Here is a 70,936-nt window from a genome sequence, read left to right as displayed (position 1 = left end):
AAAAATTTATTACAAATTAAATTAGTTTTATTTTTTTACTGTTTTTTTAAAATTAATCACCTATACATGTAAACAAAATAAAAGATAAGAATAAAACGAAATTTCAATTAGTAAATATATAGTAAATCATAAATAAAAAAAAAATAGTGAATATAAATACTCAAAAAATAATAATATACGCATATAAGGACTCAAGATTCTTGTATGACTCTGAATCTTTTACGGACTATTACATCTAAATTATTATTAAAAAAATTAAATATTTATGTGAAACCTAATTTTTTTAATTAAATATACACATTGGTCATGAGTTTTTTTTAGGCTTTAGAACTTTTAAATTTAAAGTTTATATAAAAGTATTTTTAAGTAAATAATTTTTTTTTTGAAATATATTAATATTTTTTATCTCATCATATCCAATGTTTTGTTCGCAAGATTTCTTTTTACAAATATGCACGTCGTTGCGATGACGGTGGCAATAACAGTGAAGGTGGTTGGAGGTAATGATCGATACAGTGCCGACAACAATAGTGCTAACTGATGGCAATAGTAGTGATGATGTTGGTTGATACCTGTGGCTAATAGCGGTGGTGATAGAAATGGTAGAATTATTCTCATATTTTTAGTGAAGCTTAAAGAGATAGTCAAGTTCTTTTGAAAGAAGAGTTTTCTGTCTTATCAGGTTACATATGAGATAAAATGAAGTAATATGATAAACTTATCGTATCATTTAGCACACTAAATAATGAATAAGAAAAAAATATAATAATTTATTCTATCTTATCTTTCTTATCTTTCCCAACCATCGGGTTATAAAAGTATTACTTTTTATTCCTCTGAGTTTTCGATATTAGTTGTCTGATATTACTAATTTTGTGAATATAGTAGTTTGTATTATCCTATCATGTTTGTATATTTATTTTTATTCATTCTAAGGGCAAGATATTTTAAAATTTAATTTAATTGTGAGTTATCAAAATATTATAATTTTTTATTATATTTATTTTTAACAATAATATCTGATTAAATAATTAGTTGTAAAGCAACCATCTCACATAAAAGCTTAAGTTTAGTATTACAAAAAAAAAAACTTAAGTTTAAAAGTGAAAGCTCATTAATGATTTTTATATCTCTCTAATACATCCTTTCATGCAAATATGCTTATTGGGCTTGAAACGTAATATTGCTCAAGTCCATTTTTTTTAATTCTACCTTGACATGACTTAATTACACATGAAAGTGGGGATGATGAGAATTAAATTCGTAGCCCCATGATAGTGTAAACTAATCATTTCAATGGATTTAAAAATGATAGGCCTTCAATGGATTTATATTATCTCTCTAATATTAGTATAGATGTATTTATGAGTTAAATTTTATTTATTTTGAGCTGAGCTAAACTTTTCTATCTTCTTAAAAACAACTTGGTTATACATGCAGGTTGTGAGGCACTCTCTTGTCTCTGTTAAATTTTCCTAAAGACCATAATTGATTGATTTACTAAATTATATATTGCGATACCGAATACTTGGACTCGGGGGAGGAGACAGGGGGAGGCTAGGGTGGGCGGCCGCCCCCCTCCAAAAAAATTAAAAAAAAAATAATGCAGTTGAAAGTTAAACATAGTATTGTTGCTATTATTAAACGTGTTTCTTGTGGAAGTTCTGGTTTGAAATTCAAGTTGAAATCTATTTCCACTTTACCTAATGTGTGTGTTATGTGTAACCTTTTCTGCATTTTCTTTTTTATTTTCATATGCTATGTTTTGGTTAATGAAAGCTTTGTCTTTTTTGCCACCCTTTTGCTCTCTATTCATTTGCATAGTTGTGTTTCTCTTAATGTAGTGGTTTCATATAGAAAAAATGAGTTTGCTCTAATTTAAAAGATTCACTTTTTGGGGCAACTTGGTTGCAGTCTTTTATTTTATTTTTTTAAAAAAATATAGTTAATAGCATTGTTTTAGTTAAGGCTCTTTTTTTTTTAATTATTGCTTTAAACTACTTTTTATGTTTGTTGGACTCGACAAATAGTACATTTTTCAGTCTTTCAAATGTTGTTAAATGTTAATATCTTGGTAAGAAATTACCTAAATGAGTTCCTATGAGATCAATAGGTAAATAAAATAGTGATATTATGCAAAATAAAAAATTAATGTTTTCCCCCCTTTCCTTCCATCCTGGCTCTGCCACTGCTTGAACCCTTCCCATTCAAAGAAGGGGTATCGATGTTATTCATTTACAAAGGAATAACGATTTGATTATTCTATTCTTTTAATTTTCTTAAGGACAATGATCGATTGATATTACCAAATTATATTTTGAGAATTGTGATATCGAATAATCCGGACTACGGGTGAAAGTGAACTGGACCAGCTCATAGGGTCCTATGACCTGCCTATATCAGGCTTGGCCAATTATATAAAGGCAAATAGAATAGGTCCAAACTTTTAAGAAAGCCTATTTAGGAAGTGGGCCGTAGCTTTTTTTTACATGTTAGGCCTATAAGCCTACAGGCCAGCCTATATAATATTATTTATTTTAAATAAAATAAAATAACATTATTCATAATAGTACTAATAGCTCAGTTGATGCATGTGAGCTGAGTATGAGGTGGAAGGACCCTAAGTTCGATCTCCATCAATACCACCTTTGGGAGGGACACAAGATTTGTACCAATATCTACAGTGCATCAGAATCAACATTTAGTGCTGGAGGAAGAGTTATTGATGTTTATCGTTCTAGCTTGGCTAAGATACCAATCAAGCTTTAATATGTGGTGGAGACTAGCTACGTAATAAGTATGGCTCAAAGAAAAAATAAAAGGTATAAAAATATTTTTTGTTTCATAATCTTATTTTCTCTCTATTCTTTAATCTTGTTTTTTATTTTCTACATTTACAAATTGTTTGTCAACTTATATAACCTTGAAATTGTATTTGCACAGGAGAGAAGATGATGAGAAGATTTTGGCTATTACAAGCATCATGATGTGTTTGTAAGATTCATAAAGTTATTTTAATTTACATAGTATGGATTGGTTTGCTGGATCTAATGAAATACATATGTTATTTAGTTTTCGCATTTTGCTTTTGAGAGTGACTTAAATGTAAATTGTGATAAGTTGTTGTTGTGATTCATAATTCTGTTGGGACGTTGAAATTGTGGTTTTTATTTTCATAACAAAATTTGATTATTTTGTTAAGTTGATTTATGGTTCTACTTTGAAATTAAAAATTAACAAACTAACGGGTTGGGGTAGGCTATTTATTTTTTTATAAATAGGACATGCAAGACTAACAGTTAGACTCGTATTATGTATCGGGGCAGGTTAAAATGGAATTTTTTTGACATAAACTTAAACATTTCAGGACAAAATTCAGTTCAACCTAACTCACTTTCACCCCTAACGAGTACACTATCCATTTAATTAAGGCAGGAACTAACTACTGATTATTCTCTTTGGCAGGCTAATGGATTGATAGGAACTCATAGCTGGGTTGTGGAGTGAAACATTGCCTAACTCCCTATCATTAACTGCCATTCAATTCGTTGATATTCTCACATGCCTTGCTATATATATATATATATATATATATATATATATATATATAAATAAAAGGAATACCCATACCTAGAGATATTATAATCTGTGTTTGGTGTTATTAAAAATGAGCCCGATTCTCTTTCTAACACTCATATAAGTACACCCTTTGAGAGTCTTTAAAGGCCACTAATATTTACCATTGCACCTCAATTAATCAAGAGCCTTGTCTTAAATCATTCGCTGTGAATTAGTGAAAGGACACTATCCTAACAAGAATGTAAATTTACGTTCCAAGTAGGCTTGGTTAATTTACTAGTAATTAAAATGAGTTGAACGCTACATTTATCGCTTAATCTCAAAAGTATTAATTGAATACTGACGTTGTGATTCCAAACAACATTAAATATTCCTAAATGTCTTTCTCATTATTGATTGGTCATTTTATCACCGATCATTCTTGATATTTGAATTAAGGGTGTTTTTGTTTAAATTTTCATCCGGATCAGAACATTAGCATGTTATTAAATTAGTCTTTTAAATATTTTTGTTAACATATTAGTTACTCAAATATTAACGTGCCACAACATTATTTTTTCAAATATTTTAAGGGTTTTATTAATCTCATGTTACTGAAGAGAAGTTATCTCCGGCTGACACATGTTTTTCTTGATACGATTTCATATCATGAGATAAAAATCTCAGGATACAAAACTATATCCTAGAAAGCAATTGACTGTAGCAGATAATTTCTCTTTCCCGCAGCTGAAGAGTAACATTTTCGATATTTTAAACTAAATTAGCCTTTTAAACATATACCAATTTTTCTTTGTTACTTCTTTTAATTTTTTGGGAAAAAATATTTCTTCTATGATCATGTGAAATATAATTATTTCCTACAAATCTAAAACAATGTCATTGTAGGAATTGGAAAAAAAAAATTACAGGACATTTTGATAATTTTATTTCTCTCTTGTTATATAAATTATTTTAAAATATCCTTTATTTTTTTTTCGACCCCAAAATAAAGTCATTTTTATCTTATGTGATGGGAAATACACTAAATCCAAATTTTAATAATAAATTTAATGACAGAAATTGGATTGTTAAAAGTTTAGTATTTAATTTAATACAAGTGCAACAGGGCATATATAACAGTACGTATGCATTGTCCATGTACCTGCACGTTCCATTCCGACTAAATCCAGAGAATAAACAAGTACTCAAAACTTGGGGAAAAGCCAAAAATAACACTCGGGTCAATGCCAAGCCATCTTCTTCTATTCTTCAATTCACTGTATATAATATAATAACAAATAATTGGACACGGCTTCTCCGCGGGGATGATGATTTTAATCTAATTAACAGCAATAATGTTCACTTATTTATTATTAGTTACTAATACCATGCATGATTACAATTTAAAAAAAACAAACAAAAACAAAAACGCCCTTAGCACCCGAAAAAAAAAAATCCCTAACGGACTGATCCAAGTCGTACTCTAATAATGTATACCTTTTATTTAAATTAATGCAAGAAATACTTCAACAAGAAATGACGACGACATTTCTTTAGTAAACGAGGAAAGGAGAGAAAAGTAACAGCAGCTAAGGCTTGATACAGTCATGAGTCATCTAAGTGCATTGTTTGAGCTAGTAATTAAAAAATTACTCCTGGGATATATAAAAATCATTAATGTAATCTCATTCAACAGCTTAAGTTTTTAGGTTGAATTTGTACTTTATATGGTATTAGAGCTTTGTATCCCGGGTTCGATCCTCACCGTCCCCTGCATGTGAGCATTTATTTCATCAGTTCCAACATTTTTTTTTTTCGTCTCATGACATTCTTCATCAAACATCTTGCCCTCACCCCAACAAAATAGTGTAGTCGAGCGCAAGAACTGTCATCTTGTTGAAACTACTCACTGCATGCTATCTCATTAATCGCATGCCATCATCTGTTCTTCATCACCAGGTACCTCACTCTATTTTATTTCCCTCATCAAGTTTTATATCCTTTGACCCCACATGTGTTTGGTTCTACGTGTTTTGTTCATCATCTCGGTCCAAGTTTGGATAAACTAGCTCCCAAGTCTCATAAATGTGCTTTTTTGGGTTATCCTCGATTTCAAAAGGGTTACCGTTTGCTACTCTCCAACTTTACGTCGATATTTTATCTCGGCCAATGTTTCTTTTTTTGAATCAGTTCCCTTTTTTTTCTCTTCTACTATTCCTGGGGACACTGATTCTGTTCAATCATCTCTCCCAGCTGACTCCTTTGAATACCTTCCGCCTTTACCGTCCATGTTTCTGACTTTCCTTCTATCACCTCTTCTCCTGATGAGATCCAACATAGTTCTTCAAATAGTTCTGTGGACTCACATCTGACTGCATCTCCTCCCTCAACTTCAGTCCCACCTTCGGATAATGGTCTTCCCATTGCTCTTCGTAAGGGTACTCGTGATACACGCCCCTAATGGGCTCTCTTGTGAGGAGGCATGTTAGAGAATAATATAAACCATTAAAAGTGCCATCACCTAACAGCTTAAGCTTTTGGGTTGAATTGGTTCTTTATATGGTATCAGAGCACCGGTGTATCGGGTTCGATCTTCATCGCCTCCCACTTTCTTTCTAGTGAAATTTCTTTCTTCGCACAGGTAGGTGGGCCTGTGCATAATCCACCCTTCAAGCCCAGTAGGCTTTCGTGTAAGGGGACATATTGAGATATATAAAATTTATTAATATAACATTGCTCAACAGCTTAAACTTTTGAGTTGAATTGATTCTTTAGTGTCACATTTGCAGCTTATTGCCGTATCTAAAAATAGAGCAAATAGAATTACTAATATTAGGGGCTCTATCACTAGTTGAAAGTAAGGTTCTTATAAGTTAAAAATAAAAGGATGAATAATCAATTAACAAAAGAATTACTTATCAGCACCACTAGGGATAGCCTAGTGATGTTGGGTGTGTTTAGTGTGTATTAGGTGTGCGGTTCGATTCCCTGTAATGTCCAAAAAAAAAAAAAAAAGAATTACTTATCAAGATCAGATGAAATTTTATGTTAATTAAATTATTATTTTTTTTATAAATTTTTAATATTTTATTTATAATCCCATATCATAATATTTATTTTAAAAAATTTTATTTCGATATTTATAATTTTAAAATTATTTTTTAGACTACCCTCTATTTATATTGACTAATACTCATTTTGTTGTATAATTTTATTTTATCTTCTCCCTCGCACTTTCTGGGATGCTTGAGAAGACTCCACCCAACAAATTCCCTCAATGACAATTCCCATCAGTCACTTGTTTTCACCCCAAGTTATTTTGTTGCACCTCGTACTAAATCTCGCTGTTTAGTGCAGTGGAGTGAGTGGTGATGTGATGGAGGAGAGCATTTATTATCTTCTGGGATGATTATTTTTTAGGTGATTTCTTTATATAAGGATAAAATTGAAAAAAAAAAAAAAACAGGGATAATAAAAGAAAAAAAAAAATTGATGTTACAAGAGAGGAGAGCATCAAATTATTAGATTGTTCTCCACCATAGAAAATATTTCCGTGATGGAGGGACATCATACCAACAGAATCCTTGCTAAGGAACGAAATTTGGCGACGACCTTGTTATTTTAGCCAGGAAAGTTGGGTGGGGTTCTTTTCTGGATAATCAAAAAAGTGGGCTTTTCACTCTTTTGCTTTTTATTAATTAATTAATAACAAGTTTACCTTTGATTTAAAATTATCCACCAATCTATTCATCTTTAATCGATTAACTTGAATATTTAATCGATTAAATAGTCAAAACAGACAAAAATAGTTGTTGGGAGATTTAATCGATTAAATTTCCCTATTTAATCGATTAAATCTCTCAACAGGTAACAAAAGATTTTAAGTTAATATAATTTTTTAATCGATTAAATAGAGAGATTTAATCGATTAAATCTCGAGTCAACCATTTAATCGATTAAATATTCAAGTTAATCGATTAAAGAGGGGCAGATTGGTAAATAGTTTTGAATCAAGAATAAATTTGTTATTAATTAATTAATGAGAGGCAAAAGGATCAAAAAGTCCAAAAAAGTGAGGATGAATTTTTAATATGATTTTTCAAAACATTTACCTAGTAAAACGAGATAACTAGTAATCCATATTATGTATAAAACTTGAATAAAAAGTACTGTTTAGAATACCATGTATTGTTGGATTGCTAGAAGAGTGGTTGAAGAAAAGGTGACAAGATTTAGACATTGCATCTTTGAAAAATATGACAAAAATATTTATACCAAAGTGGTTGAAGAAAATACCAAAATAGGGGTATATTTATAATATCACCCCAAATTTTTATACATATTTTATAATCAACCAAACATATACTCAGTAAATTTCACCCAATATTTTCAGTAAAATTTTGGATACCAAACAATTTTTTGATCATATTCTCGAAAATCTTATTTTTCTATCACATTCCTGATAATCTTATTTTATTGTGTGTCTTTTCAAAGGACATAAAATTGTGTTCTTTTAACAGTTATAACTATGTATTATGGGTTGTATATAGTTATAATATTAAAGTTATATTTTTTCTTTTTACGTCATCATATAGTTTCTAAAAAGAGAAAAAAATATAACTTTAATGTTATAATTATATATTACTTATAGTACATAATTATAATTATTAAAAGAACATAATTTTATGTCCTTAATTATAAGCACAAAACTTTTTCGCGAACTTTAATTAGTTGATAGGTTTTTAACTGTCTACCTAGTATGAGGCACTGGAATTTGATTTTAACATCTAATTTTGCAATTTTTGGATGTGTGGTTTTTCTGAAGTATTAATTAGTTCAAATGAAGACTAATAAATAACAACTATTGCCTATTTGGTGTTTAAGTTTTGTTTAGTTAGATGTTTGCTAGGTTATTTTAGCTAACTTTTATACTGGTCAGGATCAGTAGTCATGACAAAGTTTACTTTTTAGATTCACTAAATTATTTCAGAGTATTAGCAATTCTTTTCTTTTCTTTTTTGGTAATAACTAGCAATTCTTTTTATTCTGAAATATAGTATCATATTATAGTATTTACATTTATAAATATTAATTGCTTAAAACTAAACAAAATTATGACTTCAAAACTACTTTTAATTAAAACTACCCTCATTTAATAATGAGAAATGCACATTCTCAGTTTCCTCTGTCTCGATCTCACATGCTTGATAGGACGACAATTTCTAGAAGTCAATACCCCTTGTCCACTTGTTATCGTAACAACTTTTTTTTAAAAAACAAAAACAAAAACAAAAAGGAAAAGAAAAGAAGAAGGTTGTTGCGATAACAAGTGGACAATTCAGACATACAATTCAATGCACTCTATTCAGGCAAAAAAACGTGAATTGAATCCTCTTGCTCTCGCTATCGTTCTCCTTTTACTCGAGTAAATTTTTGGTACGATGTATCGCGACAGTGATTAAAATGTCACGCTTTAACAAAAAAATTATCAGAATGTCACGCGAACAGCAAAATTTCCCAAACTATCACGCGGCATAATTCGCTACACAGTGTAGCGAATTATGTATGCAAGTAATTCGCTACACAGTGTAGCGAAATATGCCATGTCAGAATGCACAGAACCAAAAAGTGTCATGTGTCAGAATTGTTGAAATCTGCTACCCTATGTAGCGAATTTCAACAATTCTGACACATGACACTTTTTGGTTCTGACGTGGCATATTTCGCTACACTGTGTAGCGAATTACTTGCATGCATGTCGCGTGGCAGTTTGGCAAAATTTACTGTTGACGTGGCAGTCTGGTAATTTTTTTGTCCAAACGTGATAAAATGGTCACTGTTCCCGATGTATCGAACTCGGTATACTCATTTATTAAAATGAATTCATTTTTTTCACTTTTAACTTTATTTTTTTTATATTCTACTTTATCTTCCTTCAAATTTTTCCCATTTAATAAATGGGTATATCGAATTCGATACATTCATAATATTAAAAAAATATCTCCCTTACACAGCCCATCCGAAGAGACTTGAATCTTCGTTTGTCGTACTTGAATCTTTGCACATACAACAAAATATATCTTTATCATTTCAAATTTTGATCAAACGACTTTTCTATCTACATTTGCCTGTTGCCCGTTCCCTCCCTCATATATGTTCAGTTTTTTGGTAATATTTTTTCAAGTTTAAAGTCAATCTTTATACTTTAATTCCCATTTGTGACTTGTATATAATTTATATATGAACCCCATCTTCGTTATTCTATATATACTGTATACCATATTAATCTAAATTTGCATAGTTCTTTCCGGGAGTAATTAGCCATGTTTAGTTATTCTCCTTAATTTAATTTAACACAACTCCAACGTGGCAGAATAGTACATGTGCCTCCACGTTCCATCTTTGACAAAATCCGAAGAGTAAGCAACTCTTCCAAGACTTGAGCAGAAGCCAAAACTATTCCTCAGGTCAATTCTATGCCATCAATATACTAAAATGTAGTTTGTATCCACTACATTTTTCAGTTTTTTCTTATAACTTTTATAGAAATTTAATATCATCAAAATATATATATCAAGTGTAATTCTAAATTATTTTTTCAAAATACACTATACACAAGTTCAAATAAATTCATCAATATGAAAATCTAAATTTCAAATTATTTATATCAACTAACAATATATATCCAAATCAAACCAAGTGCAAAGTTAAGTTTTATTCAAGATATATATATATATATATATATATATATATATATATATATATATAATATGAAATTTTCTTAAATAAAGTATATTGTGTATATATTTTTTATTTAGTATGTATTAGATCAATTTTTATATTTAAACTCAAAAATTGATGTAATTCAATTTTGTTTAAATTTTTAATTTTAATTGAATGGCGGTTATTTTCGACAACTAGCGTTATTTTGAGTGTGACAGTGGTACCAGCACAATTAACTGAGACAACTGCCCCACATTCACTTTGCAGCGGATTGTTCGTGTACTTTTAAGTTAGGCTGATAGTTTAGAAAAATAATTTTTAAACTTATATTTTAGGATTCAAGCTTTTAATATTATATATATAAAGTTAGCAAGCCTTTCAAAACTATTGTTCACATATTTGAATCTAAGATATTATATGTAAAGTTTGTTGAGAGTTGCACTTTATTTTGATCTTATGTGTAATGGATTTTGTCTCGTTAATTGAAACATTAGTCCAACAATCTAATAGTTTAATAATCTCTCATATAATCTGCAGTTTAATTAACTTAATGTTTATATTTTTAGCTATAATAAATTGGTTTATTACTTTTTTGTTAAGTTTATGTTAGCATGTAATTTACCATATCATTAATTTTTATAAGAATAAATATTATATACTTCATTTTTAATGCTTAATTAGAAGTTATAGAAGATCGTTTTGAAATAAAATAACAAATGCTTTGAAAGAAATTGATATAATAATTTCATTCAGTTCATAATTTATGTTTAATTTTTGTAATGATCATTTAACGTAAAAGATGATATTTTGTTTGAATTTTTTTATGTAATTATTTAATTAAGGGTTCGCCACTTTTGTAGTGACAGCATATGGGAAATTTTATAGCAAACATATTTACACTAAAATTCGCATGTAGATCTTGACATTTAAAAAAAAAAAATCATGTGGATCATAACTTTATGTGTTGCTGCAAAATATCTCATCTGCAACAACATAAGAAGTATTAAAGCCTTTAATTAAAGTTAAGGAAAAACATTTGTCTTTTAAATGATATAATTTTGCGTCATTTTAGATTCCAACTGTTGATTTTCGTCTATTAACAGTTATAATTTATTGCGTCAAACTTATTAATTAATTAAAAATTCGAAATAAATTATAATCATTAATTGACGGAAATCAATGGTTAATTAGAATTTAAAATAACACAAAGTTATATACTTTAAAAATACAAATTTCTTTTAATAAAAGTTATAATACACGTTAAGAGATCTGTAATTTTTTATTTGTATCTTTAAAGGTGATTGTATTTGTATATTAAAGTCAAGTTTTTTTTATTTCATTAAACATGAACTTAAAATTAACTCTTAGAAGTTTCAAAAGGCATTAATTTATATATAAAGAGAGAGGGAATGGATCGATCTACGTCGATATGTGTAAGTCAAAATTACGTTAAAATTACTCTCATACTATTTAATAACCTTTTAGTACTAAATAATTTGATGAATTAAAAATTTCTCTCATACAATTATATTTATATAGAATATTTAATTAATTTAAAATTATTTAATATTTTATTAGTATATTAATTTAATACATACTTTTAAAATATAACAATAATTGAATTGATAAATCTGCTGATGCATGATGTCAATTTGATGATCCAGACACGTCGCCTTCGCATTCATTTTTCTTCTCACTTTAGCAAAAGGGGAACGAAAATATTAATGGCTCAATATATATAGGGATAGGATATTGTGACTCCTAAGTTATGTTACATCCATGTGACACCCAGTCAATCTCACCATTAGATCGTTTATGTTGATCCAACGGTTATATTTATTTCCATCTTTGTATGGTCATGATTTCTCAAATTTAAAGTGAAAACATTAAATATGGGAAATCATAACCATACAAAGGTAGAAATAAATATAAAATATCAAATTTGGGAAATCATGACCATACAAAGATGGAAATAAATATAACCGTTGGATCAACATAAGCGATCTAACGGTGAGATTGACTAGGTGTCACATGCGTGTAACATAACTTGGGTGTCACAATATCCTATCCCATATATATAAACCTTAATTACAAATAATCAGACCCAAAAAAAAAAAATGGAATTATGCAAATATATAATTTTTTGTTTGTTTGGTAAGCTTGCAAATATATAACTTTGGGGAGTGTAAGCGGATTGTGGTGGCAGGCACTGGTGAAGTCAAAGCTCACATCAAACCGACTAATTTGACTCTGTTCCCATAATAATAATATTCAAGCCGACTAATTTTGCTTATATCAAATATATACGTACATTACTTTTACACTTTGCTTATTTAGGTAAAAAATTAAGGTTAGTAGGGAAGTGTGCTACAATACATATATATATTTTACTCGTCTTGTTATTTTATTTTATATTTTAAATAACATTTGTATAATGAGGATGATATAAAATATCATTATTACCTGCACATTCATTTTGAATACAAACTAACATGTTATCGCTTTAATGGAATAAAGTAAACCGGCAATGACAACCTTACCAATTACCACAAGCCATAAACTATATTATGTTATATAAACATAATTTTTCTTACATCATTTTTGCACAAGTAACTGTAGAATAAATAATTCATGAATAATGTGCAATATTTTGTAGTGAACATAGATACTAATTGATTATTGTTGTGATCATGACAAGTATATCGGTCGTATAAGTAATATAGTAAAAATGAGTGGGTTGTTATTTTCACGAGGATTAATGTACCAAATATTAATTTATCTACGCGATCAAAGTTGGATCGATCTCTAAGGTTTTTGAAAATATGATTTTAAATTAATTAAAACAGAATTTTAAAAATAACAATTAACAAGATCAAGAACAATAATCAAGAACGCATGAAACAACAGTTTGAGATCAAATAAATCAAGCGTAGTTAGGGATTCAATTTTTTCAACGTTTTCCTAACAATTATACTCTTTCATGCAATCAATATTCAATATCATATTATCGACAATTCTTTCTAAATTAATTAAACTCCAATCCCTTGGTAATTTAATCCTTTGAATAAACCACATGTATCCTCCGCGAAAATCCTTTACTTTATTCATTAACCCTAATCGCTTTTAGTGTTTTTTCCTAGAGCAAGCATTAAGAGCGAGAATCACACGTCATAAAATTCGTAAGCTTATACCTAGATCATACAAACTCTAGCAATTAATCAACCAGAATCAAGACACCAACATTATTGTCATGCAAGATTCTATTGTTCATTCAAGATTGGCCAAATCACAAATGAACTTTAAAAATTAAAACAGATTAATTGCGTAACGTGAAACACAAATATCAATTACAAGAAAGAATAAAACTGTGTTAGGAACCCATTGGTTTCATCTCTCCCTAACTACACAAAGAAGCCTAACCTAACATGTTCATAGAAACAAGAATAAGAGATGAAAAGTAAGAAGAGTTCATGAAAAAACTTGATTAAATGATGTCTATGGTAAAATCTTGATGCTTTCCTCCTTCCTCTTCTCCAAAGAACTGCTCTTCTGCCTCTCCAAAGGTATCTGGTCGCACAAGAATGATCAACAAACCCTAACTTGTGCATTTTAAAACGTGAAAGTCCAAGGGCTTTTTAATTCATGGACGGCTTGCTAGTCATGCTCGCTTAAGATGCCCGTGAGGAAAAATGGCGTGCTCGCTTGTCTTGCTCACTTAAGCGAGCAAGCCAGCAAGGAGAAGCTAACATAGGGTTTTCTGGGCAAGCCAGCGAGCATAAAATGACGAATTTTTTTTTATCTTTCTTGGCTTGACTTTACCTTCTCTTGGGTTCCTTTGATCCTCAATGTTGTGATTTACAATTTTAAACTTGAAACCAATATAATTTGATGTCAAAACATTAGGACCTAAAGTCTTTTGCGGCAAAAAAATTAAAATATTATTATTTTAATAAATAATTACGAATACATAGCTGTTTCGAAACTATCTACGAATCTATTGCACTTATTCACGCCCAAATTAGGCGTGACTATTTACGTCTAAATTAGGCGTGACTCCCAAGGCATTCACGCCTAATTTAGGCGTGAATCATCTGGTGTTGACACGTGACAAAAAAGTCAATTTACGAACCGTAAAACTTTGAAAAGCCATAACTTTTGACTCGAGTATCCGAATGAGGTAATTCTTTTTTTGATTCCACATAACTTTTCGAGATCTACGCAAAGTCATCTCATTTGATATATTTTATCTCTCACAAACACAATTCGAATTTGCAATAATTGTATTATATAGTGTATCACCAAAAAAAAAATTAAAAATTATTATTAATAAGAAAAACAAAATAAGGATTTAATTTGTGATTTAATCTCAAAAATCAATTTGAAAAATCTGTATTAATAAAGAAAATAATTAAATAAATATTCTAAACACTTGGTAGAATATTATATAAATTTGTATATATTTTAATAATTAAAATATTACTTTTTTAATAAATAATTACGAATAAGTTGCCGTTTTGAACCTAATTACGAATATATTGCACTCATTCACGCCCAATAATGGTACTATAACATTAAATTCAAAATTCAACTAACCTCCAATAAATTGATTGCATTTTGTATTTAATAGGAGTTGATTGTGTTTTTGTATTTAATAGGAGCTGATTGCGTTATAATTTTATGAGTTGGTTACAGATTATCGCCAATTCAAATAAATTTGCTGGAGGTTATTTGAATTTTGAATTTAATGTTATAGGTGTTGATTGCGTTTTGTATTTAATAGAAGCTGATTGCGTTTTGTATTTAATAGAAGCTGATTGCGTTTTGTATTTAATAGGAAATTTGGTGCCATCTTATTTATAGATGAGTTAATCCACTTTGGTGCCATCTTTATAGTATCATTGTTGCAAATTTGAATTGTGTTTGTGAGAGATAAAATATATCAAATGAGATGTCATTGCGTATATCTCGAAAAGTTATGTGGAATCAAAAAAAGAATTACCTCATTCGGATACCCGAGTCAAAAGTTATGGCCTTATAAAGTTTTACGGTTAAACTATTAATTTTTTGTGCCACGTGTCAACACCAGACGAGTCACGCCTAATTTAGGCGTGAATAGTCACGCCTAATTTGGGCGTGAATGACTGCAATAAATTCGTAGATAGTATCCAAACTGCAACCTATTCGTAATTATTTATTAAAATAGTAATATTTTAATTTTTTTTGCCAATCTTTTGCATTTATTAATTTTTACTATGTTCTTAACCACATTCATCATTATTTAACATATATTTAATCCTAGAAACATAATGTCCTTGACACTTATCAATTATCAATATTGACTATCAATATCTTGGGAATCGATTAGCATCCCATTTCATCATATAATACATGTTATTACCAAATGGTGGTAGCTTAGTTGGTGCACAAGAGCTGAGAAGTGGAAAGAAAAGAGCTTCGGGTCGATTTCCAGATGCCACCTTTGGGAGGGGCTTAAAATCTTTTTCTCCGACCCACCCCGCACTCCGAATTAGTCCCATAGCCGGCTCTAAAAGTCAAAGCTTGAAAGAATACGAGAAAACTGATATTTGGAGGATGTTTAACTGATGTGGTTTCCCTTAAACCGCCTCCAATTGACATATAGAGGTGGTTTTTTCGGCGGTTCAATTGATTCAAGACGGTTTAACATCAACCGCCTCCAAATGTGTATTAGAGGCGGTTAAAATAATCGCCCCCATTTATATTCAGAGGCAGTTAAACCATATCTACCTCTAAATATATATTAGACACGGTTAAAATAACTGCCCCTATTTAGCATTTAAATGTGGTTGAGGTATAATCGCCTCTAAATATAGCAATTAGAGGCGATTTTGATGTAACCGCCTCTGAATGGTAAATGATGACGGTTATTTTAATCGCACCTAGTACACATTTGGTGCGATTTCATATCAACCGCATCAAATTGTACATTAGAGGTGATTAAAATAACCGCCTCCAAAGCATGTTTAGAGGCGGTTCATGAACTATCGGACAATGAGATTCAAAGAGGGAGATTTCTTTGTTTAACCGTTGGATCATCCTCAAATTTGGTCAGTGTGTTCTTCTCTTGTAATACTTTAATCTGACCATTTAGATTTTTAAGTTGAATCATATGGTGTTATATATAAATTTTAAAAAATGGCTGTTGCATATTAAAAAGAAATCATCCCACCTTGACTTTAAACTCCCACATTGGATGTCCCTTTGTTCCTCCTTCTCCATTCCTTTCTATATAACAACTCACATTAACACACACATATACAAAATTCAATAAGCTATTTATATTCAATTAATAAAAATTATATTACTTTTAAAAATAATTTTTTAAAAGATTACATTAACTAATAATTGTCAAAAATTATATTAAAAATAAAAATTTAAAAATAAATATTATATTAACTTTTAAAAATAATAATTTTAATATTAAAATTTTAAAATTTATATAGTTTTAACTATTTGTAGGTGGTTAAAATAACCGCATCAGATTGTCATGTAGAGGCGGTTATTCTAGTGGTTTGTGAAAATCGATGCATTTTGCCTCACGACGGTAGTAAACGAGACAGTTCATGAACTGCCGAACCAACCATTTAGAGACGGTTTGAACTGTCTTAATCGCCTTTGTAAACCAATTTTCTTGTAGTTACTTAAGGGAGTCTACTCGCTATAAAGAGGTAATTGGGGTATGTTTAAAAAATAAAATATAATACATGTTATTTACTAATTGGGAGTCTACAAGTGTACTATTTTCCACCCGCTAATCATACAAAACTAAATCTACCATAAACTAGTGGAAGCAGAAAAAGTTGCATACCTAAAGTACACATGCAATACCCTCTCCAATAACATTATTAATTGCAACTCAGACCTCGAACAGACGTGCAACCTTAAATAGAAAGCAGACTTGGTAAAGACTTGTTCAAAACTGCACACAGCTATTCAGACCTACACACCATTTTTGTCTGTTGTGCAATCATTCACGGGAAGCGTTATTGGTGCAAATAAATTGGTAATTGCAACTATTCATGAGCCACTCTACATATATTTACTTGTATTTTTTTATAAAAAGAATTTATTCTCAGAAAGTTGGAGATAACAATTAGTGGATGAAGTCTATTTCTTTTTTTCGTTTTTTTTTTTTCTCTTATCTTCTTAGGGGATTTTATCCACTCTCATGTGAGTACAGAAGAAACATTAAATTCTTATCATTTATACTCTAACATTTTTGTTTAAAAATAAATAGAAATAATGCATTGAAATCATGAGTTCTTCATTTGATAATCTAAGAATAAAATAGTGTAATAAAAGATATTATAGAAATAGCATTATTGTTATAACAGGACGAGTCAAACTTGAGTTATGAATTTTACCTCAAATGATTAAGCTCAAAATACACATGTTATCCCCTCTCTGGATCAAACGGCTGCTGTAAGAAAAAGGCAGGCAATTAAACAAATATTACAATAATAAAAGGAAGATATTATGCCTATATATTTTTATATCTATTGTAATTATTTTTCTTCACAACTATTAGATTAAAATCTCAACCAATAACGAATGTCGTGAAAGAGAGAAAGAGATTGTGATCTAACTTTTACAAGAGAAGTAAATATACAAAAAGAAAGGACATAATATTCTATCACACATTAAAAATATATGAAATAAAGAAACGATAGCATACGGGGGGGAAGTTGGAGTGGGAAATATTTTTCTTTAAATACCCTCATTTCATTGCCGCTAATATGTACCTCTCTAAGAGACACAAATTAAAAGATGAATATGTTTTTGTGTATTGGCAAAAAGCTGCAACATCTTTGTAGCGCTTCATGTCAAAAAGTTGTTTGTCATAGCAAATCAGGTTTTTTCTTATTAACATATTTTTGTCGCTTCGTCCTTCGGAGGGCAAACCCTCTTTTGGTTCAAATTGTCTATTTTGTATCTCTTTCATTTTTGGGCTTTGGTGTTCTCAAAGCTCTAAAGCCTAGAACACCCTCTTTTACTCCTAAAAACTTGGATTTGTTCTTCACCTCTGTCTCAGCCACAACAGTTTCAAGCATGGCAACGGTTGAAATGGAGGTTTTTTCAAACCCCCAGTTAATCATTATGACCATCTTGATGTTCATAGGAGGTGAAGTCTTTACCTCCATGGTAGGACTCCATTTCATTAGGTCCAGGTTCAAAACCGAACTAGATAAAATCGCTTCTTCTCATAGCAATCTAAGTTCTACAAATCCCATAATTGTTGATCAAATTGAGTTGGGGGTGGTCACAAATTTTAACCAAGTGAGTTCACTACCTAAACCCAATGAGGTTCACAATGAATCTCACGAGTCTTTGGGTACCACAAGTGAAAACTTGAGGTATTTATCTATGAAATATTTGGGTTATGTAGTTCTAGTTTACCTTCTAGTTGTCCACGTTATTGGGGTCTTAGCGGTGTCTCTTTACGTGTCCGTTATCTCAAGTGCTAAAGAGGTGTTAAAGAACAAGGGGTTGAAAATGTTGACATTCTCTGTTTTCACTGTAGTTTCAACTTTTTCAAGCTGTGGATTTGTTCCAACAAACGAAAACATGGTTGTTTTTAGGAAGAATTCAGGTCTACTTCTTATGCTTATTCCTCAAGTCCTTCTTGGGAACACATTGTTCCCTCCTTGCTTGAGGTTTTCAATATGGTTTTTAGGGAAATTTTACAAGAAGAAAGAGTCTAAGTACATTTTGAAGAAAACACAAGAGGTTGGGTACAAACACTTGCTTCCACGAAAACACTCTGTTCTTCTGGTAGCTACTGTTTTTGGGTTTATTTTGGTTCAAGTTATAATGTTTCGTTCAATGGATTGGAATTCAGAAGCTTTGATGGGGTTGAATGCATATCAGAAATTCATTGGCGTATTGTTTCAAAGTGTGAATTCCAGACACACGGGAGAAACCATTGTGGACCTGTCAACTCTATCGCAGGCCATCTTGGTCTTATTTGTGGTCATGATGTTAGTCTCTCTCTCTCTCTCTCTCTCTCTCTCTCTCTCTCTCTCTCTCTCTCTCCACAAATAATATATATCATTTTGAAACGTAACTTTAGAGGAAAAATTAAATAAGACAACACATTCTACTTTTATTTAACATTTTAAATTCAAAAAAATCAAGATTTAATAAACTCTTTTCTATGACAAATTTTAGGGCTCGTTTGGTTGGACATGATAGGATAAGGGTAAGATATGATATGAGGCTGATAAGGGTAGAATATGATATGAGGCTGATAAACCTATATCATGTCCTATATTTTTTTATGAGCACCTGATTAGCAATCTGATAAAATTATGTAGAAGGAGAAAGGAGAAAGAAAAAAGTAAAATATAACGCAATAAATATAAATATATTGGGTAGCGTGGGAATATATTGGGTATTCAATATTGGTATTCTATCGTGTTGAATCCTAACTTAGCTCTTCCCATAGGATAAGAAATCATGTATTGGATAGGATAAAATGAGACAATAAGATAAACTAATCATATCTTGTTAATCCACCAAACAAGAGATAAAAGTAAGATATGATAAGTTATCCTATTTTATCTTCTTTATGAGGTGCTCCAAACAGACCCTAAGGGATATGAGCATAAAAAACCAAGTTGATTTTTTTTGTAGGATTAATTAATTTATTTTCATTAAAATGTCCCTTTGGGATTCCGAATTATGTGGTTAATTTGAAGTAAAGGGATGCAGTCATGCAGAAATTAAACAAAACAAAACAAAAAAAAAGAATCTTTTTTCTTAACCCTCGAGTACCTTGTAAAGCTCAAAACGAAGAAAAAATTCCGAATTAATAAAAATAAAAAAACAGAAAAGAAAGGAAAAAAAAAACCCCACACACACACACTCACGACAGAAACGCAGGTCCATTGCATGTTGCTCTCTCGTCTTAAATACATTACGAAAGCAGCCAGCAGATATAGGCTGCCCCAGTTTGCAGTAGATCTATATCCACCTACCACACAAACCGTGACAAAATACTAACTTGAATTTACACGAACCCCCCCCCCCCCCCCTAAATTTGAAATCTGAAATCTGCATTATTACGCAATGATTACATTAAAATAATACACTTTCCCCTCCTAGGTTAAGAGATGAATTTCACTGCTCCAGATCAATCAAAATTATATAATTAATAAGAAAAGAAGAGAGAAAAAAAAAAAAAAAAACTTTTTATCACCTCTTGAATGAAACGATCACATGGACATGGAGCATCAAAAAATATTCCCTACTTAAGTAGTTTGAACTCTTCTTCCTAAACATCCCATGATATATTGTCACCGTCCTAGCTAATCATTTCCATTTTTCAATTATATTCCCATAATTTGACTTCTCCTAATAAAAAAATGGAAATGGAAATGACTTCTCCTAATAATGCAGATTCCATAATTTGACTTCTCCTAATAAAAAAAAATTGAATTATTTTGCATCCCCATATATATTATAATCCAATCATTGTTATTTTAATACTGCAATTATTCCAGAGTGAATTTAAGATGAAATAAATACTAGGTTTCAAACATAAACTTTATACCCGTCAAGTATCAACGACAAGTCAATCGGCGAAAAAAATGTGAGGTAAAAGACGGGTCAAATAATAATAGAATTACCTAGAAAATGTCTCAAATGTTATTTGACAAAGCCACGCGGTATGAAAGTATTTGTTAATCCTTTTAAGTAACCAAACAATTTGTATTTCTTTGACGCGCTAATTTTCCTTCTTTCTATTGTTGTTGAATAAAATAATGTGTATTTACAATTTTATTTACCAATATATATATATATATATATATATATATATATATATAATGGAAAATCATTGTTTGTAAAAAAAAATTAAGGAAAAGTTATCTGCACCAATCCATTATAACTACGTATTGTAGGTAGTATATATTTATAATATTAAATTTTTTTTCTCTCTCTTCATACATTATTGGCTAATGTAATAGAGAAAGAAAAAATAATTTTACTATTATAACTATATATTACTCATAATACATAGTTATAATGAGTTGCTACAGATAAACTTTTTCCAGCAACATAATAAAAATGGAACTCATATATAATAGGGTGTTATAAGAGTTATGTTGTAGGAAAAGTGATTGTGTAATGTTATAGAGATTCGTTTTGCGTGCCGTAATTTTTTTTTTTTTTTTTTTGCTTCAAAAAGTGTGAGTCCCACAAAATGTTGTGTGTGTAGGAAACTTTGTTGTGTCATGTTAAATGATAAATGCAAACCTCTATCTAATATTGTCTTGTTGTAGGGTAATTAACTAAATAACCACTGATATGTATATACGTGTGCTCACATGAACAGGTACCTTCCTCCTTACACTTCTTTCCTTCCAATGAAAGAGGATGAGCAGGACTCAGAAAGTTGTGATAGGATGAAAAAAAGAAGAGGAAAAGTTTTGGAGAATTTGATATTCTCGCAACTCTCCTATTTAGTCATATTCATCATACTCGTGTGCATTACTGAGAGGAAAAAATTGAAGGAGGATCCTCTCAATTTCAACGTCTTGAATATTGTTATTGAAGTTATCAGGTAAGAATTCTATTAATTCCATAGACATAATTCGTTTTTATTCAAAATTATAAATTGCGTAACTTTTTTAAATTAACCTAAACCCTTAAACTTATGTTAATTGAAAAGTTTCAGTTCCTGGTTCATTCACTTACTAATACTATAACTAGTTTCCATATTTCATTTTTGAGAGAATTTATTAACTAACTAGTTTGATTTTGATTTAAATTTTTTTTAATACGATTTATGTTTTTTTTTACACCTTAATTAAATTATGTATTATCATTAAAATCATGACTATTAAAATAATTATTTGAAAATATTATTCTTTTAATAAGACATTTATACATATGCATGATAGTATAAAAAGTTTTACACGGAAAATAAAGTGAATCAAATTTAATCTTAAAAATAAACGACAAAGCTCAATAACTTAATTGTATTTTATTGAGAATGTCATGTTACTTGTTGCATGACAAAAAAAATATATATATAAATAAATAAAAATTCACTTGGTTATTATGAAACACACCACCTTGACAAAAATACAAACAGGTGTTGGTTTTTGTCAATGGGCTTGTGGTCCCCATTCACATGGACATCAAACAAAATGGTCCATCCATGACACCATAATAATTTCAGAGCTGCTTCATAACAATTAACGGTGCCCATACGGTCCATTTATAAAAAAATGGCAAATATTGAAAGAAAAAAAAAAGGTTGAACAGCTAATTGCATGCTTGTTGAATTTTTTTGTTTTAAAAAAAAATATAAATTTATTTGATTTTACAGTATCAGATTTTTTTTTAAGAAAATATATATTATTTAATTCGAACAGTATACAGCAATTTTTCTATGAATAATATTTAAATAAAGTTTTAGAATTGATTATTATTACATGCTACTTCTGATATGGAAAAAATTTTAACATGCTCCTGGCCACATGGTGGTCCTCCTATTAAGGGAGTGACACATTGATTTTTTTCTTTCACCTCCGCCCCACCTTATATCTTGTGCGCGGGAGCGCCAAATTCGATCTCCTGATATGGAACTTAATGATTTTTTTTAGGAAAAAAAACCTATGCCATTAAAATAAAATAAAATTAAAATTGAGTTTAGTAAGATTGAACCAATATATTTTTGTTTTGAGCAATTGACCTAATAAATTTTAAAAAATTTAACAATCGTATTTCAAAATGAATTTTACTTTTGTAAAATATATATATTCTCTTGATAATAATTCTTTTGAACATGAATTCATTTTGTTTATTTGTATGGTTAACATATGCGTATTTGATGTAAACAGCGCGTATGGAAACGTAGGATTTACTACAGGATACAGTTGTGACAGACAGTTGCATAGAGAGCCAAACTGCCAAGATAAGTGGATTGGATTTTCTGGAAATTGGAGCGATGAGGGAAAGATCATTCTCATAATCGTCATGTTCTTTGGAAGGCTCAAGAAATTTAATATGGATGGAGGCAAGGCATGGAAGCTCCTCTAATTCAATACTTTACCTAACAACCATTTTAATTTCATCTTCTTCTTTTTTTAAGTGTGATCTTTCGGTTTCATATCACCCATGGATACAATGTAATTGTACAGTATATAAGTGTGCAAGGGGTTGTTGAGAGAGAGTGTGGAGAGTGTACAAATATAACGTATATATGATTATAATGTCAACTTGATAATTTTCTAGTTTAAACTTAATTCATATACAAAAAAAAAAAACTTAATTCATATACAAAATCTTTCTAACCATGGCCCTTCCTCCGTTTTCTCTCGGATTATCCTCTTGCCTCGGAATCTAGGATGATATTATAGGAAAAAAAAATAGGACGTGTTAGATGCACTAACCATTGAACTTTGGAAAAAAAATTGGCTTTCTCACTTTTTCTTTTTCTTTTTTGGTGACGTGTGATTATCCTAAAGGCTCATATAATTACAATCCCATACGAATCAAATAGATGGAAAGATCAATTTTAGAAGACTTGGTTTCTCTAGATGGTTAAGGTTATGATCTTATTCCTTAAGGCTTTGTTTGAGAGTTGATTTTAAGAGGGAAAGGAAAAGAAAGAGAGGATTTTAATAAGTCTTTATCATGTTTGTGAGTTAAAAAAAAAGGGGGGAAGAAATTGGAGATTTTTACTAAATCTTCCTTCTTCTTAAAATTAAAGTTCCCCCAATTTGGAGGGTTTGAGGGGGCAAATATTAAAAATTACTTATCTACCCTTAGCATTAAAATGTTAAAACTACATAATTGTAAATCATTTTTAAATGCGATATTATTAGAAAAGTCTCAAATACCGATAGAATTTATTAACGAAAAATATTTCGTCAAAAATAGTGAATTTTTTATGATAATCATATACGTCAAAAAATTTCCGTCAAAACTAAAGACGAAATTAGAGATGGAACCAGATTTTGTCATAACCACTAACATAAATCTAGTACGAAAAAGAAAATCAGTCAAAATTATTGATAGAATTTAAATTCCGTCGAAATTTTTAACGAAACCCATTTCCATCAAAAAATTTCGACGAAAGATATTTCCATCAAGTTTTTGATAAAAAACATTGGCAGCAAAATTTTCAACGGAACACATTTCTGCCAAAAATTTTGAACAGAAAATATTTCTGTAAAATATTTTGACACAAAATTTTGATGGAAAAAATTTTCTGACAAATTTTTTTTACAGAATCTAAATTTCGTCGAAAGTTTCGAATGAAACATTTTCGTCAAAATTTTTAACAAAACAATTTTTGTCAAAATTTTTGTCAGAACACATTTTAATCGAAATTTTGAACATAAAATGTTCCGTCAAAATTTTTGACGGAATTCTTTTTTCGTTTAAAACATTTGATGGAGGAAATCATTTTCGTCAAAACTTTTGATGGAAACTAAATTTCGTCGAAAATTTTGATAGAAAATTTATTTTTGTAAAAATTCTCATCGGTTGAAAAATTCTGTCGTTTTTCGACAAAAACTATTCCGACGAAAAAAATAACTTTGTGACGAAAATTTCATCGTTTGCAACGTAAAAATTTCATCGGAAATATGATCTTTTTTGGTGTTGTGACAAGTACATAAATAATTTTGTTAGAAATTTTAAATTTAATTTAATTTAATTTGCATAATATAATAATTATATTAATTTTAAAAAAGGATAAAATGGTAAAAATATCTCATTAACCCTCAATTTTTCTTTTTTACCATTTTTTTGTCTCCCAAACAAGGAAAGGGAATACTCTTCAATTTCATTCGCTTCCTTCCCATCCTTCCCCTTTGGATCTCCTTCCTTCCCTTCCTTTTAAAACTCCCAAACAAAGCCTAACACAATTTTCTTATTATTAATTATTTGGGATTCTCAAATCCTATTTTGTACTAGTAATCAATAGTAACTAATAAATTTAATATTTATCCAATAGTAACTTTTTAAAATTTAATTATAACTAACTAAATTCTTATTAGTCATATATAAATTAAATAGTAGTGAGTATACATAGGAACGAAGAATGTCTCAGAATATCTATGGCACGAAGTCTCTAGAACTCTACAATATCTATTAAAACTCGAATTGTCAAGCTGGGCCAACCCTATTATGTCCATTGGTTTGAGAGAACCACATTGGTAATGGCCTCGTGGGTAAGCAATTCATCCACTAACAGAGATAGGCTCATGAGCTCATCCATACAAATCGTTAGTTGGTACAAAAAGAAGGACTACAATGTCAGCTGGTGTCAACTGGATTTAAAGTCGAGGAATAATTTGGAGTGGTTAAATAAATTCAGGCGATTCATTTGCATATCTAGATGTTAAATTTTCATTACAATTAAAACTTCAGTTCGTAAAAACTGCTCTTTAAGGTGTATATATCTTCTAAGTCTATTAGATCTTAAGCCTAATAATCAAATAGGTATCAGAGATAAAAGAAATTGGAATTACTGAAAATAAATTCGTATTGATAATATTGAACCGAAAGTCAGGTCCAACCTGATAGTTTCCAACAGTACTTTTAATGACAATTACAAGTATAAAAAGGAAAATTACAAGTATGGAAAAAAAAAATACTAGTGTGGCAATTAGAAGCTTGAGATAGCTACAAAATATTACTACTATCCAGAACACATAGAGAGGCTCTAGTTCTTTCCCAAAAGTCCCAAGTTCCCAATTGTCCAAGGTGATGCTCCTTCACACCTCACCACTTATTTGTAACAGACTTGGTAACAACTTTTTGTTGTGCGCGTGACCACTCCCTCTGCTATTGTTGTTTGCTATTATTTATTGTTATTGTCATCCATATGACCACTCTTACTAATTCCTCCTTCCACTGCTGACTCATCCAGTCCACGTGGGACTTGTATTCCCTACTTTTCTTTCTCTTGTAAACATTCCCAAATCTGTCCCTGGTGATTGTATCAATACTCCCTCCTATTTTAACCACCTTGTCCTCAAGGTGGAACATGGAAAATTGATTATTAAGCAATAAAAAAATATTCGCATGTATTTTCAAAAGATGGTAAGTGTTTCCACTTAATCAGCACCTCCAAATTCCCCTGAGAGCTATATCTCCTTTGCAAAACCTCCTTAGGTTCAGTTTACAGCTCCCATTCAGCAGATAAAATAGAGAGAAGTGGTTGAACCACTGTTGCAAGTGTAATGGCCTTCTTCAATAGTGAAACATGGAACACTGGATGTACCCTGCAATCAGGAGGAAGCTCTAGCTTATAGGTCACCTCACCAACTTAGGTGCAGTTTACAGCTCCCATTCAGCAGATAAAATAGAGAGCAGTGGTTGAACCACTGTTGCAGGTGTAATGGCCTTCTTCAATAGTGAAACATGGAACACTGGATGTACCCTCCAATCAGGAGGAAGCTCTAGCTTATAGGCCACCTCAGCAACTCGAGTTAAAATTTTATAAGGGCTATAAAATCGTGGACTCAACTTCTCATTAATTTTTCATGCCAAGGGCTTTAAACGGTATGGTTGGATTTTTAAATACACCATGTCTCCCACTTCAAAGACTACTTCTCTCCTCTGTTTGTTGGCTTGAATCCGCATTCAATTTTGGGCCTGCACAAGTGATGGTGTAATTCATCAAGAACAACATCCCTCTCTTGTAGCATTACTAAAACCTCCTCAACCACACAATGCTGATGGCTTTCCCGAAACAGACTTGGTGGCTCATAACCATATAAGGCTTTGAATGGTGTCATTGTAGTGGACTTTTTTCGTAAGTGGTGTTAAACCAAAACTCAGTCCAATGCAGCCATTTGGGCCATTGTTTTGGTTTCGGGCTGCAAAAATACCTCAAGTATGATTTCAAGCAACGATTAACCACTTCTATTTGCCCATTTGACTGTAGATGATAGGCAGTGGTGTAATGTATAGTAGAATCAACCATCTTGAACAACTCAAACCAAAAAGTGTTGAGAAAGATCTTACCACAATCAGACACTATGGTTTTAGGACAACTATGTAATCTTATTATTTCTCGAATAAAAACTCCAGCATTGTCTTTAGCTGAATATCGATAACAAACAACTATAAAATGGGCATATTTAGTCATTTTATCGACCACTACAAAGACAGTATCCACCCTAAATGCTTTGAGTAGGCCACCAATGAAATCCATGGACACAACAGCCTAAACCTGGGTAGGAATGGGCAAGGACTGTAGTAATCCTGCATATGATAGATTCTAAATTTTATATTGCTAGCAGACATGACAAGCTGCAATATATTCCTTAATTTTCTTCATCATTCCTTCCCAATATACTACTCTAGCAATTCTTTTTAAGTTCTGAACGCCCCATGAATGTCCTCCCACCTGTGAGTCATGGAATTCCTTTAGTGTCAAGGGAATCATCTTGGACTGTTTTGGAATCACCAACCTACCATTAAACAGTAATCTCCCACCATATAACTCAAAACCTTTATGTGACTTAGGATCAAGTAAAAGGTCTGGGATTATAGAACACAACAGTGGATCAGCATTTATCTCCTCCTCCAAATTCGTGAAATTTTCCAATTCCACTTGTGAAATAGTAGAAAACTGCAACTATCTTGAAAGTGCAATAACTACCTTATTTTCCTTTCCAGGCTAATAATGTATCTCAAAGTCAAATCCAAGCAATTTTGAGGCCCACTTCTATTGTTCTTCCCCCAATACCCTTTGATCAGTAAGGAATTTCATACTCTTCTGGTCAATTTTTGCCACAAAATGCCTGCCCATTAGATAATGTTCTACAAGAAATCATATTCCCCCATCATGTATTGCCTTCATAATGGACTTCATTGAAGCCACAACTCTTGATAAGGATGGGTCTCCACGAAGCAACACCTCTTTACCCTTCTTTTCGAACCTCAAAGCCATCTCTTTGAAATTAGCCTTGTTTTCACCCAATCCAGTCAGCCATTCCAACCCCAAAACCATATCAGCCCCTCCTAAATCAAATAAATATAAATCTTTACAGATTTTTTGTCCTTGTAACTCAACGAGTATTCCCATGCACACTCCTTGACACGTCATTCTATGTCTATCGCCAACCTCCACCCAAAACCATGGAGTAGTATCAACCTTCAACCCCAATTTGTCCGCTACACTCTTGCTAATAAAGTTGTGGGATACTCCACAATCAATCAAGGTCACTATCGGTTCACTCTCGACCAAACCCCAAAGCTTCATGGTCTGATTGGAGGACAACCCCAAGAGCCTATGCATGGAAATTTGAAGAGCTTCCTCACCTTCTTGCTGACCCACTGTTGTCTTGGTTTCGTCTCCTACCACTATATCATCTTCCTCCTCTCCCTCTTCGTCTACGATGAGCACTTGGAACTAACACACCTTACATAGTGTTCCAACGATCTTCACATTTGAAGCAGAGCCCCAATGCGAACGCTCCTGCAACTTCGCTTGGGATAAATGTCGGCCAGCGCTCCAACCATCGCTGTTAGATTGACCTTCCATTGGACGAGAACTTCTGATCAAAGAGTTCTGAGTATTAAGGTTCGATTTGGTCGTCGCTGAAACGGAGGAAGTTTCTGGCATATTAGATTTTGGGCCATTTAAGTTAGACTGATCTGCATTAGATATCCAGGTCGAGACATAACTAGCTCCACCCTTTGCAGCCTGGGCCCATTTGGACGAACCAACACCTTGCCCCAAGCCCATCCGTCCAACTCCTTCAGTAACCCACGCCTGATTCCTGCATTCTATCTTCATCATCTCAGAAAGCTTGTTCATGGGATGCATGAGCAATTCTTCCCTAATGCTATTAGTTAACCCATTGAGTCATGCTCCCCTAAGCACCTCTCCATCTTCAAATTTTAAATGACTTACTACTTGCTCAAAAGCCACTCGGTAATCCGCCATTCTCCCCCGTCTGCTTCAATGTGAATAGAGAACGATAAGGATTATCATCCAATTTCAGTTGAAATCTACTCAAGACATCTATCTTAAAACTCGCCTAGGTGGCATTAGCTTAGTTGATTTTCCACTATTGGAACCAATTCAACGCTTCCCCTTTCATCACCAACAACACCGTTGACAGCTTTTCTTCATCTATTAATCTATTTACTCGAAAATAATGCTCCACCTTATTCAACCAGCCGAATACGTCTTCACCAAAAAAAAAACTGGTAACTCTAGTTTTCTTCCATGCGCATTTGCATTATCCTCTCCATTTTTGTCGTTCGTTCGAGTTGATCGATCTCCTTCTTGGTGATTTGGCCCCGCTAAACCTTTGTTTGGTTGATTCAGCAAAGCATCCAATCTCCTCAAAATCTCCATATGACTTTCTTCGTTACGACGTACCCTCTCTGATAGTTCATCGAACCTAGTCTCCATACTTCTTGTCACACAACCATGCAAGCTCTCCCTGGAATTCGAAGAGCTCTGATACCAAATGATAGGTATCAGAGATAAAAGAAAATTGAAATTACTGAAATAAATTCGTATTAATAGTATTGAATCGAAACTCAGGTCCAATCTCATAGTTTCCAACAGTACTTTTAATGACAATTACAAGCATAAAAGGGAAAATTATAAGTATGGAAAAGAAAATAACAATGTGGCAATTAGAAGCTTGAGATAGCTACTACAGATTACTACTATCCAGAACACTTATAGAGGCTCTGGTTCTCTCCCAAAAGTCTCAAGTTCCCAATTGTCAAGGGTGATGCTCCTCCAAACTCACCACCTATTTGTAACAGACTTGGTAACAACCTTTTGCTGTACGCGTGACCCTTCCCCTGTTGTTGTTATTTGTAAGGTGTTCAAAATGTTCAAAAGAATCAAACAGATCCGTAACCAAACTGCACCACACTTTAAAAATCGGTTATTTTTAAAAACCGGTTTCATATAAAACTGCAATTTATTTTATAAACTAGTTATTTACCAAACCATAAAAATAATTGGATATCTATGATTATCCATAACCAAACTATTTTACAATTAAAGAACAAATAAATATTATCTTTTATCCTTAACATTAAAATATAAAAATTACATAAATATGAATCATTTTTAAATGTGACATTATTAGAAAAGTCTCAAATACTAACAAAATTTATCGAAGAAAAATATTTCGTCAAAATTTTTGACAAAAATCATATTACGTAGAAAATAGAGACGAAAAAAATTTCGTCGAAAATAGAGACGAAACAAGATTTTGTCATAATCACTGTAATAAATTTTTGAGGGTCAAAATATTTCAGTCAAAATTTTTGATAGAATTTAAATTCCGTCGAAACTTTTGCAAAAAACAATTCTGTCAAACTTTTCAACGAAAAATAATTCTGTAAAAATTTTTGACGAAACTCATTTTCACAAAAAAAAAATTGACAAAAAATAATTACGTCAAGTTTTTTTACGGAAAATATTTCCTTCCAAATTTTCGACGAAAATATTTCCAACAAAATTTTCAACAAAACACATTTACAGCGAAAATTTTGACCAAAAATATTTACGTAAAAAATTTTGACGAAAAATATTTCAAAATTTTGTTTATGGAAAATATTTCTATAAAAAATTTTTTGTCAAAGTTCTTTGCAGAATCTAAATTCCCTCCAATCATTTCCCTTAAATTTTGACGAACAATAGTTTTGTCAAAAAAATTTATCGAAATATTGTTCGTCATAAAATTTATACGAAAATTTTTCTTAGAAATGTGTTCCATTGAAAATTTGATGGAAATGTTTTTTTATCAAAAAACTCGACGGAAATATTTTTCGTCGAAAATTTTCGATGAAAATGTGTTTCGTTAAAAATTTCGACGGAAATTTTTATGTCAAAAAGTTTAACGAAAATGTTTCCGTCAAAAAATTTTGACGGAATTTGAATTCCGTAAAGAATTTTGATGAAATTTTTTTCCGTCAAAAGTTTTCGAAGGAAATGTGTTTCGTGAAAATTTTTGATAGAAATATTCTTTCGTCAAAAATTTCGATGAATGTTATTTTGTGAAATATTTTGACAAAATTTATGTTCCCTAAAAAAATTCGACAAAAAAATTTTTCCATCAAATTTTTTTACAGATATGTTTTTAGTCACAAATTTTGATGAAAATATTTTTCGTCAAAAAATTTTGCCGAAAATTTTGATAGAAATGTTTTTCGTAAAAACAACGTGAACAATTTCTATAAGAATCATTTCGTCTTAAGAGTTCCAAAACAATGAAGATTCTTACAAGAAATTGTTGGTCAACTACCTATAACCGGGAGAAACAAACGACTACTTATAAAAATAGCACAATCCATCAAAAATCAATTTTGAATTTGTTAAAAAACCGGTTTTGAACTTGATAACCGGTTTATAATTCATAACCGGTTTTGAATTAAAACCGGTTATAAACCACAAACCCGTTTTAAAACCGATTTGGACAAATTAAAAACCGTTTTTTTTTTTTTTAAAAAATGGTTCGGTTTAAAATCCAAACCGTTTAAAACTGATTTGGTTTGGTTTATGACAATAATCGAACCGAACCGAACCGCTCCATGTACACCTCTAGTTATTTGCTGTTATTTTTTGTTATTGCCATCCACATGACCACTCTCACTAATTCCTCCTTCCACTGCTGACTCATCCAATCCACGTGGGATTTGTTTTCCCTTGCTTTTCTTTCTCTTAATCTATAGCTATTTTTGCACTTATACTTAGTATTATAAAACTCAAATTTAATTTATTATGATTTTAAGTATTTACAATATGATTTTTCTCTTTTAATTTTTAATTTTTGTATTTTACTTATTTTAAAAATATATGTAAGCGATGTTTATTAATATAAAACTCGATTTCTAATATGAATTATATCAATCCTTCGTTTGAGCAGTTTGTACTTATATCAGAAATTCTATATATAATCGGATAGAATAATTTACCCTATCTACTTAGGATACTTAATATACATTTTCATTACAACCAATGGCCACTTGGAGCAGGTACCAACCAAGTGGTTCACTAGTTGAGATAGAGAATGAACCTAACCTCCCCCAGAGAAGGGTTTGTTTCCTTTCTTAATAGTTTTATAAATTTGATGCATTAAGGTAACGTAAAATATTTTTATATTTTTAAATAATATTTAATAATATAATGGCAAATAACTAAAAAAAAGTATATATATATATATATATATATATATATATATATATATATATATATATGGGAAAGGATTCGTTTACAAATTTTTGCAAATTATACTATGTACTCACAGGAGAACATAGTGTAGTTTGTAAACAAAAAGTTTATAAATATAACGCTCCCTATATATATATATATATTTACATATAGTAATTTTCTATGTATTGGGTGTAAAATTAAACTTGTTTAATGACAGTATACAATAACAATGATTAAAATTTGTAATGCTCGCAATGACAACGGGAACAAGGCATAAAAAATGTTACAAAAGACTAATTTTAAAGTAATTGCAATAATACAGTCACGAGCGACTACAAAACAAACCACCTACCCTCCACTCTTTGTTTCTGAGATGTGTCTGCCAAGTCTTTGAGAATTTGTTGTGAAATCTAACACGTCTCACTCGCTGTCTTTCTACCCCTTTCATCCTATAAATCTGAGCCTTTAAGCAAAACTAAGCTTCACATACTTCAATTAATCTCTTTATTTTATTCTTTTTGTTGGTTTTCCACAAAAAATGGTTCCAACCCAGTCACTCAAATATGCTCTTGTGCTCTTTTATTGTACCTTTGTCCTTAACTTCTTAGCCATTCCCCTCTATGCTCTCAACATTGGAGCTGAAACCACCGGAGTTGCTGTCTCTGTGGTACGCATTAACTAAGTTTAATTAACATATAAAATTAGCACTTTCTTAATTCTCTTGTTTTTCTTCTTATATATATTCATTCATCTGCAGAGCAAAGAGTGTAGCAGACAATGTGAGTCAAGTTTCTGCGCAGGTACATGTCTAATTCCATTTACTTGATTAGATTAAGGTTTAATTTGTTAACCATGCCATGGTGGCTATTATAAACAAATGTACTATCTAATTTTGCAATGACAGTGCCTCCATTATTGAGATATGGCAAGTACTGTGGGCTTCTGTATAGTGGATGCCCTGGAGAAAGACCTTGTGATGGCCTTGATGCTTGTTGTATGAAGCATGATAAATGTGTAGGAGACAAAAACAGTGAGTTCTATTAATATCTTTTTAATTAAAACATCTTATATTATTGTATTCCAGATTTAAAGTCTTGATCAGCATATTAATGTGTCCTGACAGGGGTATAAATGAACTAGGTTAGGCTACACTTTGTTAAGTCTGTGTAAAAAATCTTAGGCTTGACCTAGCCTGTTAACCTGTGTAGGCCCAAATTACATGTTTGGGCTGACTTATATTTAAAAAAATAAAAGTCTTTCCTTAAGACTATTAACCTGTTTAAGCCTATTCAACATTAAATAATAAAAAAATAACTAAATAAATATTACTTTATTATTCAAAATTATTAAAATAAATATAATATAAGCCGGTCTGTAGTCTTATGGGCCCGACATGTATAAAAAAGTCTATAACCTGTTTTCTAAATAGGTTTTTTTAAAAGTCTAGGCGTGTTATTTTTGACTATTTGTAGTAGGTCAAATCTGACCTAATATAGGCTAGACAGTAATTCCATATCGATCTAACCCATTTACACCTCCAATTTCCTGCATATGTATGAAGTTTAGGGACATGTATAGAAACTAATCTTGACCCTTCATCTAAATAATTCAGTTTTGGATAATTGATTCTGAACTTGGTAAGTACTTGGCTTGATTATGACCCTTATTGTATCTTTTCTCCCTCACTCTGCTTTGAAAATCATGGGAAGTACTGATTAATGGTGGTGTTATGCAGATGACTACCTAAGCCAAGAGTGCAGCCAAACATTAATAAACTGCATGAACGAATTTAAGAACACGAGGGGCCCTACATTCAAGGGTAACATGTGCCAAGTGGATGATGTTATTGAAGTTATCAATGTAGTCATGGAAGCAGCTTTGCTGGCCGGAAGAGTTCTCCACAAACCCTAGAGAGTAATGTTGCCTGCATCTCAACTCTCAAGAAATGAGAGATTTTTTTCTGATTTTCTTCATATTGTTTTTGGATATTCACTTACCAAATTATTCATGTCCTACACTTAATAATGTTTTTTTTAAAAAAGAAAAAGAATTTTTAAAACAAGTATAGGATATGGCCTAATAAATTTCTTTTTTAAAAAAAAAAAAAAAAAAAAGTGTTGAAAAGAATATGCTGGTAGCAACAGTGCATTGACTCAAGTTAAGTAGCAAGAGATGTTAAATCCTAGGCTTTTATTCATTAATTCTCTCTCTCTCTCTCTCTTATTGATATTAAATTGGTATTAGAACTTTCTTGCTTTAGTTTCCTTATCTATTTTACATCTGAAAAATTTAATTGCGTGGATAAAGTCGGGAATAATTTGTGATTGGGTGTTTAAAGCTCACTTATGTAGTTATGTGTTGATATCTAATTATCTATTGTGTTTAAAGTTTATTAATAATTTGTATAATTCATATAGTGCAGCTATTTCTTCTTCTTCTTTTTTTATACATAGCTATTTCTATTTTTAAAATGGATGGAATATAGTGCTAAAACTTTTTCTCTCTGTAATTGACTCCTAAATTTATTTATTTTTTATAAAAGATCATTTTCTTTTACAAAAGGGTTTTTTTTTTCCAGGTAAATTTTGTTGGCGACTTTTTTTTTTTTTAATTTTAATTTTTCACCGTGACATTATGATCCGGTTGTGATACTAAGAAACAAAGATAAAAAAACAATTATATATAAAAGAAAAAGAAAAAAAAGAAGGAAAACAGAGCAACACAAATAGGATCTACTTAAAAATAAAATTCATGGAGCCCACCATGGCAATCTTGAGAGCATTCAAGCTTGGCCAAAGCCTACCAACATTCAAGATAGGCCAAAATCTATCGTATGATAATTACATGTATAATTAGTGATCCTTAATAATCCAACCAAATTGGAGCATAAATGAATACAAGATTGAAAAAATGAATTGATTGAGCCCACTAAGCCAAGATCGAGAGCATTCAAGCTTGCCAAAATATATTGGAGGATAATTACATGTATAGTTGATCTTTAATACTCTAACCAAATTAGCGTATAAATAGATACAACATTGAAAAAGGAAATTGCATGACCAATTTAGTAGAGTTTATACCCATGTATGTAATCAATATCCATTAAAATACTAACTGCAATCATTATGAAAAATATTAAAATCATTACGTAAGGAACCATCGGCAGAACGACAATTAATCATACACATAATAAGCTAACTATAAGAAATATTCATTAGGTTATTTTTTTAATTTTAATCTGCAATTGCGATAATAAAAACAAAAACAAAATAACAGAAAAGGAGAGACTAATAACATATTTCAATGACAACAGAAGATTAATACTAATGTAATAAGTATTACACACAGCATGAGAGACTTTTCAGCACTTATCTTTCTTAAGTTGATTCAATTTTAAATTGATAGGGCTTTATATATTTTTTATTTTACATTTATTATTGTGATTTTATCAGATTATCATATTTTTTCTTTATTTTTTAAAATTAATAGAAAGCCCATCAACATTACCAGAAATACGAAGGCCAAGTCAAGACAAAGTCTATAAGGAGGACGATGTGCCATGTGAAAAAATCCATAATCGTCTGTAAGGATACTTTGCGCCCCTCCCCCCTTAATTTAAAAGACAGTATATTATTATTATCAAACCATATGAAACGCCACAATCAAAGCTTAGGGTTCTTCCATGTGAAAAAAGAGAGGAAAAAAAGAAGCATATTTTTTTTTTCTTTTATAATGATATCTGTGCATATGGCGCAACATATGAAGACACTGAGAACATGCATCTTAGCCTAGCCTACATGGTACACCCCTTTCCAGCTGGCCAAAAGTGTCCCAAACTCCTTTGATAAAAAACCCATGAGTATGACATCTAGATGAGGACTTCATTCTTTGCCTCTCTTTCCTCCGCCTCATGAAACCAGTGTCTGTTTCCAGCCAGTTTCTACACTTTGTTTAGGCTCCAAGGGTGGCAATTTTGATAACACCCAACTTGGTGAACCATTAAGCCACAATGCTTCACCACTTTCCTTGTGCTTGAAATCAGGAGCTCTCTCATTCTTCTGAAGATCAAAATGAACCATTCAATCAATAAACAAAATCTAATAAAGCGTTAAACAAACTTTAGCAGATTTAAAACCCAAAGGACAAATCAGAAAATGGGGTTACCTTATTTAATCTATTATCCCACCATTTAGTTGGATTTTTCACCAAATCATTCCAGGACTGATCATCTAAACCAAGTTGGGACACATGTAATAAAAAATAATATGGTTATAAAACAGATAGGAAAAGAAAAGAAATGGAAATATGACATTAGGAATATTGAATTGCAGAATCCCCCACCCCAAAAAAAAAAAAAAAGACGAGTCATTGAGCAGAACATAAAAACGGAGAGCATCTCCAAGCCACAAAAATTAAAAAATATTAATTCGTTTTGAATTTGACACGAATCCAATCATACTGAGAATCCCTTAGTATTAACTCTATCATGCATCACAATTATGGTTATGACTTATGATGCATCGGAAGGTCCTTATGAACAAGCAAGTCGGTTATTCATACAGACCTTTAGTGTTCTTTGCTTGTTTAGATTTAACAACCGGAACATCAAATTCCAATCCTTTCAGTTTAGATAAAACCCAAGTTGGAGCCCGGTTAAGCCACAGCACTTGACCGGTTTCTTTGTGCTTGAAATCAGGAGCTCTTTCATTTGTCTGATGATCAATATGAACCATTAACTCAATAAACAAAATCTAATAAATAAACTTGTTTAGATTTAAAAACCCAAGGACAAAGCAGAAAATGGGGTTACCTTATCTGATCTCTTATCCAACCATTTAGTTGGATTTTCCACCAAATCATTCCAGGACTGATCACCTAAACCTAGTTGGGATGCATGTAATAAGACATAATATGGTGATAAAACATATAGGAAGAAAAATGAAATGGAAATAGGACATGAGGAATAATAAATTGCAGAAGCCCAAAAAAACATGAGACGTTGAACATTATATAAAAATGGAGAGTATCTCCAGGCTACAAAAATAAAAATTTGAATTTGTTTTGAATTTGGTATGCACCCAATCATACTGAGAATCTCTTTGTACCAAGTCTGTCATGCATCACAATTATTCTTATGATGCATAGGAAGATCTTTATGAAAAAGGAAGTTCTTCATACAGACCTTTACAGTTGTCTGCTTGTTTGGATTTAACAACCGCATCATCAAACTCCAGTCCTTCCAGTTCAGATGAAACCCATGTTGGAGCCCGGTTATTAAGCCAGAGGGAAAGACTGCCATCCTTACGCTTGAAGTCAGGGTGCCTTGGATTCACCTACTAAGTAGATAGAAATATAAAAAGATCCCCCAAATAAACTCGTCAAAGAGAAAAGGATACCCCAAGTGATAAGTCATCAATCACTACCAATTTATTCAGTTTGCTGTCACGGAAATCACTCCACTGCTTTGGATTATCTAGGAGGTCTCTCCAAGGACTCAATGAAGAGTCTGGGTCCTTCTTTGCACTGGCTGTAGATTGGGATTTTTGGAATGCTCAAAGAATCCAATTAGCCAATTACTATAAAAAAGAAAAGAGTATGGATCTATACTTACTTATTGAGTGTTTCAGTTCAGGTTTCAAATCAATTGTAATCGAATCACATTTCTCCAGGAGCCATTTGGGAGTTGAGCTATTGACAAAGAGTAATTCACCATTTTTCTTTCTTTGAAAAGCTGCACCTTTTGGATTCTACGACATTAAGTTGCACCAAATTTTGATAAACAAATTTGAAGGAACCATCATCAGTGCCAGATAGTAGAGGATCAAATCGAAGGAGATGAATCAAGGAGAGAAATCCCTAACCTTTGTTGAACGTACATCCCACCATTCACTGGGGTTATTAAGCAGATCCTTCCAAGATTTGTCTATGTCATGCTCGTCACTTTGCTTGGAACGGACATCCTTAGTTGATTGATTGATGTCATGCTTTCCACTTGCTAATAAGACAGAAATAACATATTTCCAAAAACATGTTGAGTTCATGGAAGTTATGGCTAAAGCAAGCAGCACACTGTTAAAAAATTTACACTTTCATTAAATATCCTTAGTACTTGCTATCTTGCTTCATATTAAATTGCTCTGTGAGGTTCTTTTCTGGTTCTGTTTTGGAGGATATCTTTCCCTCCGTTTCTTCTAATAAAATTTCTTTAATATAAAAAAAGGAAAGATCCTATCAGAAAAAAAAATATGAATAAAACAGAAAATATTATAAAGAAATTTAAGTCACAATTTATTTTGGATGCATGACAATAATGCTATTGCCCCATATTTCCATTCCGAAAAATTAATTAATCATAAAATGACATTAAAAACATAGAAGGAATGATTACCAGAGGCAGTCAACATTTTATCTTGCTTTGAAGTAGCAGATATATTCTTTTCTTGGGGATATCCTTTGACAAAGTAGAGGCTTTGTACCATAACCTAATATGAGTAAACCAAAGATGTGAAATTTTACACACTAAACCTGATAGCTTTCACACAGCACATATAACAAATAACAAGGGAACAAACAATACATGAGATAAACATAAGAGTAAACACCATTTTTAGTCCCTGTCAATATCTACGAAGTCCTTTTTAGTCCCTGACAATAAAAAAGGACCAAATTGGTCTCTGAAATTACAAAAAAAGGGTCATGTTAGTCCTTATGTCAACTCCTAAATATGTAGAGTGGCCCTTTTCTTGTACTTTCAGGGACCAATTTGGTCCTTTTTATTGCCAGAGACTAAAAGGACTTCGTAGATATTGCAGGACGTGTTTACTCTAAACATAATAAGAGCAAAAGGGAAAGTGCTAGCTAAAAACCATCTTCGTAAGTAAATATAAAGAAACCTGAATATTATTAGTCTGAGCAGAGCTTTGATCTAAGTGAGGTGGATCAGTACTGAGTTGTCCAGCTATATGGATGATATCATTTTGTTGAAGATGGGTTTTCGCAGTAAGAGCCAAATCACCCTCAAATATCACCGGAATGCTTATATAAAACAACCAAAAAAAAAAAAAAACTTTGAGTAAAGAATATGAAAGAGAAATGCAAAGGAGGAATGAGGGGAAAACACTAACTAAAGGTAAGGAGAATAAGGGGACTCTTGGCGCGTGATAACGGTGGCAGCATAGGTGTTTCCGTCGGCACAAGTTTGAAACTGAACCGTCGTATGAACCTGACCGATGAGGTTCACGGCATTCGCAACCTTCGGCTGAAATGGAATCTCCATCGGCCTCGGCCTCACCGGCAGGGATTTCGACCTCTTCCGAGTGGCGGCGGAGGCGGAGGCGGAGGAGGAGGAGTATGATCGGAGAATGAGAGCTGACGCACGGAACATTCGCCGCACTGAATTCATTTTCAATTTCGTTTGCAAAACCCTCTCCCTCTACCTCCACTGTACCCTACACCGAAAATAATATAAATAAATAAAAAACATTTTTATTAAAGGGACAATTATATAGCCTGTTTAATTTGATCTTCTTATTTTTATTATCGTTAAATTAAATTTAAATCAATGATCTCAACCTTAATAAATAAAATTTCGATTTAAATTTGTGCTTTCATGATTTTTTGATTTTTGTTTTTAATAAAAATAAATTCATCAAAATTATAAACACTTTTATGTTTTTATAATTTTTTGTAAGTTAAAATTTTACATTTTACAGATTTTTTATCCTCTTTTCTAATTTTAATAAAATTCCAATTTTAATTACCATGGTCTCAACTCTGGAATTCTTGCTTCTCTCTACCTTATTTTTGTTAGCTAATTACAATACATCTTTTGTTTATCTCTATTTCCATCGTTGATATAAATACAATTTAGTGGTATAAAAAAAATGTTAAGGATAAGAACATTAAATAAATAAGTAATATGATCAATTCTTTATTTATATTTTTTTAAATTTCTTTAAATAAATTAATATTTGAGTTGAGAAGGATTACAAAGACAATACAAATTTCATTACTAAATTTTTAATACAGTTGCCACTTATTAAGGTGAAATAATCTCATGTGAGTTAATTCAGTGCTTAGTAATTATATTTAAATAAATTATAGCATATATATAATTATAATTTTTTATTAATAATAATAATAATATAACAACATTTTTAGTTATATATATAGCTATCACTTCTTTTCAACACTTCTTCATGTTTATTAACAACAGGTGGAATATATTTGGATTAAATTTTAATTATAATAATAAACTCTTCAAAATTTAGTAACATAAAATTTCACCTTTTAAATAAGTATATATAAACTCTTTTAACTATTTTTTTAGAGATATATTTTTCTTATGTTGTAAAAAAAAAAACTACCTCAAGTTATAGAAATAAAAGTATAAGGGAGACCCACATGTAAGAGGAGAGAAAAAAAAAAGAATAGTGAGACTCGACCCTTTTTTGTGTGTAGGAGAGTTGTTTATTTCACGTAAAATGAGATAAATATAATCCATTTTATTAACACATTTTGTAAAGAACCTTGGGATACACCACTCCAAAAGCTAGCTCAAAGGGTGCGAGTGCTCAATGTCTTATAAAGGCCACATTAGTTGCACATCTAACCACTAATGTGGGACTATATATCTCAACACGCCCCTTCACACAAGAGCACTTTGGGCAAGAAGCGTGGAGGCCTTATAAAGGCCACATTAGTTGCACATCTAACCAATGTAGGACTATATATCTCAATACGCCCCCTCACACAAGAGCCGTTTGGGCACCACTCCAAAAGCTAGCTCAAAGGGTGAGAGTGTCCAAGGCCTTATAAAGTAGGGGTGGCAATTTGGGTTGACCCGCCCCGCCCCGCCCCGCCCCGCCACCAACCCGCCAAAAACGGGGCGGGGCGGGTTGACCCGCCAAAAAATATGGGTTGTAAAAATGAACCCACCCCGTTTTATGGTGGGTTGGCGGGTTAGCACGTCAACCCACCAACCCGCCAATTAAAAAAAATTTAATTAAAATTCAAAAATAAATTATATTTTATGAATTTTTTTAATATTATTTTATTTTATTTCACATTTCTCTATATTTTTTTTAGTCTCAATCTTAAATGTATACTAATATTTGTCAAACATTCTTTAGGAATTTATAAATAGATAACATTTGTCATAAATAAAATTGTTATTCTTTATTTTTTTAGAAAGTACTAAGATAAAAAAAAATTGAATATCACAAAAATTTAAATACTAATGAAATACTACCTAATTGTAAAAAAATAAAAATAAAAATAAAAAAATTTAAAACCCGGCGGGTCAACCCGCCTCGCGGCGGGTTGAACCCATTTTGACCAACTTCTAGGCGGGGCGGGTTGAGGTGGGTTGAAAATCTCAACCCAACCCGCCCCGTTTTGGCGGGTTGACCCGCCGGGCTCAACCCATATTGCCACCCCCTATTATAAAGGCCACATTAGTTGCACATCTAACCAATGTGTGCTTTTTATTTTAATTCCACTTGAAAGTGGGAGGCGGTAAGAGCTCAAGCTTTGATACTATGTAAAGAATCTTGGGATATACCACTCCAAAAGCTAGCTCAAATGGTGGAAGTGCCCAAGACCTTATAAAAACCACATCTAACCGAGGTGAGACAATATATTTCAACACATTTTTCTACCATTCTCCTATTTTTTTGTTGGTAGAGTTTGACTTCACATACATTAAAATCAGGATAAGAAACTAAACAAAATTTAAGAGAAACAAGACATGGTTTTAGAACCTTTTATACCTGAGATTTTTTATTTGATCCTAAAGAGGTTTCCTTTTTGTGTGTGGTGATTGGTGAAGAAGCGTAGCAGTAGTAAGTTGAAAGAATGGAAGGAAAAGGAGGGTCAACATCATCACCATCATCAACAACAAGAGTTCCACTGCTGAATGAGAGTGAGAGTTGCACATTCCAGAAACCCTTATCCAAAATTCATCTTCTCATAACCTGCATGGCTCTCTCTGCAGCTTTAGCCTTTGCGTTCCTCTTCTTCTCTGTTTCATCACCACCACCATCAACATCATCTAACCCAACAGCTCGTCCTCTCACTAATCTCAAACGCCCTGTCGTTCTCCTCATTTCCTCAGATGGGTTTCGTTTTGGTTACCAATTCAAGACACCCACACCCAACATTCACCGTTTGATCCAAAACGGCACGGAGGCCGAAACGGGTTTGATTCCCGTTTTCCCCACTATCACTTTCCCCAATCATTATTCCATTGTTACTGGTCTCTACCCTCCTTACCACGGCATCATCAATAACTACTTCTTCGATCCAATCACTGGCGAGAAATTCACCATGTCAAGCCACGAATCCAAGTGGTGGTTGGGCCAACCCTTGTGGGAAACTGTTCTAGACAATGGCTTGAATGCTGCTACCTACTTCTGGCCTGGTTCTGAGGTAAAGAAAGGTTCTTGGACTTGCCCTTTTAAGTATTGTGAGCATTATAATGGTTCTGTTCCCTTTGAGGATAGAGTTGATACAATTTTGGAGTATTTTGATTTGCCTAGTGATGAAATCCCTTCATTTATGACACTTTATTTTGAGGACCCTGATCATCAGGGTCATGAGGTTGGACCTGATGACACTGAGATCACTGAAGCTGTTTCTAGGATTGATAGCATGATTGGGAGGCTGATTAAAGGTTTGGAACAAAGAAGGGTTTTTGAGGATGTTACTATTATTTTGGTGGGTGACCATGGCATGGTTGGTACATGTGATAAAAAGCTCATTTTTTTAAATGATTTGGCACCTTGGTTGGTGATTCCACCAGATTGGGTTCACTCATATTCTCCCTTGCTTGCAATTCGTCCTCCTCCTTCTCTTTCACCTGCTGATGTTGTTACTAAGATGAATGAAGGATTGAGCTCGGGGAAAGTTGAGAACGGGAGAAAGTTGAAGGTGTATCTGAAGGAAGATCTTCCTCAACGGCTTCATTATGCAGCGAGCGATCGGATTCCGCCGATAATTGGTTTGGTTGAAGAAGGTTTTAAGATTGAGCAGAATAGAACAAATAACAAAGAATGTGGCGGTGCACATGGTTATGACAATGCGTTCTTCTCCATGAGGACCATTTTCATTGGACACGGCCCTCAATTTGCAAGAGGGAGGAAGATACCCTCATTTGAGAATGTCCAGATTTATAATTTGGTTACCTCTATCCTCAAGATAAAGGGTGCACCCAATAATGGTTCTGCCTCTTTTGCAGACTCCGTTCTTCTACCAGGTGCATAAAACTAATTATTTCATTGATAGCTAAGCTGTATCATAGTGTGTTCTCTACTCTAGGAGAGATGCTCAGAAATATGAACATGATGAAATGTTGCAGAAAGAATTGGTATTATATAACCTGTATTTTCTTCGGATTAAACTACTTGCACTTTAAATTGCTTTAATTTTTCGTATTTGTTGATGGATCATCCTTATTTCATAATTTAAATTACACATTACTAATTTCCTTGTGCAGTTTATAATTCAATAAATACTGTCCGCATAAATTTCATGTTTTCACTTTCTGTAATAGGGCAGATGTAGCATCCCAGAAGGCCCACACATCTCTTGGACTACCAGATCGGATAGCAAAAGGCTACACATACTGGCTCACAGCTGCGCTACTGTGTTTCCATTTGTTATTCTATTATTTTCATTAGCTTTCACGTGCTATTTGCATGTTATTCTGTTAGCATTCTTTGGGACTACCAGCCCTGACACCTTTGATATCTGCAGGTCTCGTACAAATAGCATTATTCCTTAATACTCGTGTGTTAAAAAAAAGTATGCAAATCGCATCATCCCATTTGAATTTTAAGTTCCTATCTTAGACTCCTCATTTATATTAGGTACTAGGAAATAGGAATGGTTCCTTATCAAACTTCAAAGATTCGTTCACTGGATACACTTGCAAGACATTTTCCTTCTATCTGGTGTTGAGTTCTGTAACACCTTCCTCTCCTACTTCCCTCTCTTTTCCTGGCAGAGTTTGGCAATATGATTCTCCCTTTTTTTAGCAAAGATAAATTATGAGTTTCAACTTCTCAAAAGCTCATTCTTGTCTCTTAAATACCAACCAGTTATTTCTATTACGGCTACTACTGGCACACTCTTGTTGGGTGAGAACCTAATTCCATATAGATGGAGCATCTCTCTTCAATATGTGATTCTTCCATCTATAGATACCCTTGTAAACTTCGGCATGTCATCGAATTGTTCCGATTATGGCATCTCACTGAACATACTTTTTAGTTCAGTTTGAAAACATTTCATTAGGTCTTGAATGTAGTTATTAAGAATTGCCTTTGGTAATCAAACGTAGGTAGGAAGTGAATGATATCTGAATCAAAATTTCTACTCGGAGGGTGTTTGGTTCGATACTTTACATTTTCGGGAATGCTTACATGGAAAAGTTGGATTTCCATGTAAAAAACTTCCATGAAAATATGATTTCCAGAAATAACATTTGTTCAATATTTTCACACTGTCATTCCTATGATATGTGGGTATCCTACATTCCCATGGCATAAATATTTTGTCATTTGTAATGTCCAGAAAACTGACTATCATTCAACTGCATTGCTGCTAGCTGAGGCTATTTACTAGAAACATTTGGGATAACCCAAATGCTGTTCATTATTTCTGGGAATATCATTTTACTAAAATAGTACACCCTGAAATAGTATTCATGGGGATGTTTTTTGAAAACTTCAATCAAACGCCTCCTACAGTTTGATTGTAATGGCACAGACCACCCAGATCAAATTGCACTTGCCCCTTTTTATCTTTTATCTGCTCATTAATGCCCTTTTCAACTTGTTGAAAACTTTGCTTCAACTGTCTGCTGCACAGCAAACGGTGCAAACTTGTTATCTGGTCAGAAATGGCAGCCAATGATACCATTTACCATGTATGTTTGATGTCACGAGTTCTTAAATCGTTTCCACAATTCCATCGGCATGCATCAAACGTGCTTATACAGAGATGCAAGTGTGGTTATTGGTTCTGTTACTTAATCATGGTCATCAAATGTGCCTATAAAAGAGGTGAAAGAAGACTATGGCTGAGCAAGTAAGTCAAAGATATAAAAACACAGAGTTGAATTTTTTTTAGGAGAATTTGCTGTGAAATACTCGAGTGCTTAGTTTGTTGCATGCATTTGAAATTTTCATTGAGATTTGTATTATAAAACTAAATAAATAAATGAAATTAATGGTTAAGTCTCAATCTCAACCATAGTAAGACCCCTTTTGCCTTCTTCAAAATTTGGAAACCAGATAGTTGCCTATTTAAATTTGATTTTGTTTTCTAGTTCTTCAAAATTGTTTTGTAATATAAATGTGAAAAACTGATTTTAAAAATAAAAAATAAAAAATAAAAAAAATTGTTTGAATGTAAAAATTTATTTACCAATTAATGAATCTTCATATATGAAACTGCCACCAAAAAAAAAAAAAAAACTAAAAAATAATTTGAGATTATCTCTAAATTATTCTTCGAGATTTGTTTTAATAACTAAAAGCCAGTTATTATTTTAAGAATTGTTTTATAAAATAATCTTTTCAAATAAGTTTTTTGTCATAAAATTAAAAAACTGTACTTAGGAGCAGAAATCAAACAGCCCATAGATCATAAATCTCCTTTGGTATAAAAAGGAAAAACAATTAATATTAATTAAATAATTTATTGAAAAACTTTTATAATTTGTGTGTGTGTGTTGTGCTTAGGTAGTTTTTTTATCCATTATGCACATACTACGACTAATTTATTCTCCAATTTGATCAAAACACAAGTTATTTATGTAGAAATTGAGAATTCACAAAGATATTTCTTGTAATTTGGCTTCAGGTATCACTTTTTCTTTATAGTTTTTTATAATAATTAATTGTTAAAGTCTAAAATTGTTGAAGAACAACAAAGTAAATTTTTTTTTTTTTTTTCATTTCAAGTAACTTGGATGAAATTTTCGTTTGCTTTAGATATATTAACAAATAAATGAAAGTCTGAAAACAAATATAGTGAATTTTATGCAAGAAAAGTGAAAAGAAAGTTAACCCTGCATTTTTTGTAACGAATTTGTAAATACTCTTGTGACTGACACCTGTAAAACTAAAGCGTGATAATGATGTTCGAGTTTGTCTCTGATCCTCCTTCCTTATTTAATTTAAGTGCTCCTAGTTTACATCTCCAACAAGTTAGGTAAATAATCAACCGATGGTAATTTAGTTGGTGTGAGGGAATTAGGCGTGAGAACATCTGTTTGATTCTTTTTAGTATTGTATTTGGAGAGATTTAAAGTCTTAATCTTAAGACTCGCCCCGAATCAGACTAATTACAAAGCGATAAATCAGTTGGAATATCTTAAAAAAAAACAAGTCAGATAAATAAGGAGGTAGAAAAAAAAGAAAAGAAAAAATCAGTTTTGTTAACGGTTTTTTCAATGTTGTTAAAATCTCGATTTATCACTACGATTTTACGTTTTTACGATTTTTTTATCAAAATGATTTGACTAATATTCCAAACAATTTTACGTTTTTACGATCTATATATACCCTTGGAAACAAAAGAGTGAAGATTGGAATATTATTTCTAACGATTTTTTTTCACTCAATGCAAACATAAAATGAGAAAAAAATAATATAGAGAATTTTTTTTTTTATAGTTACTTTCTTCTATCCATATTGTTAAATGCCAATCTTAATTAATATTGGTAGGAGATAGAAAAAGGTGAAGATTGGTTAAGATAATAGCCATATATAACAATTCAGTTGTAGTCAAGAAACTTGAGTAGGTGAAAGTGAGAGTATGTATTTGATTCTCTCTCGTACTATTTTTAGAACGAGTTTAAAACCTATCTCAGAATCTGCCTGACTAATCACAAAAGATGAATCAATTGAAATATATAAAAAATAAAATAAAAAAATAGCCATATACCAAAGTTATGACATTAGTATTTGTTAAGCGGCAATGAATACATAAACATAAATAACAAAACGAGGAGAGTTTGGGTAAGGGGGGGCAGAGCCCAAAACCAACGAAAATATCAATCCAAACATGGGACTTGGAACCATTTGGTTCGCACGATCTATCTGCTTCTTTTCTCTTTTCTCTTTTCTCATTCAGACACACACACACTTGTTCTTGTGACTTGTGAGTTGTGTCATCTCATGAAGCGCTATCTCTAGCGCTCTTTCATTGTCTTGTCTTTTTGTTGTGCAAATGGCACTTGTTGATGTTATTCGATTACAATTTCAACCCCTTCGGTTCTCATCTTCCTCTTTCTTCATAACTCTCTCACCGCCACCCTCAGCTAACTCTGCTAAGAGGGTATTTTCTCCTGCAGCGCCACTTCCTACTCTTGCTTTCTCGCCCAGAAAGCACTTTCTTTCTTTCAAGGTCACTTTTTTCACCCCTTCCCCTTTCAATATTCTATGCATTCGCATTTAGGAGTGATAAATTCAGTAACTTTACGGTACCCCTTGTGTTAAACATGCTCCAATTACGCATTTACGCTAGACCCAGTATTATTTTTGGTCCTATGTTGCAGATACCAAAACAGCTTAGGTCTTAAACATATTTTCACACTAATTGTTGCTACAATAGAAGAATTGGAATCAAGTTTGTGTATTTTTGATATTTAGTACTCGGTACCAGACATTCACATATAAAATAGCACTTGTTAATGCTATAGAATAGTAACAATTTGAGAAAGAAGGCTTCTCTGTACTGTCTTATGCTTTAGTGTGCTCTCTCTATTCATGTGATGCTATTAGTCTATGGTGATCACCTATGAATTATATATTAAGATGAGCTAAACTGCATTATGGTGATGTTTTATCGAGGGATTGATGCTTTGTTGAGCTGTAGCCTATAGCACAAGCAATTGAGTGCTTTTTAGTAAGACTCTGTAACTTCTCCCGAACCTTATCCCGAACCTTATCTTCAGAAGTAGCTTCTTCTTGACATTTGTTGTAATTTTACCTCCGTTGGGGCATATGTAATCCATGATGGATGGTGCTAATTCTCTTTGTTGCTTACTAGGGTAATTATAAGCCAGCTAAGATGGCTTATAAATTGTTGAATACTTCATTTACTCTTATGAATAAATGCTTTGTTTCTTTTTTTCCTTTTGCTTTTTATTGATCAAGAGTTTGTGTGTGAAATAAGTTAATTATTTTGGAACACAGTACATAAATAACTCTGGGCTATAGTAAACAAATGACTACACTTTATTTTTGTTATATTCTTCACTGTTAGCCAATTCTTTGGGTTACTAAAGTCTAATGTACTTTTCTCAGAGCTGTTGTTGGTTTTTACTCACTTCACTTCAGGTATGTGCAACTGTTGCTGAAACTGGTCAGCCGAAATGGTGGGAGAAGAGTGCACCAAATATGATTGACATCCACTCCACGCAAGAATTTCTGAGTGCTTTAAGTCAAGCTGGGGATAGACTAGTTATTGTTGAATTTTATGGAACATGGTGTGCTTCTTGCCGAGCATTATTCCCCAAGGTCGTCTTGTTTCCAGAATGTCCCCCTCTCATTCTAATATTTAGTTTCTGAAGAATTTTTTCTTTGTGCTGCAAAAATATCTACTCTCAATTTTGTTCTGTTGGTTACATGTTTGAAATTAAAAATGTGGCAATATTATCATCAATCTATATTTATCTTGGTCATCTAAAAACTATATTGTGTATTGGCTGGTGTCTTAAATAGTGGATAGTGACTTTGGTCTCAATGGTTATGAATGTTCTGATCTGGATGCTTAGCATTCCATTCTATGCCATGCTGGTCCTGCTACTCAGACATGAATTTGAATAGGATCTGGAATTCTTACTGATTTGAAAATGGATGTGTTTGAGATACTGTCTGCAACTGTACCTTCAAAAGATATTTCTCAATTTGAATTAGATATTGCTAGTGGCCACATAACTAGACAAATCTCCTTTTGTCAAAAAAACTTCCCTTCCAAAAACGATTAATAACAGTTATGTAAATGGCTGGATCATATGTCAAATGTGATTAACATGGGTAACATGTTATATCTTGGTTCTAGGAGTGGTAAAAATCTGGCAGTTTACATATTATTTTTTCTTTCCCCAGAAAATTGCAACCTTTGAATTGCATCACACAATTATTGAATAATGTTTCTGTTGCCATTGACTGACTTGCTTTAGAAGACTCTTGCCTGTCGCATTTTCATCTTCCAATTTTTGTTCGTGATTGAAGATTACTATATCAGGATATAACTCCTCCTTGTCTGATTCTTATTGGTGATCTAGTGATCCGCTTTGGTGCTTACAGCACACGATACCAGAGGGTGAAAGACAGAACTTGATTTACTAAACATTATCTATATGTGGCAGGGAAATATTGGTTTATTTACACCAAAGTAAAACAATTCTATTCACAGCCAGAATGTATTTATGTTTGGATCAACACCAACACCACCTTTATTCCAAACTAGTTGGGGTTGGTGGCCGATGAATCCAAATGAAAAGCATATTTATGTTGAGATGATACTATCAAATTTGCATCTATAAAAAAAATATATTGAATTTGCATGCTGCTGAAATTATATTACAGCTCTCCTGAGTCCTGATATCTTTGTCAAATGGATCTGGCAGCTATGCAGAACAGCTGAAGAACACCCTGAAATTCTTTTCCTGAAAGTAAATTTTGATGAGAATAAGCCTATGTGCAAAAGTCTGAATGTAAAAGTACTTCCTTATTTCCACTTTTATCGAGGGGCTGAGGGTCAGCTGGAGTCATTTTCATGTTCACTTGCCAAGGTAATTCTTACTATTCAGTTCTGGTTATGCTTATGTTAGGAATCAAACGTGGAAGAAACACTCAGTAGAATGAAAACTGGTAATTCATTGCTATAAAGCAGATATCAGATATTAGCTGGTTGCAACATGATTATGATAATAATGCCTATTTGAATGTATGGCTGGTTGAATTCAGAAAAGGGATAATCAAGTACATAGAAGCACATATGTTCACTTATCTCTTTTCTTCCTTAACAAGACTTGCCAGGCAAAGTGGGTAGTGTATATGCCTAATAGTGAAGCAAATATATGATGATGGATAAAGATACTTGATAGTGAAAAGATACATATATAATAATGAATAGAACTTAATTATATAGAATGCTGGGAGTCACATAAATTCAATTTGATAACCAGCTAATGGTTCTTTTGAAAATTACAGTTTCAAAAAATAAAGGATGCCATCCAGACACATAACACAGCTCGATGCAGCATTGGTCCACCTAAGGGCATTGGTGATCTGCTTCTTGAACCTTCCTCTGTTCCCAAGGATAGACCGGCAGAATCTGTTTAAGCATAGTACCTCTACCCACGCATCTCTAACTTGTAAGTTGTTTCACAAAGGGATAACCCAAAGAAAGCTATGGTCCAGAGAAACTTATGATATGAAGGATATATATGTATGTACTCTTGTATATTTATTTACCCCCTTCTTTTTTGGTTTTATAAGGATATCAAGCATAATTGTTTATTCTGCTTCATTCTTGACCATTCATGAGCTGATTGTAATCAAGTACATGCAAACTTCAGTGAAAATGAAATGTTAGTTTTTAAGTTGTATTTAATTCAGAGAAACATTTGTGCATCTGTAAGCTGAATCAGTGGCGTAGCTACGTCCAAGCCAGCAGGTGACTTGGCATCTGCTTGTTTTTTTTTTTTTTTTACTTATTATATAATTAATTAAGGTAAAAATTATAATTTGGCACTACTTAAATAGAAAATCAAATACGCAATACAAAGTAACAATAAACCATCGAAATGCAAACAAATAATAAGGAACATGTATAGTATGAGGATTTTTGTGTTTTACCTTTTTTTATTTTTTATCCTGTATATTTTTTTTCTGCTTTATTCTAATCAGTTATGTTATTTATTCTTACTCCTATTATTTTAAAAGAGAAAGACTTCTAAACTTAATCACAAAAATGATTAGTTGACCTATTTCAAAATATGAGCCCAATTAAACCAAATAAACACATTTAAAAGTAGGAAAAAGGGTTTGTCCTTTTAAAGGACACAAGGTTGTATCCTTTTAGTTTTTGACACTATATCTTACTTGTAAAACATAGTTATAATATGAAAAATTATTTATTTTTTTCTATTTTCTCATTCACTTCAGCTGAGGTGAAGAGAAAAAACATTATTTTTCATGTTATAACTATGTCTTACTAGTAAGACATAATATTAAAAGTTAAAATGACACAATTTGTGTCCTTTAAAAGAACAAACATTTAACTCTTGAAAGTAACAATCATGAAACCAAATGAATAACGGAATATCTGGGTAGGGAGGGGTGTACCCGGGTAGGCTTGGTGGTCAACGGTCAAACAAGGACAAATTGGTGTTATGTTTTTTGAAAAGGTTAAATTTTTGAAATAATTTACAAGGTCAATTTAATAATTAATTATTAATAAAAAATTATAAGGATCAAAAAGCCATGCTTTTTGAGGGATGATTGTTGATGATGATACTCTGAGGGATGACTTGTGATAATAAAAATCTGGATATGTGGTTGTCTCCTTCTTAACCACTTGCTTTTTAACCTTGGTTCTAATCCATGGTTTAGGTCTTGACCCCACTTGAGATTAGATGTGACTAATAAATATGCTTTCTTGCCTCACCGCGTGTTGTACTGTGGCTCTGCTACAAAGATCAGCTTTTTTATTTAAAGTGAAGATAATAATGACTTATAGACCATAGTATAGGCTATTTGATTATTTTGTTCCTCGTTAATTAATTAATAATTATTTTGCCCCTAATTCAAAATTATTTATCAATCTGTCCCTCTTTAATCGATTAACTTACATTTTTAATCGATTAAATGGTTGTTGGGAGATTTAATTGACTAAATCTTTATACTTAATCGATTAAAAAATCATACTGACTTGTTTCCTTTTGTTGCCTGTTGGGAGATTTAATCGATTAAATAGGAAGATTTAGTCGATTAAATAGGGAGATTTAGTTGATTAAATCTCACAACAGCCATTTTTGCATGTTTTGACCATTTAATCGATTAAAAATGCAAGGTAGTCGATTAAAGAGGAGCAGATTGGTAGATAGTTTCGAATCAGGGGCAAAATAGTTATTAATTAATTAATGATGAGAAAAAGGGTGAAAAACCCCATAGTATAGCAATTGTTGAGGTGTAGATTCTAAAAATTAATTATATAATTTTAAATAAAATAATAATTTATAACATGGGATATTTATTATCACAACCCACCTCTACTTTTACAAAAATAATACTAGTTTCTTGTGACCTCGTCTGTTATATGTATTAAATATAAATTATATTATATATATTAAAAATATTATTTAATATCAAAACGTGTCCTAACGTGTCGAAATTTAACAGTTTTTAGAATTAACGTGTCGGAGTATCGTGTCATGTCGTATCCCGTGTCCCGTGTCGGTGTCGGTGCATCATTGGATATATGTATATATACGGACTATGGAAATTTCTTACACATATCCATTAACAACTTCATCTTTTTTTGTATTCTAAAAATTTTTAAAATATCTAAACACTAATTAAATGATTTATGTGGATTCAATGTATTTAAATGATTTTAGACATTTGTCACTGATTATTCCATGTTTCTTTTTAATTATGAATTTGTTGTCCCTCTATGTTAATGTTCTTCACAAGTCACGGCTAGGGGTATAAATGTGTCAAGTTAAGCCAAACTTTGACTTTGATAACCTAAGCTATGTAAAATATTTGGAACCTATACTGATCTATTAGCCTATTAAATACTTGATTTATGGCCTGCCATATTATAAAAAACTAAAAAAACCGAATACGACTTGTAAGGCCTACCAAGTTGCAAAGTAAAGTTTGTAGGCCTAAATCAAATTAAAATAAAATAAAAAAATTATTCACAAAGACCACATGAAATCAATTTTCATTAACATCACATGAAATAAGCTTTCATTAATATCACATGAAATAATGTTATCAAAGATCACATGAAAATGTGCATAAAAATCACATGAAAATTTCATGTATGTCTATATAATTTGTATTTTCTTTACTAATTTTATTTTATATTATATTTTAAATTTTAAGTAAATAACTATTATTTGTTAAAATAACATCGATCCTATTACTTTGAAAATTTATTACAGTTATTTAATTTGTGTTGTGGTATGTTTTAGCTTACCAAAAAAAAGAAAATTTATTATTATTTTAAATAAATTTTTTTTCTAATAGATCTGCGTAATTATGAATCTTTTTTTATAATTTAATATGTCAAATTTTTTAACCTCGACTAAAATTAAACCCTGACTTTGCCACTACGACTTGTTATGGCTTACTTATTTTGCTAAATTTGACAATCAACAAATATTAAAAAAGGGTTTTATTAATCTCATGTTAAAGGAGATAGTTATCTCATGTCACAGAGATAAATTTGTGGGCTCCACCACCTGAAAAAATAAAAGAAAAGAAAAGAAAAAGGTGGCACAGTTATCGAAGGGTGTGTAAAAGATAAAATGTATCTTATGTAACATAAGAAAAGTTTTTCCCATTAAAAAAAGGAGATACTGGATGGATGGCCTCCTTTGCATACAGTTTGATGATTGGAATATCCATGTGTTTGGACAACCCCGGATGACTGTAGGATCCTAGTTGGTAGTGATGCAATGGGTACTTGTAGTCCAAAACTATGTAATCTGTAGTTTTTCTCTTTTTGTTGTTTAGTTTTCCTTTGTTCTTCAAAAAAAAAAAAAAAACTGAGGATACTTGAAATCAATTTAACTTTTGATGTTTTTTTATTGACTCAGATCATGTTTTTTTATTTTCTGTTCAATGCATTCCCATTCTCAAAATGAAAAATTATTCTTTTGAGTGTATCATGTTTCGTGAGAGCTTGTCCTAAAAAAGCGTGTAGAGATCCACAACATTTGGGTTTGTTATGAATAGGTAATAGTCAGACCCGCCTATAACATGTCATTGGTTGAAACAGCAATTATGTCCTGTCCTTTGCTCCCCTAAAAAACGAAACTTCTTATGTACATTGGGAGTACGAGAGTACTTCCAATGTAATAAAAATGTAACACGTGGTATTATATAATAATCGAGAAGAATTTGTTTATAATATTTTTTTTAAAAATTACACAAGTCTAACTGGTCATATATTCTTAATTAAAGTATGATCGATTAGACATAATATAGGTTGTAAATAAAAAATTTGTAAGTATAACCTTCCATTATAATAATAAAGGTCGTGGACTATATTTAAAGAGTTTTATTAATCTTATGTCAAAGGAGATAAGTTATCTCATGTCATAGAGACAAATTTGTGAGTTCCACCATTGAAAGGTGTCTAAGAGAGAAAGTTATCACATACAGCATAAGACTAATTTTTTCCATATATAAAATATCATTTAATAAATCTAAAATCAAATCTTCAACACGTTAAGAGTAACAGTAATACCTTAGAAACAGTTATTGTATCCATGATCTTATATTCTTATACTCAGTCAAACATTCTCATATTCTACACAATGCCCACTTCATACCCTGACATTTCTTATCCAAGGGGAAGTATTAACTGAGATCCACCAAATTGCATTCACTGTCGTTCCTTCTCCCACTTTTCTCCTCAATAATCAGAGGAAAATGACTACATATGGAACAATCTCACAAGAAGCAGAAGTTTCATCTAATCCAAACGTACTTTTCGTTTCACAGGCCAAAGAGCGCATCCGAACAGGTCTAGGCATAACAAGACCATGGAAGGACATGATACAACTTTCTCATCTCAAACTTCCATCTTCCTTCTCTGGTTCAATCCAAAGAATCAACACAAATGCTAAACATTTTCGTGCAAACTACGTGATTTTAATATTGCTTGTGCTTTTTCTTAGCCTATTAGGACACCCTTTTTCGTTGATCATATTAGTTGTTATGATGATTGCATGGCTGTTCTTATATTTCCTACGAGATACCCCTTTAGTGATTTTCAGGTTTCAGATCGATGAGCGATTGGTGGTTGTCTCTTTGTTGTTAATCACCATTGGTTTGCTTGTTCTCACGAATGTAACCTATAATGTGATAGTAGGTATGTGTATTGCACTAGTGGTTGTGTTGGTCCATGCTATGATGAGAGAAACAGAGGATCTGTTCACTATGGATGAAGATGTAGGGATTATAACAGGTATTAGAGAGGTTGTCAAAGTTCCTCTTAGACAAGCTGGTTCATCTTCTTTTACTATGCCTTAGTAGCAAATTGTCCCTGCTGGAGATGTTTCATTGCGACAATCTAGAATCATGAAGAGATTTATGTTTATTGTCATTTCCCTTCTTGATTGATTGATTGATTGATTCATAATTATCCAATATATTGTTCATCCAAATTGGATTGAATTTATCATCATTTTTTCTCTGAAGTTATCTTAATCCCATAATGCAGTCTCTTGTTACATGTATTAACAGTGGATACTACAGAATACTTGTCGGAAATCGACAATCACACAAATCACAAACGAAAAGAGAAGAGAGAGAATAGACACAGAGATTTACTATGGTTCACTCAGTTTAGACTATGTCCATCTTGTTTGTACTAAATTCACTTCACCACCACTCGTTACAAGTCACTCAGTTTACAAGAAAAATATAAATAGGATTAGAAACCCTAACAGCAGCTATTCATGGATCCAAACCCAAACTACTAAGAAAATTACAAGTTGCCTTTCTGTTGACCCTGACAACAAGGGTCATCATCACCATGCGAAGTATGAGTCATACTCAACAATACTATTCCCCTTTATTGCGGCTAAAACAAGAATTCTGCCTTGATGGTGATCCAAATCATTTTGTAGTTTTCTAAAGTCAATAATTGCTTGTATATAGCTGAAAAGTAACATTGGCGTCCTAATTGAAACTCTTCCTTGCCAATTTCAATTGCACACATCCTCCACAAATGATAAAGTGTCAGACTAGCAGTTTACATGGTTAAAGAAACCCAAAGCTTGCATATAGTCAAGACTCAAGAGCAAGTTTGGCATCATACTCGGCTAATAGCCACTAGCACAAAGTGGTTTTAAATGATAATTCATTCCTTTCCAGCTGCCCCACCATTCAATTTGCATACAGAGCATATGGTCTTGTTCAATAAGCCAGCAATGATCTTTATAAGGTGAGTTGCTTGGACGAATAGGATAAGAAAAGTTCTGCTATGATGACAACCTCACATTTAGATCAAATTTAATTAAAACGGGATTGGCTTTATTCTTCTTTTTAAACCTTTTTTTTTTTTTTTGGAGGACTTCAACGAAACTGCCCCTATCGAGAACTAAATGTACTTAGCAGATAAACTTAACCTTTCCACTTTGCTTTTCACCTAAACTGTGTAATCATAGTTGGCCAAGAAAAGGAACATCTATCATAGCCTCTTGGCCCTCGACACTTTGTGAATGTTTATTAAGAAAAATATATATATATATATATATATATATATATATATATATATATATATATATATATATGTTTAATGGGAATGAACTGTAGGATAAGATCTACGAAATTATTCTCTCTATGGTGATAGATTTTGATGCTGGTTCGAATAAACATGAGAAATGATTCTCAAACAGACAGATTGGACACACAAACTTCACATTTGAAGAAGACATGCCGAGACAGAGAAGACGGTGCTTATCCACATTTGTCAGTGAGGTTCCTGTAAAATAAAACTTATTTATGATTAAGTAACACATATCTAAACATAAGGTGCCTTAGAAAGATTATAATGTTTGAATCTCCACCACGTCATTCTCCACAAGCCACTGATTGGAGTGCAAAAGAGACGTGGTCCAAAAAAGTACTAGTGCCGCATATTTTGATACCTATATAGAGGACAGAAACACAATGACTCTGATATCAACTATTTCCCAGAAGTGACATCGAAAAGGCTTTTAACAAAGGAAAATAGTACTCTCATTTTACACGAGGTAGTTATCTCATTTTCTCTCTCTTCGAAAATCGTGCCGCTTCTTTTTTCTTTTTCACTTTTAAATAGCGGATCTTACTTGGATTCTCTATGTAACATGAGAGAACTACTTTCATGTTACATGAGAGTAATATTACCCTTTAAATAAAGGCAACTAACCAAATACCATTGAGATAAGAAGTTTGTGTTTTTTAATCATAGATCTCGAATTCGAGTTATGGAAAAATAATCTTGGAAGAACCGTCCCTTTTACAGTGTTTTCGAGCAGGGCTAGTCTAACAGATGAACTGATTGAAGAGACTTAAAAAAAAAAAAAAAGTCACCCCACCTTTCTTTTTTAGACATTGATATATGTTACACTATAGCTTTATGTACCAAAAAATTAAAATAAAAAATAGAGGGCCACTATACTTACTGTTGTTGGAGGACTCAAGTCGTGGTGTAGAGAACTGTATCATACGAAGAATTTGTTTAGTGATTATTCTATTTTTCTACAGTTCCTTTTCTTCTTGTTAATATAATGGAGAAATTGCTCCCGAACTTGTATTTATTGATCCTTAAGGAACATATTAGCCGTTGTGGATGTGCAATTTCCGGTGTTGAGCCTGTTACATTTCAATAGTCCCCCTAGAGAATAAGCATAAGTAGTTAACTACCGTGCCTTGGACACTATTGAATATTGATTCTGCTGCTTCTTTCTCTGCTCAGCGTTTTACTTTTTTTTTTTTATGTACCATTCAGAAACGACAAGAGGAATACCTAATTCAGTAGAAATTTGATACAAGAGATATTTTTATTTGTTCGAGAATCTCGATTTTCAAAAATATAATTTTTGCATTCAGTTTACGATAATATCTGAAAATTTAAAAAAATTCAGTTTCTCGAGAATCCCTCAAAATCCCGCGTACCAAACACCCCCTAAATGTCAAGTTGCCCAAAAGAATAAACCTGTAAAAGTTGTTTACAGAGGAATAGTTCTAAGCATGAGCACATGCTCCTGTGCAGTCAAAGCTTGGTAAATAAGTTCATTTTTGCTTGCTAGTTTGAATTTTGAAGTCCAAAAAAAAAAAAAAACCCGCTTTAACTTTAGTTTTACCTAAAATAATTTCCATTTCAACCAAAAAAAAAAACATAGACACCATGATATTAGACATATATAATATACAGAGATTAAGAGCATCTGATTAAAATATTTGAACCACAAAGACATAATAAAAGGGGATTATTATACACCATAATATATATCCAGGCTTGGAAATGAAATGATTAGAAAATCCACTCAATTTTCATTTTTTTTTTTTGTGGTACACAGAAATTGATCTTGTTCAATCTTCAAGCACTAGAACAGCAAAGGAAAACCTTGAAGTGACAGTGTGGGGAGATAGAGTGGAGCAACAACCTAGCAGTGTGTTCTTGTCTTATGACAGCTCCATCCTTCTCAACCAAAACAGCGGCAACAACCTTATCATAGTCACCGCCGCCGCCGGCAACATAAGCAACCAAAGCAGCCTGAAGGGGTCCCAAGCTAGGGTTATAAGCTGCAGATTCCATGTAAGATCCTTTAAAAATGTTACCTTGAGAATCCAATAGAGCAACACCAGAAGGGGACCCACTATACGGTGAATGAGAATTGTTGGCAGCTTCCAAAGCTGCAAACTTTAACTCGGCATTTGGCGAATAACCATTGGAGATTCCATTGGGTATTATTGGTAAATCGTTATTGAGAAGAAGGGACAAAGCGTTATGATGAGGCTCCAATAGAAGGGGTACCCCTTTATGTAGAAGGTTATGTGGACCGAAACGTTGGGTGAGGAAGTGTGACAGAGGTGTGAACTGAGGATCCTTTTCGGAGGTTATGAGGAGTTTGATGTCTGGGGCTCCGCGAATTTCTTGGAGGAACTGGCGGCAATGGCCGCAGGGGGCGGCGGAGACGGCGAAGGACTCGAGGTGAGTCTCCGCATTCATGGAGAGGTTTGTAACGAGGAACTGCTCAGCGTGTACGGTGTGGTGGAAGGGTAGACCCGGGAACTCGAGGTTCACGCCAACGTAGATCCGACCCGAAGATCCGACTCCGACGGCGGCGACGGGGAACTTGGAGATTGGGGGACGGGCGAGGGTCTGGGCGGAGGCAACCAGAGATGGGAGGAGTTGGGTGAGGGTTATGCCGGAGGATTGGGCCATGGATTCGGCTTCGGATGCTTCGATTACGAATCTGGGTTGATCCATTTGGAGAGAGAGAGAGAGAGAGAGATCTGTGATGTGTTGGTTGTTGGTTGTTGTTGTGTTAAGAAGTGTGTGTGTTAACGTTCCCACAAATGGGGAATGGGGAATGAAGAAGGGAAGAAGAGAAGGAAGGAGAGGGGAGAACAAATGAAGAATGACACCAATTTATAGACTTGAGGTTGAGGTGCCAAGTGCCAACTCATTTTTTGCTATCAATTATTCATAACAATTGAGTTGTTTTATATTTTTTTTTTTTTTAAAGGTAAATATAAAAAAAATCTCAGACTAATTGACTCATAAATGTGTTATTATTCTGAGTAACCTTCCATTGAATATATAAAAACTTTCATGCTTTACACGTGAATGCTTTAGAATCCAATATTCAGGTTTGCATTCATCATGTGATATGACACAAAAAAAAATTTTACACACACAATATTTTGCGAGATATGTATTTTTTGAAGCAAAAAAAAAAAAAAATTACTAATGTACGGAAAACGAATCTCTATAACATAACACAATCATTTTTCCTACAACGTAACTCTTATAAAACCTTTCATTTATATGGAATAGAATCAATTTATATCTGTGTAAAAATAATAAGTTTTACGCCAAATTTTAGCTATTGATTTTCATGTATTTAATAATTATAATTTATTAAAATTTAATAATTAATTAATGAGTATGATTCAATAAATTACAAATATTAAGATTTATTGTGAGACTTATTATAATAGTTTAAAAAATTTAAAAGTAATTACTATTTTTTCTTCGGGTAATGAGGAGAATTTAAAGTAAATACTCCTTAATCAATTTTTTTGTATTGAATAAAATAATTTTCAATTCTTAAAACCAATTATCCTGATTACTAGCAAAATAATGGAAGTATTCTATTTTCACAAAAAAAAAAAACAGAAAGTATTCTATGATTCTAAAATATTAAATGATTATATTTTTATTAACTATAAAGATATTAAAATCGTAGTATATTAAAATATCATTAAAATAATTAAATATACATTTACTCTTATCAACAATTTAATAATCAATCTTAATCTTGGTTAAATTTTAATTAATTTTTTTTGACAACTCCAACTTATTTTCAAATATTATTTATTTTACAGGATAGATTTTATTTTATTTTTCTTGTGACTATTAAATATTTTTTTAATTTTATCAATGCTTTTTAATATATTTATTATGTGAATGAGACAAAATATTAATGAAACGAGAAAGTAATTTAATGGAATATAATTATATTTCTTTTAAAATTCAATAACTTTCTTTAGTCTTTGTGTAGGAAAGTAATATGTTTCATTATTCAGTAATAAGTTATGAAAAGAGAGTGTAAAGAAGGGGAAGAAAAAAGAAAAAAGAAAAAAAAAAAGAAGGGGAAGAAGGAAGACTGTATTTGATTTGAAGTTTTTATTATTATTTATCAAGAAATAAATTTAATAAAGCACGGTGCATGCTATACGTTTATCACATGCAGTTTACTATACAAAACGCGTTGTCATTACTCATTACATAAAAAATATACGAGTACATAATTGCTTTGAGTCCGTCAATTGGAATCTATATTGAACCTCCGTTCATGTAGTCATTATAATACTAATAATGGACTTTTATATCGGAATCAATGGTAATTAACCATTACATATCTTGTAGAAACAGCATCTTGTGTGCGCTTGTGATCTACTTGTGTTTGGTACGGTCAAGATCTACTTGTAATTGTTTATGATTATATACAATGTTGTTAAAATCGAGATCTTAAGTAAAATCGGAAGGGGATTAAAAAATCGTAATACGTAAAATTGTAATTTAAAAAAATCGTAAAAAATCGTAAAAGCGTTTGGAATATTAATAAAATCATTTTGATGTAAAAAAATCATAAAAACATAAAATTGTAGTGATAAATCGAGATTTTAACAACAATGATTATATATGTATCTCACAAATTTAAAATGTCACTTTCTACTTCACTTGTATTTTTCTCGCACAAGACAACTCAAGTGAAGGCATATTAACAAAACTTCGTGGGACACATCCTAACCTCAATAATTGAAAAAATATCTCAAAGTTGTGTTTGGTAATGGATATAAAATGACTCATTGAAGGGCGCCAATGACACTTAGCTACTTCCTTTGCATGTAATGCACATCACTTATCCGACACATGAAGTAGGTAACATCAAACCCCAGCAAAAAGTTTTAGCCTTTTTTAATGCAATGTATCTTGAAATATTGGATTGGATGCTAGTGATCTACAAATAATTTATAAGTAGTATAATGACTAAGAAATGAAAGGGAAAAAGAAAAAAGAAAAAGAAAGAAAATTCATGGGCAAAGTTTCCTTGAAATGTCTAGAAAAGTAATTATTGTCAAATTTCTTAACCAAATATGAAGAATTAAAGCGACATAGCTTGCCGTTATCAACTTTGTTTAATAAAGAAAATTACTTATTTAGATCTTTGGTTGGTTGTTATCTTAAGTTGCGTATTACATTGTAAAAAGCAATTGGTATTAAAGAAGGAAAAAGGTCTCATCAAATCCATAGATTACTAAATGCTTAATGGAAACAACTATTTTTTAAAGAATTCCGATGTCATATGATTGAATTTGAATCTTTTATTTTAAAAAAAAAAAATCGATTTTCTAAGAAGAGAATGGGTGAATTAAATCATAGCAAAATGGCGACAATTGGGTACTTGCTCTTGAGGGAAGTATTAATTCTTTATCATTAGGCTAACGAAGTAATTATGTACAAGGTAGGCCAAACTTATAATGTATTTATTTAAATTTCATTTCACACTTATTAATTGAATCTAAATAACTTCACACTATGAAGTTTCAAGAATGGTTTATGCTGTAGCACATTATTTTGTATTGGTTATTCGTCATTATCTTTTAGATGATCCATGACATAAATGAGAACTTAATTTGTTCAATTTTTGGTTATGCAAACCATATTGTATTCTATATACTTGCAATCATTGTTGGATTCAAACTCACACTTGGAACTTTTATATTTACTTATGGTTATACATATATAGTTGCTGCAAGCTTGCAAGCAATATTATATGATGTGTTTTCTGTTGCTTGTGACATCTTTTGTCATTAAATTTGTAACTTCATGGCTCAAATGAGATGTCACGTCCATAGTAGGTCCACATACCTAATCACCCACGAAGACAGCACATCTAGTTTAGTTATATTTGATGGTAGTTCTATTAAACCTCTTGTTTATCTATTTGTCTTTTAGTTGAAAATGATTAGATCTTGTTTTGGTTTTTATTTGTCCTATAATAAAGCTGGAACTTGTTTTCATTTTTGAGCTCTTAGTATTGAATTGATATCCAATGAAAAGACAACTCGATTCATTAGAACCAAATAATCAAATAAACTTACTACATTGACAATAAAAATGAGAAGTTACATTGACGGTCTCAAATTCTTGGTTTCATAAAGTAAAGTAAAAATGAAAATTTGTCTTTGATATCTATTTTTTTTTTTTTTTTAATAAGAGGTAGTGACGTTTAGGTATAAAAAATCAACTTCCTTGTAAAATTATAAGAACATTGAGTCAACATTATTAGGCAATTCGTTGTGACAACTGATCTTTATGGTTTCAACAAAAAAAAAAAAAATTAATCTATATGGTTTACGGGATAAGTTATTCTACCTATCATTTTTTCTGCTTACTTTTGCCTACACCCTCCAGTACCGTTAGATCAGAATCTCAAGAAGAGAGAAAGATAAATGTTACTTAAGATTCTGATCTAATGATATTTTAAAATGGTAGAAAAAAAAAATGATAGGTAGAATAACATGTCCATGATTTAGATATTAAATTGATTTCAAGCTTTTCAAGGAATGATACTCGCACAATTAACTTTACAAAGAAATTGATAATTGGTATCAATTTGATAAACGATTAACAATCCGCAGCTAGTTATTATCCAACACAATTCGTCATGAGTAAATTTATTCAAAGTTCTCATAAATTTTCTTTTTTCTCTATTAATTTATAGAAGATGTTGAAAGCTTTGTGAACTGTTTTTTGTTATTTTACGATAAATTCTTCTACGGGTGCCATGCTTCATTTATTCTATTTTATTTTCCTGGTTCCTGTTGGCTTTGACCCTGCTATTTTGTATCATACAAAAGTGAGAATCTTGCTGTTTTGTTTTTTTGTTTTCTCATGGCTACGTTCATGAACTGGGCCATTGGCTCAAGTCAAACTCTCTAGTAATTTCATACAAGTTTGTCAAGATGGGCCTAGAAGTCAAGTCCGAACAAATTATGTTATCTTTGTTTGGATTTTATTCATACATCTCAGTTCACAACTCACAACTACCTTCAATAATTTTGAAATTGATATCTAGAAGCTTAACACATTTATACATATACCTTTTTAATTTTCTTTCATTTCAATACATACATACATGTTTGTAGTGAAAAAAAAAATTATAATAGCAAGAACTTTGTTTTGTATCATGTGTGAATTATGAGACATTCTTGTAATTGATTAATCAGAAAACGTTGCATAGGACAATTTGCATTTCGTTTATTTTATAGTTAATAAATTATGAAAAGAGGGTGTGTCATTTTAAATGATACAAGTTGTGTCATTTCATAAACACAAAGAAGTGAGACTCACACTTTTATTTGTTTTGACTTTATTTACTTTCATGAGATCAATACCTCTTTATGTTTATGAAATGTCACAAACTCATATTATTTAAAATGAAAAACACTTTTTCTATAAATTTTGTATGCAACATTTTTTAGTTTATGCTAGTAGCAACTCATAGAAGATAGGTAGCCACGTAACCTGCATGTGCATCACTTGAATGAGATGAAGCTTCGACCCATGAAAGATGTTTGAGGATAATCCAATTCCAACAGTGACAGTGGTCCTAGTAGTTTCATTTAGAAAGAATAGTGAGTAACAGCATGGCTTAAGTGAAGGTTCCAAGATGGCTAATTTTCTTGGACTTAGGTTCCACACGAGGTTACCAGTTGTGTGTGGCGTTTGTTCCTGTTGTCCAACACATCATGTTACTAGTGTTGTTGTGAGTTCCTCTTCTGCTACTGCAGCTACTCTTTCAAGAGCAGTAATAAACAAGTGGAACAGAAGAGTTAAGGCTCCTCGCCGCATGCTATTGGGCATTGGAGCTTCATTCTTGGCTCAGTTTATGAGTATGGCTGGTGCTGGGGGTAGCAAACCCTTCATTGCTTCTGCCAGGATAAAGGGTGGTCCCTCTGTGGATGAGGTGATATCAAACTTCTTTGATTCTTTTAATCTTCTTTTCTTCAACTCTCCTTGTTAAACTACTTCAATTTTGCATTAGTTAGTTGACTTTTCTAGGTTGTTCCACTTTTTTTTATCTTGAAAATTGGTTACTCTAGAGGACCAATGAGTGTTCCTTTAATCAATTGAATACTAGGTATCTTTGGTTAATAATAATTCCCTTTTGCCCCTAATTAAAGGTTTGATGGTCTATTGGTGCTACAGCTGAATAATGAATATGTTATACCACAGAGATGTAATTTGCCTCATGATTCGAGCACTGAACCAGGACAAGTCAATTGATATGTGAAATAATTCAAACAATTCAGAAGAGTTATTTCACCTATTTCTGTACAATTTTTGCTCTACTGATCCATCGTCCTTGGTGTCAACATGTCTCGAATTGCTAAAGTCTTGTGTTCCACCCCATTTTGCAGATGTTGAAGAAAGTGGAATGGCCAGAGCAGTTCCCCTTCAAGGAGGAGGATTTTCAGCGCTTTGATGAGTAAATTTCTCCTCTAGTTGATTGAAGAATTATGATTGTGTTTTTTGCCCTTGAAGTAATCAATTTGCTTTCTGAACTATGTTTTTACATTTGTTTGTGTAAAGAATAACTGAAGAAATCCCATATCATACAGATGGGAGTTACCCTGGTGTCTTAACATAGTAGAATTTCTTGTACCTTATGGATTATCTAGGCCTAGCAATCATGGATTGTGCATTTGTGCTACACAATTCATTGTTACTGAGAAAGACATGTTGACATGTGGGTCATCTTTAAAACTTATTGGGACTTGTAATTTTAAACTAAAGGGAGCCTTTCCATTTCCTTTATATGTATATTATAGTTATCGGTGTGCATATAAATCAAGTACTAAAGGCACAATCAACTTTTTAAGGGTTTACAATCTCTGTAATTTATATTTTAGAATAGGTAATAAAGCATGGCTTAAATATGAAAGAAATACATATTTTTTATCCACGTATGGTGTTGTGTTATTGAAAAGAGGGCAAACCTGGAGCCATAATAAATCTGTTTAGGCTGAAAAAGGTCATGAGTTTAAATTTGGGAAATAGTCTCTTTGCAAATTTATAAGGGTAAGACCATATACAAGAATTACCTTCACCCTTATCCTCGTTAAGCAGGGTTTAATGGAGAGTGTTTTTTATTTTTTTACTGTGTTATTGAAGTTTTTGTTTTCAGTCTTCTTATTTGTACCTTAAAGTTATATGCTATATAGATTCTTCACTGTTTGTAATCCACTTGTGGGTTCAAACATTTCTTATCCCCTTCTTTTTTGTTAGTCTTTTTTATATAATCCACTTGTAGGTCCTCAGATTCCATGTTCTATGAAGCACCTCGATTTGTGACACATATTGATGACCCTGCCATTGCTGCTCTGACTAAGTATTACTCCGAAGTATTCCCTCCTAGTAACACTCCTGGAGTAAGCATCTTGGATATGTGTAGCAGTTGGGTAAGAGTAGTAGAACTGTAACTCAGTTTCTCTTGTGATGTGCTGCATATACATATTGTCATAAATCTTTACTTTGCATTAGGTCAGCCATTTTCCATCAGGATACAAGCAAGAACGAGTGGTGGGATTAGGTATGAATGAAGAAGAGCTGAAAAGGAACCCGGTAAAACAATGCCCTTTCTATGCTATGTGGTGGCCATTGGCCTTTAATTTTGGAACTGAATTTCATACCCTTACGATAACTTGTTTAGATTGGTTTTCCATATCTGTTCAAGAGCCTATAGCCTGAATATAATAATTAAGCCACTACTTAATTCAATTCAAAAATAGTGACATGGCTATATCTCAAGATTCTTAACATATCTACTCTGCTAGAGAAATGTGGCTCCACTAATAGAAGTTGTTGATGATGTAGGTTCTCACGGAGTATGTTGTGCAAGACTTAAATGTGAACCCCACACTCCCGTTTGCGGATAACTCTTTTGACATCATCACTAATGTGGTACAAATACTTTTCCATATATCTTATCTTTGGTACAAATTCAGGAAACAGTCTCTTTGCAATTATGCAAGGGTAAGGCCGCGTGCAAGGATTTCCTCCACCCCACACTCGCTAGTCGGGTTTAACGGGGAAGGGTTTTTATATCTTATCTTTGGTGCTTGAAACCATTGCATTTGATGCATGCTATTGGCTCATACTTGTATGATGTATATTTTTGCAGTATTTTCTTTGAATTTTTTATTTTTCTTCTAATCTCTTATAATAAAAGTTTATCTTGTCAATAAGTATAGCTTGGGTTCAGCTATTACAATTTTGAGTTTAGCATTCTGCCATAAGAAATTTTATGTAACGACCACACTAAACATTGATGATACCACTATAACTACAAGTTATGACATACATGCTGCTTGTATGTTAAAAAGATAGATAGGAATAATTTCATCATATAGTTGAATTACAATTCTTTTATTATAAACTTTGATAATTAAATTTCTTAGACCTAAAACTGTTCACTAGTTTTAGGTTATCCTATTGATGAAAATGGACCTTCCCTGTTCAATAACTTTACTGTTTCTTCACAAAATTAGCTGATTTAAAGCACTCTTTAACTACACGGGAATTGCATTGTGCGATTAAAATGACTGTCATAAGTTTCTGGGCTGTTTACAGAATCAAACTGCTGATTGAATTAGAAATAGGACTGAATTTCAAGCGAATGTAAGCCTCTAGGGATTTTTATTTTTATTTTTTTTGGTGCAAGAGACTCCAGGGTTTTCCCCCTCATTTAAAGCTTTTGGGGCTAAAATTGTGTCCAAGTTCTTGCTTGGTATATATGTCAGCCATTTAGACCTTGAAAATTGAATATTCCCTGCAGGTCAGTGTTGATTACCTAACAAAGCCTCTTGATGTGTTCAAGGAGATGCGCAGGATACTCAAGCCAGGTGGACTGGCCATAATGAGGTGATAATCTTGATAACTATCATTTTGAAATTACTTCAGATTACCAGTTTTGTCAAATCTGGTAATTGAAAGAAAATTTGTCATTAAGCACTTTCGTGTAAAATCATCACTTTCTTGGATATTTAATTATCTTTTTTTTTTCGGAGATATTCCAATCGGTTCATCGCTTCGCGATTAGTCTGATTCGGGGCGGGTCCCGGGATTAAGGCTTTAAACCCTTCCCAAAGACGGTATTTGGGAGGATCGAACACATGCTCTTAATTATTTGAATACAACTAAATAATCCATTCTCAAAAAATTTCTGGACCCTTTCAATAATCCATCATCTAGGATAATATTCCAGATTAAGAAATTAAGTTTAGAAAATTCCTAGATGCTTCTGGAAGAGGAGGAAAGAAGACACAAAAGAAGGGTAAAGTACCAGACATATGGAGATATAAAATGTTATATTTTATCCTCACCTAATTATTTAAAACCAATGAACTTAGCATTTATAAAGCAATCTGCAAGAAATTTCATACTAAAATAGATGCAACTTCAAATGTGGTTGACAATTTTACACCATTCATTATAAGTGGCTCTTCTAATGATATTTGAAATGCCATTTTTTAGAGTCAATGAACTTTTTAACAGTTCAGCTCATGTTGCGATCATAACCAAGCTCTGTTACTCTTCACCTGCTAAGATTTATTTCCACATGTATCAGAATGTAGGCAAATGTTTCTTTATTTCGTATTGCATATAAACGAATACTTCATCTTTTCAGTAATGCCTGTTCTCAGTTTAATGATGTGCTATCTTATCTATTATGTCCTATTGAACTAACGGTTACAATTGATGATTTTAGCTTTTCAAACCGATGCTTTTGGACAAAAGCCATTTCTATATGGACATCAACTGGGGATGCTGATCATGTTATGATTGTTGGGTCTTATTTCCATTATGCTGGAGGATTTGAACCTCCTCAGGTAATTCCACAATTGATATTTTCTTTCCATGCCCATGTGAAAGACAATTAGCTATCTGCACGGTCATAGATTCTAAATCATAACTCTGCACGCAACAAAACTAGCCATTTGTGATTAAGCATGCATAATCCAACCATGTTTCACATGCCCCCACGGCGTTTTTCTTTTCTTTCATAACTAAATATTTTGTCATTTGTTAAAGTTCAGTTTTTAACATACTATAGTATGGTTTCAACTAATGCTGAAGGGTAATTTCTTCCACTGCTTCTTATCCCTATATATAAAGCAGAATTTTTAAATTTTACTAGTCACAAAACAATTTTGATGTGATGACAAGTTTCTGCAATTTTTTATATGATATTATAGTGTTTCCATTGCTGAGGTCAATCCAGGGCTTAATGCCGTTTACATTTTTCTGTAGGCTGTTGATATATCTCCTAATCCTGGACGCTCTGATCCTATGTACATTGTGTACTCTAGGAAGCTGTCTACTGCTTAAGAAACATTTGGACTAGGAATTTTTAGAATTTATGTACTTATTAGAGTGACTCTGATGGGAGAATATATTGCATGTCATTTTTTTATAGCAATGTTTGTTGTGCGCAAGGTCCTTCATGGCAATGTACTCAAACTCTCCAAACAAATTATTTTATTTTTTTTCCTCTTGTGGAATATTGGTTTAGCTCAACTCGTTCTACACACTACAATTTGAATTCTGAACTTCACGTTTTTTGTACTTTACTATCATTCATAAAAAAATGCTAGTTGGGGAAGATCTATCTTTCGGTTCATGTGAGATCTTGAAGCATCAAAATTCAAAAGCACTCGTTTCTTTACAGATTGTTGTGTCGGTTGCCTTTTTGTTTTGAACAGGCAATTAAAATGCAACTAAAGTGGGTTCCCCATGCACATGCATGTGAAGAATGTGTCATACCAGCATCAAAGTACCAAGGTGTATTTTAAAAGATATATGCAAGAAACCATTGACAATTTGACATAAAAGAATTATATATATAATATGAGGAAAGCTGGAATGAGTATTCTATTCTCATTTTTCACTGAGCAATGAGACTAGTATTAACTAGTTTGAACTTAGAAGATCTCTTCCTGCACCACTTGGTTCCAATACCTGTCACTCCATACTCCAAAGAGAAAACCAGAAAAGGAATATATACACTAGTGAAAAAGATTCTTACAGAAATGAGAAAGAGAGAGAGAGACTTAAAAGTCCTTGAATGTGTTTGGAGGAAACAGGATCAAACCCAACCCCTTTTGTAACGGCGGAAGAGGTCTTCTGTTTGAGCATTTTTGAAGGCACTACAAGCAATGACATAGACCCATATGAGGACCAACACAGCCACAATCAAAATGATATTAGCTTTCCTCCACTCTTTTCTGAGGTTCCCCAGTAGACCTGCCTTGCATGCATTGCACTTGTAGCAGAGCTGGTTCTGGTCATTATTCCACAAGTAGCAATCCGGGTCTGCCATTGGATTCACAGGGTTTACCCATAGTATTGGGTTTACATAGTTGTACCCGCATGCAGTTGGAGGTTTACAACACCCTGACTGTTAAAACAATGGAGGGAATTGATTAACATAAGTAATAAAAGAGTTTTATTTTCCAAGGAAAAAACAAAAAAGACAGGAGTACTAAAAAGTAGAGAGTTAAAGAAAGGGTCCTTTTTTTCTTATGTTATATCAACCGATTATAACTATGTATTTCTGGCAATACATAGTTATAATCTTAAAAATATATAGTTATAATCGGTTGATGTAACATAACAAAATTTTTTTGCAGCAATATACGAAGTAGATTTTCCTTAAAAAAAACAACCCAAAAAAACCATGCTGCCACACAGGCCACAACCTGGCAACCATAAAATGACTTCTATTATCATATGCAATAACAAACAATAGCTTAGCTATTCTTGGCTGATTGATTTAACCTGGTCTAAAATTTCATGATTAATCTGTAAAGTGAATTAGTTGGTGGATCTTTCTAGGGGCATAAA

At 32.2% G+C, this 70,936-nt stretch overlaps 8 protein-coding genes across 11 annotated transcripts in view; 5 read left to right on the top strand and 3 right to left on the bottom strand.

The window, feature by feature from the left end:
* Positions 1-18,087: 18,087 nt before the first annotated feature.
* On the top strand, positions 18,088-23,375 carry LOC133311784 (cation transporter HKT1;3-like). Its single transcript, XM_061512888.1, has 3 exons — positions 18,088-19,298; positions 21,656-21,883; positions 23,169-23,375. The coding sequence occupies exons 1-3, from the start codon at positions 18,088-18,090 to the stop codon at positions 23,365-23,367; spliced, it is 1,638 nt and encodes a 545-aa protein (XP_061368872.1). The 3' UTR covers positions 23,368-23,375.
* A 9,642-nt stretch (positions 23,376-33,017) lies between these two features.
* On the top strand, positions 33,018-34,390 carry LOC133311893 (phospholipase A2-alpha-like). The gene is made up of 4 exons (XM_061513023.1): positions 33,018-33,146; positions 33,237-33,279; positions 33,384-33,509; positions 34,215-34,390. Exons 1-4 carry the CDS (start codon positions 33,018-33,020, stop codon positions 34,388-34,390), a joined length of 474 nt encoding a protein of 157 aa, XP_061369007.1.
* Positions 34,391-36,072: 1,682 nt separating this feature from the next.
* Positions 36,073-42,276, bottom strand: LOC133311771 (protein OSB3, chloroplastic/mitochondrial-like). 2 transcript variants are annotated; one of them, XM_061512879.1, is made up of 12 exons: positions 42,250-42,276; positions 39,604-39,927; positions 39,373-39,514; positions 38,868-38,961; positions 38,341-38,474; positions 38,091-38,226; positions 37,903-38,006; positions 37,662-37,812; positions 37,290-37,354; positions 37,044-37,191; positions 36,644-36,708; positions 36,073-36,537 (listed from the first exon to the last, which is right to left on the bottom strand). In XM_061512879.1, exons 2-12 carry the CDS (start codon positions 39,879-39,881, stop codon positions 36,388-36,390), a joined length of 1,467 nt encoding a protein of 488 aa, XP_061368863.1. In that variant the 5' UTR covers positions 39,882-39,927; positions 42,250-42,276; the 3' UTR covers positions 36,073-36,387. The 2 variants fall into 2 exon arrangements, with proteins under 2 accessions (XP_061368863.1, XP_061368854.1); XM_061512870.1 differs by having other exon boundaries at positions 36,076-36,537; positions 37,290-37,360; positions 42,250-42,272.
* Positions 42,240-45,624, top strand: LOC133311758 (uncharacterized). 2 transcript variants are annotated; one of them, XM_061512851.1, is made up of 2 exons: positions 42,240-43,733; positions 44,036-45,624. In XM_061512851.1, exons 1-2 carry the CDS (start codon positions 42,335-42,337, stop codon positions 44,155-44,157), a joined length of 1,521 nt encoding a protein of 506 aa, XP_061368835.1. In that variant the 5' UTR covers positions 42,240-42,334; the 3' UTR covers positions 44,158-45,624. The 2 variants fall into 2 exon arrangements, with proteins under 2 accessions (XP_061368835.1, XP_061368842.1); XM_061512858.1 differs by having other exon boundaries at positions 42,241-43,733; positions 44,031-44,173.
* Positions 45,625-47,578: 1,954 nt separating this feature from the next.
* Positions 47,579-51,113, top strand: LOC133311818 (thioredoxin-like 2, chloroplastic). The gene is made up of 4 exons (XM_061512929.1): positions 47,579-47,893; positions 48,829-49,008; positions 50,124-50,288; positions 50,710-51,113. The coding sequence occupies exons 1-4, from the start codon at positions 47,717-47,719 to the stop codon at positions 50,839-50,841; spliced, it is 654 nt and encodes a 217-aa protein (XP_061368913.1). The 5' UTR covers positions 47,579-47,716; the 3' UTR covers positions 50,842-51,113.
* Positions 51,114-53,736: 2,623 nt separating this feature from the next.
* On the bottom strand, positions 53,737-59,842 carry LOC133311825 (cytidine deaminase 1-like). 2 transcript variants are annotated; one of them, XM_061512936.1, is made up of 2 exons: positions 58,846-59,842; positions 53,737-53,762 (listed from the first exon to the last, which is right to left on the bottom strand). In XM_061512936.1, the coding sequence occupies exons 1-2, from the start codon at positions 59,723-59,725 to the stop codon at positions 53,737-53,739; spliced, it is 906 nt and encodes a 301-aa protein (XP_061368920.1). In that variant the 5' UTR covers positions 59,726-59,842. The 2 variants fall into 2 exon arrangements, with proteins under 2 accessions (XP_061368920.1, XP_061368926.1); XM_061512942.1 differs by lacking the exon at positions 53,737-53,762 and having other exon boundaries at positions 58,703-59,842.
* Positions 59,843-64,615: 4,773 nt separating this feature from the next.
* Positions 64,616-69,584, top strand: LOC133311809 (uncharacterized). The gene is made up of 8 exons (XM_061512918.1): positions 64,616-64,997; positions 65,452-65,519; positions 66,345-66,492; positions 66,575-66,655; positions 66,908-66,994; positions 67,869-67,954; positions 68,802-68,922; positions 69,344-69,584. The coding sequence occupies exons 1-8, from the start codon at positions 64,701-64,703 to the stop codon at positions 69,419-69,421; spliced, it is 966 nt and encodes a 321-aa protein (XP_061368902.1). The 5' UTR covers positions 64,616-64,700; the 3' UTR covers positions 69,422-69,584.
* A 528-nt stretch (positions 69,585-70,112) lies between these two features.
* Positions 70,113-70,936, bottom strand: part of LOC133311880 (tetraspanin-2-like) — a 2,397-nt gene continuing 1,573 nt past the window's right edge. The window contains exon 2 of the mRNA XM_061513011.1: positions 70,113-70,490. Within this exon, the coding sequence (XP_061368995.1) occupies positions 70,179-70,490 (312 nt within the window). The 3' untranslated portion in view covers positions 70,113-70,178. The remainder of the gene's footprint in view (positions 70,491-70,936) is intronic.

This window comes from Gastrolobium bilobum, unplaced genomic scaffold, assembly GCF_033153095.1.
Source record: "Gastrolobium bilobum isolate Gb01-03AN ecotype WA unplaced genomic scaffold, APGP_CSIRO_Gbil_v1 utg49698, whole genome shotgun sequence".
In the NCBI taxonomy this organism is placed as follows: Eukaryota; Viridiplantae; Streptophyta; class Magnoliopsida; order Fabales; family Fabaceae; genus Gastrolobium; species Gastrolobium bilobum.
The sequence above is the reverse complement of the archived record's forward strand: the minus strand, read 5'-3'. Positions and strand labels throughout refer to the sequence as shown.

What these genes read in the sequence shown, in the direction of transcription:
- LOC133311809 (XM_061512918.1), top strand. Translation starts at nt 64,701, where the DNA reads ATGGCTAATTTTCTTGGACTTAGGTTCCACACGAGGTTACCAGTTGTG. An exon ending in GTGGTCCCTCTGTGGATGAG is followed by an intron (nt 64,998 to 65,451) that starts GTGATATCAAAC and finishes CCCATTTTGCAG; the next exon opens with ATGTTGAAGAAAGTGGAATG. An exon ending in GGTGGACTGGCCATAATGAG is followed by an intron (nt 67,955 to 68,801) that starts GTGATAATCTTG and finishes TGATGATTTTAG; the next exon opens with CTTTTCAAACCGATGCTTTT.
- LOC133311893 (XM_061513023.1), top strand. Translation starts at nt 33,018, where the DNA reads ATGGTTCCAACCCAGTCACTCAAATATGCTCTTGTGCTCTTTTATTGT. An exon ending in CCGGAGTTGCTGTCTCTGTG is followed by an intron (nt 33,147 to 33,236) that starts GTACGCATTAAC and finishes ATTCATCTGCAG; the next exon opens with AGCAAAGAGTGTAGCAGACA. An exon ending in ATGTGTAGGAGACAAAAACA is followed by an intron (nt 33,510 to 34,214) that starts GTGAGTTCTATT and finishes GGTGTTATGCAG; the next exon opens with ATGACTACCTAAGCCAAGAG.
- LOC133311818 (XM_061512929.1), top strand. Translation starts at nt 47,717, where the DNA reads ATGGCACTTGTTGATGTTATTCGATTACAATTTCAACCCCTTCGGTTC. An exon ending in AGCACTTTCTTTCTTTCAAG is followed by an intron (nt 47,894 to 48,828) that starts GTCACTTTTTTC and finishes ACTTCACTTCAG; the next exon opens with GTATGTGCAACTGTTGCTGA. An exon ending in GCCGAGCATTATTCCCCAAG is followed by an intron (nt 49,009 to 50,123) that starts GTCGTCTTGTTT and finishes TGGATCTGGCAG; the next exon opens with CTATGCAGAACAGCTGAAGA.
- LOC133311771 (XM_061512870.1), bottom strand. Translation starts at nt 39,881, where the DNA reads ATGAATTCAGTGCGGCGAATGTTCCGTGCGTCAGCTCTCATTCTCCGA. An exon ending in ACAAGCAGACAACTGTAAAG is followed by an intron (nt 37,361 to 37,661) that starts GTCTGTATGAAG and finishes CATCCCAACTAG; the next exon opens with GTTTAGGTGATCAGTCCTGG. An exon ending in ACAAGCAAAGAACACTAAAG is followed by an intron (nt 36,709 to 37,043) that starts GTCTGTATGAAT and finishes AACTTGGTTTAG; the next exon opens with ATGATCAGTCCTGGAATGAT.
- LOC133311758 (XM_061512851.1), top strand. Translation starts at nt 42,335, where the DNA reads ATGGAAGGAAAAGGAGGGTCAACATCATCACCATCATCAACAACAAGA. An exon ending in AGACTCCGTTCTTCTACCAG is followed by an intron (nt 43,734 to 44,035) that starts GTGCATAAAACT and finishes GTAATAGGGCAG; the next exon opens with ATGTAGCATCCCAGAAGGCC.
- LOC133311825 (XM_061512936.1), bottom strand. Translation starts at nt 59,725, where the DNA reads ATGGATCAACCCAGATTCGTAATCGAAGCATCCGAAGCCGAATCCATG. An exon ending in CTTCAAGGTTTTCCTTTGCT is followed by an intron (nt 53,763 to 58,845) that starts GTTCTAGTGCTT and finishes ATAATTACGCAG; the next exon opens with ATCTATTAGAAAAAAAATTT.
- LOC133311784 (XM_061512888.1), top strand. Translation starts at nt 18,088, where the DNA reads ATGAATATGTTTTTGTGTATTGGCAAAAAGCTGCAACATCTTTGTAGC. An exon ending in GTCTTATTTGTGGTCATGAT is followed by an intron (nt 19,299 to 21,655) that starts GTTAGTCTCTCT and finishes TCACATGAACAG; the next exon opens with GTACCTTCCTCCTTACACTT. An exon ending in ATTGTTATTGAAGTTATCAG is followed by an intron (nt 21,884 to 23,168) that starts GTAAGAATTCTA and finishes TGATGTAAACAG; the next exon opens with CGCGTATGGAAACGTAGGAT.